The sequence below is a fragment of the Miniopterus natalensis genome, chromosome 4 (genome assembly GCF_054644295.1).
Source record: "Miniopterus natalensis isolate mMinNat1 chromosome 4, mMinNat1.hap1, whole genome shotgun sequence".
In the NCBI taxonomy this organism is placed as follows: domain Eukaryota; kingdom Metazoa; phylum Chordata; class Mammalia; order Chiroptera; family Miniopteridae; genus Miniopterus; species Miniopterus natalensis.
The window spans coordinates 39,951,199-40,023,287 of record NC_142084.1 but is presented as its reverse complement, the minus strand read 5'-3'; the positions used below and the strand labels follow the sequence as shown (position 1 = coordinate 40,023,287).

At 42.5% G+C, this 72,089-nt stretch overlaps 2 protein-coding genes across 4 annotated transcripts in view; both read right to left on the bottom strand.

Moving 5' to 3' along the window:
- The window catches only part of REELD1 (reeler domain containing 1), a 9,682-nt gene extending 2,362 nt beyond the window's left edge, over positions 1-7,320 (bottom strand). Inside the window, exons 1-3 of the mRNA XM_087815955.1 lie at positions 7,113-7,320; positions 4,542-4,764; positions 2,740-2,885 (exon numbers count right to left, since the gene is read on the bottom strand). Coding sequence (XP_087672081.1) covers positions 2,740-2,885; positions 4,542-4,764; positions 7,113-7,320 — 577 coding nt within the window. The remainder of the gene's footprint in view (positions 1-2,739; positions 2,886-4,541; positions 4,765-7,112) is intronic.
- Positions 7,321-16,613: 9,293 nt separating this feature from the next.
- On the bottom strand, positions 16,614-30,246 carry LSM6 (LSM6 homolog, U6 small nuclear RNA and mRNA degradation associated). 3 transcript variants are annotated; one of them, XM_016206897.2, is made up of 5 exons: positions 30,176-30,246; positions 28,551-28,654; positions 22,449-22,564; positions 18,804-18,917; positions 16,614-16,892 (listed from the first exon to the last, which is right to left on the bottom strand). In XM_016206897.2, exons 3-5 carry the CDS (start codon positions 22,540-22,542, stop codon positions 16,858-16,860), a joined length of 243 nt encoding a protein of 80 aa, XP_016062383.1. In that variant the 5' UTR covers positions 22,543-22,564; positions 28,551-28,654; positions 30,176-30,246; the 3' UTR covers positions 16,614-16,857. The 3 variants fall into 3 exon arrangements, with proteins under 3 accessions (XP_016062383.1, XP_016062385.1, XP_016062384.1); XM_016206899.2 differs by lacking the exon at positions 28,551-28,654; XM_016206898.2 differs by lacking the exon at positions 30,176-30,246 and having other exon boundaries at positions 28,551-29,225.
- Positions 30,247-72,089: the final 41,843 nt, after the last annotated feature.

Below are 72,089 nucleotides of genomic sequence, written 5' to 3'. Positions count from 1 at the left end.
AAAGTGTCAACATAAAAATGACCTGACCAGTAATATAAGCCCTGACCAAGCAGCAAAGCACTCCATTTCTTTTTTTGTTAATCTTCACCCAATAATATTTTTTCCATTGATTTTTAGAGAGACTGGAAGGGAGGGAGGGAGAGGAGAGAGAGAGAAACATCCATGTGAGAGAGACACATCAATTGGTTGCCTCCCACACATGCCCAGACTTGGACTGGGGATCAAACCTGCAACCCAAGTACATGTCCTTGACCGGGAATTGAGCCTGAGACCCTTTAGTGCGTGGGCTGGCACTCTGTCCACTGAGACACACCAGCCAGGGCAAAACACTACATTTCTTAGCTCTTTTTAGAGTAAGACCCTGGACTTCTGGGCTTGTGCATTCCTAAGTCTCCAATCAGACAACATAGAAACCACTGCATTTTTTCTCACCTCGGCCAAGACCTGCTTCTAGCTAGAAAAAAAGTAGAATCTCACAAATCAAAGATATTTAAAAGCCCTCGATCTTTCTTGCCATGTTAGTAACACTCAAAGTTTCCCAGGAGATGATAGTGACTTGAGCCTCTGCTGTGAGGTCATTGCCCTGAGCTGCCCTCCGCTGTCTCGCTTCCCCTTGGTGACCGGCTGACATGACAGCCCAGCGTTGGAAACAGCTGCACACGGTGCAGGGAGCAAGTGCAGGTTTTGCAGTCAGAGTATATCTGGGTTCTGCTCCCCACTCTGCTCATTCCTGGAGGCTGTGGGCAGGTCCTCCCAGAGCATCAATTTCTTCGTTTGCAAAATGGGACCAATAGCAGTGCCAACACCATGCAGTTGAGGGGGCGAAATGGAGTCACTGAAAGAGAAGCATGAAGCCCCCCTGGCACAGACGCACCGTGTGCCGAGGGTCTACTGCCTCGATGGTGACGGTGTTCACAGAAAGTGTTGGCTGGCAGAAGTTTCTCCAGCCAGGGCTCCAACTGGTTTGGGTTGAATCATTTTTTTTGGGGGGGGGGGGGCTGTTACTTTGTTCCAATGACTTATCACTCAAAAACATCGAGACTTAGGTGAAAAACGAAGAAACCTAACACAGACACACAGAGCACAGCAAAAATTCTGGCAGTTTAAAACTCCCCCCTGAACTTTAAATGCATTCAGACATCTGCAGGCCCACTGAGTGCTGGGCACCATCGCAGGTCAGGTGGGTGATTTGTTTCTGAACTGAAATCTAGGAGAGACTCTTAGCTGCCCAAGCTTATCAACTACAGTGTGAGGACGGCTTTAACCAGAGCTGAGGAAGCAGTTACATCTGCCCACCGAGAAGCATGGGGAAAGTTTCACAAAGGAGGCATCTAAGCTGCCCCTTGAAAGACAAATAGGTCACCGTGAGGCACGGTCCCGTTTGAGGAAATGTCAGAAGGCAAAAAACGTAGAGACATAAAAGTAGGTCATGTCAAATGAGGTCAGGTAGGACCCCAAAATGTCCCAAGGGTCTGCTGGGAAATGTCTGGGAAATACAATATGCTGTCTTCCCAATATGAAAATTCATAATTCCTGCTGGCCTACTGAGGTCATCTTACAGTGAAGAAATCTATTTCACTTTGTTAGATGAAGGACACCTCCCCCAGCACACACACACACACACACACACACACACACACACACACACACACTCCTTTTTCCTTAGGGAGTCACTAGGGTTTGTGCAGAGGAAGAGGAAGGAAAACAGGCTGGGGCCAGAAGGGGAGGAATGTGAGCAGCATAGTAAGGAGTTTACCCTGAAGCTGCTCAGACTGGAGTTTTCGACCCCCCAGGGGACAAGGTTCCCAGCAGGGTCAACCATTAGGGAGGTGGCAGGACCCTCCGGAGGCCCCTTCCTGAAGCCTCACTTTTATTCATATTCATGTTTAAAAAAGCATGCTTGGGATTGGAAAGCAACATTTGCATGATTTACAAAGTAAAACTTGAGACGACAGGCACGTGGTGGGCTTGCAGGGTCTTCTTCAGGCCACACTGAGATCTTTCTCCGCCTTTAGGAATATCTTGGTGGGGAGTCGGCGGAGCGGCGCTGGGCACTGGGGAGAAGACAGAGGCTTGGGGCAAGGCAGAGTATGGAGGGCGGCTGGGGGCTAGCCCTGTGCCTGGGTCTGCCCGACTGAGCAAAGTCAGGGATTCAGATCGGATCCTGGGCGGAACACGTTAGCCGGGAATAAAGGAAAGAATAAAGGAAAGTGGGATTGAATGGATTAAAGTGACCCAGGAAAAAAAATCCATTGCCATCAAAACACTCTAATCCCCGATTCTCTTCTTCAACCCAGGCTGCAAAGAGCCATCTACCTGCTGTGGAAAGGAGTAATAAACACTGGATGAGTTTTCATTTAAGAAGAGGAAGGAGAAATAGAATTTCCTTCTTGAGCTCCCTGTAGCTTCAGGGTTTGGAGAAAGCAGCTGCGAGGCTGTGATGCTTGGTAAAGGGGGTGGGCCAGGCGGGCGCTGTTTCCTGGCGCGGGGCCGGAGCTTACTCTCCACCCCGGGGCTCACTGAATTTGGGCCATTGAGCGGACAGGGCCTGTAGCCTCTAACTCAGCAACGGGGCGCGTCCCGCCTGCTAACGGCTGTGTTACCACGTCCCCAAAACTGCTGCAGCCGGCCAGGGAGGGCGTCTATTGCTTGTGTTGCAGAAACTAGTCACTTTGAAGTGAAAATAGATATAGAAACAATGATGCCAACCCGGCTAGTGCGTCCAGTCGCAAGCTGTACCTGGGGCAGGTCCTTCCGCACCCCCAGGCCTCTGTCCAGGGGTGGGCGTCGGGGAGCCGGGCTCCAGGCGGCCGCTCGTCTGCTGAGACACAGCAGATGATTCGATCCCTGCCCAGTAAACAAAATACGACTGGACGACTGATAAACTGTGGGAAAGAAAGCAGGGTGATTGTGGGGTTAGTTTCTCTTAAATGAGGCCGAGGGTCATCCTACTAGAAGGGAGAGAATTAACAAGAAGACAAAGAACAAAAGCCTAAGAGAGTAGACCCAGGGAGAGATGACTGCCTCGCCCGCTGAGCGACTTCATGCCTTTTAAAAAACAAAAACTCAATAGCAGCAAATAATGAAAGTAGGAGAGGGTAAGCACAAAGTAATAAATATAGTCATTAAAAGTCTTATTTTGATGAAAGGGTGTCTTCCTCAACTGTTTAGACTGAAAAGGTTTTATCTTTGACTTTATTAATAACCACTACTGGTATTTTGTTAATTAAATGACAACATCTATTAAAAATGTTATGATTCTATTGTACAGCTGTACAATTCTATCATAATTGCAGATTCTATTGAAAATTAAGGATAAATCATTAATAGCCCAAGTAATGTTTTGAATACATAATACCTTTCTCCAGTAAAAATCAGTTTCATAAACGTTATCTCATTTATTGTCCCCAAAATTTCACCGAGGTAAGGATTATTGGCAAGTATCATTTTTCTCACTATAAATATTCAGAAAGTAGTTATAAAAATGTGATTAATTTTTAGCTGAGGCCATCCAGGGAGTTAAGGAGCCAGTAAGCGTCACGGTGCAGGCCTCACCACGCGAAGGTTATCGTGGGGAGGGACCCAGAGGTGAGAGAGCATGGGGTGTCCCTGGGAGGGGCTTCTAATCAAGTGACTTAGCCCCCCTTTCTGCCAAAGGGAGATAATAGCTTTTAAACCAGCTCCTGTGCAGCACCACATGGCAGCTATGATGGTAAATCTGAAAACGGAGGTGAGACGTTTTGAGAAACAAAAGTAACTGTGCAGGTTTAAGGACCTCACATGCCACGCGCCCCTGCACTGGACCAGAACCAAAGGCACGGCAGGGCGGGGTCACACCAGCAGCCCCGTGGGCACAATCACCAGGGCCCGAGGTTCCCCTCCTTGCGGTTCCGCCCGCTGCCTCAGGAAACCAGGAGGAGATGGAGAGGGGGCGCCCCAGGGTGGGGCCACATCCCTCATCGCTCACGGTCCCCAGTGCCCAGGGGAAGCCTGGGGGAGCCTGGGGTCTGGGGGCCGCCACCCGCGGGCGCAGCCTCCCTCTGTACCTGCAGGGTGGGCCGTAAAGCAGCCGAGGAGGGAAAGAAACACACCCTTTCCTAAGAACAACAACAACGGGGTCCTCTTTCTCTTTAAAGGCAAGTGTCTCATTCTGAGCGGCGAGGTGCTGCAGTCATTGCTACGCCCACCTGGCGGACACGCCAGGGGCAGAGACCTCCCTGGGCTCGGAGGGGCCCCCCCCGTCTGCCTCAGCCTCCCCCCTTCCCGCTCTCTCTCCACCCTCCCACCAGCAGCCCTCTGGCGGGAGCTTCCCCGAGAGGACGCCCACGGTTCGCGTGTGCCCAGGAGGGGGCAAGTCACACGCTGCTGGACCGTGGAGAACGGCAGAGGGGAGCGGGCGCAAATATGTTTAGTCACGCCCTGCACAGGCTCTCTCGTTGGGGCGGCCCAGCGGCCCTGTCCCAGAGGTGGGGAATGGGGGGGACCTGCCGTCTTTTCAGAGGGGAGGCCAGATGCTAAGAAGCAGCGCCTGGCTCTCTTACAGGAATCTGATGTCCCCCACGGGCTGGGCCGGGGCCTTCCACACCAAGGACAGGCTTCTCTTCCGGGACTTGTCAGCGTGGGTGACCGTGTCTGCCTCTTCAAAACAAGCCATCAGTTTGGAATGAGGAGAATGGAGAAGGAAAGTGCCGGCTACTTGATGATCCGACGCTCTCCGGGCCTGAAGCAGAAATCCCATGAAGTCGCGACGGCTCCTCACGGTCACTGCAACGGAAGACAAGGTGGCACATTGGAGGTGAGCACCTGGTGCAGAGCCGCCTGCTGATTTTATAGGGCGTCTCCAAAACTGAAAGTCTCACGCTCAGACCAGCCCCCAGAAAATGAACAATTCATCAGGGGGAAGCAGAAGTGGATGTGCTGTTTTACACCCAAAATAATTTCCATCTGGATCAGAGATATGTAAAAATCACATACAAAAGAATTAAAAACAATTTAAAAAATTGTTTATAATGCCAAAAGTTAGAAACAGTAAATACCAGCAATGGGACACTAGTTAAACCCACCACATGACATCTAGAAAACAGATTGTCGTGAAATCATTGGAAATAAGCTTATGTGGGGCAACGGGCACACGATGCAGTGCGCAGATGATGTTTTGTTGAGTTGCACACTTGAAGCCTGTATATTTTTGCAAACCAATGTCACCCCAATAAATTCAATAAAAAATAAACTTATGTATACAAGAAAAGATTCAACATGGTTGTTAGGTGAAAAATATACACGTTGAACGGAATGCTTTAATTTGTGTCTTCGTAAGGTTATCCTCATTTGAGATACCACACTTACGTATGCTTATGTGCACAGAAAATTTCTGGAAAAACATACAAGAAACAACAATGGTAGTACCTCTGAGGAATCAAATTCAGTGTCCAGAACAAGGGAAAGGAAAGTCTTACTTTTTATTTTCTACCCTTTATATTGCTTTAATATTTTTAAAACATGTACAGTGGCACCTCGGTTTTCGAATGCCTCCGTGGACGAACATTTCGGTTTCTGAACACCGTAAACCCAGGGGGAAATGCTTCTGTTTCCGAACACGCCTCGGGAGTGGAACATGCCCCACGGCTTCTGCTGAGCGCAAGGTCCTGAGGCCTCGCTGTCGGCTGTGGACCCCTCGGTTTTTGAACGGTCCTTACCTTTAAGCTCACAGATTAGGGTGGGATCCCAGCTAAAAAGCAGCAGTTGAGACGTAGTAACTGACTCTTTGAATCCATGAGGCGCTCTCTTCAGCCCCTTATTATATATGTTGTCTTAGTTCCAATCACAATCCAGTTGTTTCCTCAAGGTCACTGCTTATTTAGAACTCGGTGTCACCGTGTATTGGGTCATTTCTGCAGATCTTCCCCCCTAATACAGTGTTTTGACCCTTACCATATTCATTTCCCCAGCCACAGGACGCCGGTGCCGACGCGTGGATCCCCTTGTGCTGGGATGGCTCGGCACACCCTGGGAGGGGGAGGTTGGAGCCCCCAAGAAGGTGCCCCCTCCTTGAGCAGCCTCTTGCATTTACCCCAGCAAGCTGCACGCATATTACCACCTTCTAGCCGTCAGGACATGACGACGTTTGGGAAACTGTTAGAATCGCCTGAATTTCAGTGTTAGGTGTATGTTGCTGTGGGGGCCAATTATCTTACCCACATACTTTCCCCCCCACTCTTACCAATAGAACAAAATGATTGGATAAAACACTATGTAGAGAGTACATTTTATTTTCATTTATCATCTCTAATTCCCATCAAAAGAGGTAGCAAAAATCAAACTCCGCTGATGGGTTTGAGTTCACCTGTAGCTGCACAGACATTTTTCTGTCCGCACTTAGCTACCGCCTTCAGCGCCTGTCGTGTTCTCTTGTTTTTCTACCTGGCACCTTGGGAGCTTGGTGCAGGGAGGCAGGTGTGACTCTGAAGTGTTTCTGTGGGGGAGAGGGGAACAGGGGTTGATGGAGATGCCCCTGGGGAGTTTCAGGCGGGTTCTCAGAGGCCCCCTGGAGTTGAGCCCGTTGCCCACAGCAGTGACCCGCCCAGCCTCACCCTCTGGCTCCTGGCTGTCTCCTTGTCTCCCTTTCCTCTCTTCTTCATCTGTGCTTCCTGGGGTCACCTCCCAAATAAACCACCTGCACTGGACCTCTTTCTCTGCGTTTGCAGGCACCTGAACTAAAATAGCAGGAATTGCTCTTTTCACTCCCCAAATAATTTTAGTTTCAAAGAGTGAGGGGGAAAAAGTCTATTTTACACATCCAGATACACAGGCTACAGGAAGTTTGTTCAGGGTAACTCCACTTATGTCTTAGAATAAGGACAGATTAATTTTTATAGTAATGCTGTTTGTTCCCTCCTGACTTGTACAGAAGAATATCAATATAGAGATTAGCTATGTGATTTTCATGATAACAAATATTTCATGCTTGTTGTTGGCTACGTAATTGCTTCTTAGGATAAAGCCAAACTTTAGCCCAGGAAACTCCTGGTGGGACTAAGGCAATTTGGAATTTGTCACCGGGGCCCTGACACCACAGGCTCCCTGGGGTGTCTTAAAGCCTCTCCCATACGTACCCGACACCGTGTCACCTGGTGAGTAGGAAGAGCTGCTGGTGTGGATGGTGACGTGGTGCGGCCGGGGGTTCTGAGGCTGGCCTTGGCTGTGCTGGGGCTGCATGTCCTCACAGGCCAGCGAGCTGGCCCCGTGGGAGAAGGCGGCGGAGCAGGAAGCCAGGCCGAGGGCGGCACACACCCAGCCCGAGAGGGCAGCGGCCACCCTCATCCCGCCCTTTCCTGTGTCACAAGAAACAGCAGCTTCAGTCCAGACGCTACATACGAAAACGATACGATGTGCCCGTGAATGTGACCGACCCGAGTCCCCCGCTGCCTTTAAACCCGAGATACCGTGAATGCTGCCCCCAGGGTCGCAAGCCCTCAGGGTCAAGATCAAAGACGCCCCGAGCCATAGGGAGCGTTTCATTCCTAAACTTTTTCCAAAAACCTTTCTTCTTTTAATTTTCTCAAAAGTCCAGACGACTTCTTTTTAAAAAGAAGATTTGAAAAGTCAAAGAAATAAGGCGAGAAAATAATGGCACCCTACTGCGAACTCCTTACAAGCTGCGTGATCCCCCAGGTCAGCGGGCGATAGCTGTGAAATGCATTGTTGCTGCAGTGAGACACCAGCGCTCCACCCCGGTCAGGCAGCCTGCGTATGGGGCCTGGGTTAACATCTTACCTCTGTAACTGCAAGTTACAGTCAAATGCCACAAAATTCTGCCAACTATCAGCTACTTAGAGGTGACTGCTGCGTTCACGTTTGTTCTCCCTCCTGATGACTGTTTTTAGTTATTTCACTACTTTCTTGCAGAGCAGATGAGCAGAGAAAGTTATGACCAAGGGGAGATACTCTATACCCTGCTAAATATAGTGCCAAAAAGAACTGGCTCAGGAATAGGATAAAGTGATTGGGTAAAATAACATTTACAGAGTAAATTTCATTTTTGTTTGCCACCTTGAATGGCCATCAACAGAAAGACTGAAAAGTTGACTGTTGTAAAAGAAGTTCACAGGTGAAAGTGAGAGTAAATGAGACAGGTAAAAAGCGCTCTGAATAAATATTCAGGACTGTCAGACGTTTTTTAAAAAAAATAGTTGTTTTTATAGTCCTATGTGCAGGTATATTAAAAGTCCTGCTAATACTTCGACCTAAGGAGCAATGCAAAGCAACGACAGCCCTCCTCTGTAGTAAGTTGTTTTAGAAGGTAAAAATAAAATGTACAAATTTAGTGAAACTAGCTATAAAAGCAGTAAAGAGACCAACGGTGCAACCAAATATTCAAATATCATCTAGTCTTATCTTCACATTCCATCGCCAGTGACCGGACAAGGGAGACAAGAGTATGACCTACAGATCGGATCTCTTAGACTCGAGTCTTTCAGAAAATACCTTTCTCTGCTAGACCTGCTTTCCAGGAGGCAAAGGCCTCTACACCACAGGGGGCCGTCCCTACAGCTTTCCAGCACATTAGGACATGATGAACAATGAATCCTACAAGCATATTCTCAGTCGAGGGGGCCCAGGGCCCTGCCCATTTTCAGAAGGGCCACACTGAACATGACCCTTGCGCCCTTGTTGATAGCAGAAGGTGATCGCCTCTCCCCAAAGGCAGATCGAACACAGATGCCTACAGGGGAAAGGGGGTGAATGCCACGTCCCACAGATTATGTCCCACGGACCATGGCTGCAGCCACAATCCCATCTTTCCCTCCCTAGGTCTTGGGATTTCTGCTTCCCCCCAGCACCTTGTCTACCTGAAGCCGAGGTAACATGCACTTACCTAAGAGCACCCGTTCCTTCAGGTTTGACGGAATTGCAAAGACACATCCTTTAAACAAGCCTTTTCCTCTCCATTCAGTTTCTCCTCTAATGGGCAGGAGAACAGCTGTTACCCTAATCCTGGCGTCCACAGGAACTGTTCCTCCGTGTCCAAATCCGGCCTTAATCGCATTGGTTTTCTCTAAGACGACACACATATGCTCACACACAGCTTCCACATCAACATAATTCTAGCCGTGTGAAGAACTAGACAACGGGAGCAGGTTTTGCCCACAACTGGCACCGGCATCCTCAGCAGGAGCCGGATGCCTTCACCTTGGTTCCCCTGCTGAGGGGAGAAGGAATCAATCAGCCAGCCTGGGAGTCAGTGCGGGCCGAAGACGTTACCCTTGGTGAGGTGGGACAGATGCCATGGCCAGAGAGCCAAGTTTCGTACAAAAAAGTTCCACAGCACGTTCCCTCCCCTCTCAATTGCACTGAAGCTGAATTTCACAAATTTGGATACACATAGGAATCATCGGAGACTCTTGAGCATAGCACAGAGCCTGCAGAGCAGTGGTTCTCAAAGTGGGGTCCTCAGAGCACATTGTCAGCATCACCTGGGACCTTGTTAGAAGTTCCCACTCTGGACCTACTAAATCAGAAACTCTAGGGGTGGGGGTCTAGCAATCTGTGGTTTAACAATTCTAGGTTATTCAGGTACAAGCAAGATTTGAGAAGCACTGGTATTGATTCCCCAGGACTCTTTCCAGACCAGTGAAATCAAAACCTGCAGAAGAAAGTACTGGAAATCTGCATTTTTATTACACACCCCAGGAAATTCTTTTGATCAGGCAAGTTAGGAATACACAGAATTGAAGAATCAGCACAAAGTCAGTAAACCCACCAAGACTCTCGAGGCCCCATCCCATCTGGGATTTACTGATAAAGATGTTGAGCTTCTCAAAGGACGTATGACCCATTGCAATGAGAGTTATTAAAATGAGCATCTGAACACCAAATTTGTGCCAGGCATTTATTTGGACAAAACACAAAGACAAATTAGGCACTATCCAGACCCAAAAATACCCACAAGAAAACGGAAGAGACTCAAAAAGCTACTTGGTATATGACTCTATATATGTAACATTCTGAAAAAAGGCAAAGTTACAGGAACAGAAACAGATCAGGGGTTGCCAGGGGCTGGGGTGGTGTGGAGGAGTAACGGCGAAGGCAGAGTTTTGGGGCTGATGGAACTGCTCTGAATTGACTGTGGTGCTCACACAGCTGCATGAGTTTGTTAAAATTCATAGGCCGCACCGAAACCTCACATAAATAAAAACTGTGTGTAAGTAAAAAAGTAAAATAAACAAAAAAGTGGAGGTGACAGGTAGACACAAGTAACCATTAGGCGAATGGTAAGTGCGATTTTTTAAAGGAGTTACATGAGATGAATTCTATGAGAGCCCCAAAAAAGTTTCATAGAGGTTACAGTTGCATCTTAAACAGTGAGTAGTTTTTCCTGTCCATGAAGAACGGAGAACATTCTAGAAGAAGAATGTAGTCCTTGCCCTGACTGAATACACTGTAGTCCGTGCCCTGACTACAACCCCTGTAGAGTCTCTGTTCAAAGTGTAGTCCATGGCCCGCTGCGTCCACATCGCCCGGGAGCTCGCCAGAAGCGCAGATTCTCAGGCCCCCACTGCTGATCCCGAGTTGGTTTCTGCATTTTAACAAGTTCCCCAGATGGTTCTTATGCACGTTAAGGCCTGGACGCACTTCTCCAGAGCATCTGTCCACATCTCAGCCCTGGGAAGACCTGTGTGACAACCTTCCTCTCACACCAGGACTGACTGGCTAGAGGTGGCCAGTTTCCCCAGGACCAGCCAATCCATTGATCGGGCAGCAACCCATCAGGCTGCCTTGAGAATCTGGACTTTTCACAAAACACAAATCATTTGAGCTAAAAGATTAAGGAAACCTACGATGGGGCTGGTGACTCGGTAAGCCAGGCCGAATTTCATTTCCGAGAGCTCTCGACATTCCTTCTCCTTGGCTGGGATGGGTGAGGGCTGTGTGTGTGCTTGTTTCTGGTTTTCCACCTGGGAAACCTGACCATGGAGTCCTGCAAAGGGCCTGGCACGTGTGAGACGTGCCTGGAGAAAGGCTTTGAGGGAGGAGGGGAGCAAGGCTGGAAACTGCTGGTCTCCAAACTCGGAAGGAGCCTGTATCTCATAGTGAGGAGGTTGAACCACATTTGGGGGAGAAAAGGAACCAGAGGTCTCCCTGGTAGGGAGCTTGCGCCTTTGGTAACTCATGAACCACTCTTTTCCCACTGTTGAAATTGACTAGTTTATTTTGAAATTTAATTAAATTTATTGGAGTTAGTAAGATTACATAAATTACAAGTACACAATTCTATAATACATTATCTGTACATTGCATTGTGTGCTCACACCCGAGGTCATCTCCTTCTGTCACCATATATTTGACCCCCCTTACCCCCCCTCCCCCCACCGCCACTTCCCTTCCCCTCTGGTAACCTTTACCCTTAACCAATACTGTTGTCTGTTTGACTAGTGTTTTTACGCAGACACTGGCTATCCTAGTATCATTATTGTAGCGAGCATCTTAAAATTTACCTAAAATTTTTTTTTCGTTTTTTTTCTTTTCTTTCCTTCCTTCCTTCAATATTTTTTTATTTATTTCAGACAGAGGCAGAGGGAGAAACACTGATGAGACAGAAACAAGGACCAGCTGCCCCTGCACGCCCCCTACTGGGGATCAAGCCCACAAGCAGGGCCTGCGCCCTGACCGGGAATCAGACGACCTCCTGGTGCACCGGATGCTGCTCGACCAACGGAGCGGCACAGGCCTCGCTAGGTAAAAATTTTAAAAGCCTACAGATCTCTGGAGCACTGGGACAATCTGTGAAAGAAAAGATAAAAGCTCTCACAATTTTCTTCACATTCAACTTTAATGTACTTAAAAATGGGAACTCAACGGCCATTTCCGTACATTCAGCAGGCTCGTTGACTGTCGCTTCATTCTTCAGCTACCATGAACTTTCTCCAATTAAAAAGAATAGCTTAGTGCTCTTTTCCCACCCAATTATCCTCCCCCCATTCTCCCTGCTAAAGAGCAATACAGACAACAGGACATTAAAACTCGATATCTGAACACTTATTATTTGCAAAGCAATACTTAAAAAGTCAGTTGGCTAATGTAAGGTATCGGTTGGATCTCTCCTCTCCAGGAGCTGACATTTTACTTTGGGTGACATGCAAGATATAAAGAAATTGGAAGTCAGAGAGCAAGTTAGTTGTGTGAACCTTGGACAAGTGGGTTAATGTTAGTAAGCCACTATTTTCCCAGGTTGTGGGTTCAATCCCTATTGGGGTGCCTGCAGGAGGCAGCTGGTTGATGTTTCTCTCACATTGATGTTTCTCTTTCTCTCTCCCCACCCTTCCTCTTGCAAAAAAAAAATCAATAAAAACATTTAAAAATAAGTAAATAGGCAGAATTTGAGTAAAGATTGCCCTCCCTAATGCGGGTGGGCTTCACCCAACAGTTGAAGGCCCTAACAGAAAAAGGAGATGAAGACTGAAGTTGGACTTGAACTGCATCTCTTCCTCAGGTCTCCAACCTACCAGCCACCGCTATAAATTTTGGACTTGTGTGAACCAATCTTTAAATCTCTCTCTCTACACACACATACACACACACACCCTATTTGTTGTTTCTTTTGAGAACATAGTGGTAGATACTACCACTTGTTCACAAATATTTCTAGTTTTTCTCTCCTCTGGGTCCATGAAAGGATTAACACTTTCCTGAAAATTTAAAAGTAAATCATGGCCATGTAACTTGCTTTGGCTAATAAAATGGAGTGAGCGACTGGTCCACTTCTAAGCAAAAGCATTTAAGAGCCAGGGCATCATTCTCTATGCTCTTCCCGAGGCACCGAGCCTTGAGTCATGCTGAGATGGTAGAAACATAAGGTGCTGCCTCCCTCAGCCTAGGCCCCAGGTAGAACACGAAAGTGAATTGTCTGTTGTTTCAAAAACTGAGACTTGGGGTTGTTTATGATGCCACATCCACTCAACATGCTGATTATAAGTTTTTAATTTTTTCATTATTGCAATGTCAGTGGGACTTCTATTGAATATAAACACTGAATAGTGATCTGAAATACTGTGTGAACACACGACAGAAGTTTCTCTAAAATGAGTTAATGTAAACTTTTCACAAACTGGTTCTTTAGTCTACATTATTGTTACAATATTTTACTAAACCCACCAGCACCAATTCCATTATAAAACTTGGAATAAATGCAGCCCATATGGATGTGAACATTTTGTAAACAAGACCTCGAAACTAGTCTATCCCAACTGCTTAAGTGTTTTATACTTTTACGAAGATCCTAGAATGTGTCCACCTTCTAGCTGCTATAACTCCCAAATAGCTAAGAAAAGAAAATCTTTCAATAAGACAGATGAATCCAAACAGAAAATCTGGCTTTTGCTAGATGGGGAAAAAACAAGTATGAAGGTGGAAGCTGAACCACATAGGCCTGTGGGGAAACGAGATAAACAGATGGAGATAATCGTATTTCAAAATTATCTAGTCCTGAGGTTATCTGGAATCTTAAGATATGAACATATGGTTGAGATTATCAAATCTACCTAAAGTGTTCAGGTTTTAAAATGAATTCTAAAAATTTTGGCCCAATTAGAAAAAAAAGTATGGATAGCACCACTTTCTTCCATAAATACCCAAATCTACAAATTCAGTATGGAGAGAACAGGGCGGCACTTCAATGCCCCACGGGCCTAGCAGTGCCCTGCCTACAGGTGTCATTCAGTTAATGCTAAATTGACTTCTGTTACCACTTTCTCAAATCCCTACTACTTGGCCACCTCCCCATCTCCCAGACAAGGGGAACAGGCTAACAGAGGAGCAGGGCAGGTATCCATCAGTGTCACCTCCGCTGTCCTGTCACTTGCACGTACCACTCTTGCCTGTCCACTTCTGCAGTCTCGCCCCCACCTTGGCAAACTGGACTCCAGCTGGTGAGTCAAAGCTGGCCAGTTCACATCGACACTCAGGGCTGCGCGGCTGTGTACTGGGCAACAGGCAGCAGCTACTGGGATAAAAGTAGTAGCCAGATATTCAGCCCCCGGCTGGCTGAGTGGAGTCTAGCGCACAATGATCAGGTCAATCTTTAGTAAAGGTAGTGAGAGCCATGCTGTCGAGTACAGGGCCTCCAAAAACAAGGTCATCAGAGACAAAAACTGTGTCTTTCAGCAACAATTTCTCTTTGTGAAGAGAATGGTTAATGCAGTTGGGCTACAAAGAAGAGCCCTGGCCACAGAATGGGCTGGGATGTGCCCCTGAATAGAAGAGCTAGCCAATACTGAGGATCACTTGCTCTGAGGACAAAGGTCAGTCTCCTCCACACTCAGGGAACAGACTGGCCCTTCGGCCTGGAATGCTGTACCAAGGTCACTGGTGAGTCAGTGCAATTCTAAGACAAATCCCCCACCAACCCCCACCCCCGAGGTTGCTTCTCTTCTTACAGATTATTAGAGCCTCCAGGGTGGTAAACCATACACGGCAAGTCAGTGCTGCCGAGACTTCAGACGTTAAGGAAATCCCTTAGTCACTTGTTGCTATTTGTCACGTAATTAAGCACACTCACACTGCCCTGAATAAAAAAGCTTAAGCTGTAAACCATCCCATCCCGCAGTAACATTCCCCTGGATGCTGAGATGAGAACAGGAAAATCATACCACATGTCTGCCATCTGTATTTGTACTTGTCAACAGCTCTGTTTTGGGATAAACAGTTTTGAAGTTAGAATCAATTCGACTTGTCGGAAGATCAGCCAAGGAATAGCTCAGAAGACCAGAACAGACATGAAGTCAAATAGTCTGAGAAATCAAGCACAATTTCTGTTTCTCACTCTACATTCTGTTTTGTCACAGCCCAAGAGAAAGAGCAAAGGAGCCAGGGCTTGGGGGCAGTGAAATGGAATATGTATTTACTCAAGTGAAAAATTCTTCAACTTAGAACAAATGTCTTTGCTATAATGTAACTGGAAATCATTCACTGACCTCTAGGAGACTGCAGTTAAGAAAAAAGTAATTTAGCATTTACACTGTTTCACAGTTCTAGTGTGAAGGTATACACAGGGGACAGCTTGCGTCGGGTACAGTGCATAATACGGTCCTTTATTACCATAAAAACGGTAGCATGTCCCAAAGTCAATCTTGATTAAAAGTAGTTCCTTGGTTGAAAACACTACCCACCATAGAGCTATTAAAATAGAGAGACGGCAAGGGGAAAATAAAGACATATACCGAAAAGGCGGCCAGGGAAGAAGGCAGCACAAACCGGATGCTAGAGATTGGTAGGAGATAACAACGGAATTGCTTTTAGAAGCCGCTGGCGTAAGTGAATGAAGGGACACAGTAACCTGGCAGCCCCACAGATTCTAGAAAACAAATGGGAACATGTATGCTTCACTTGGAAGGACATCCATTTTCTCCCTAAAAGAAGTCATTTATAAAAGAGCAAATTGGTGATTTGTACTTACAGACTGGACCCTTTTCAAGCCCCTGTCAAGCGGTGATAAATTATTGAAGCATAGCATAGTGTTTTATTTTTGGTATACACACAGTTAAACCTTGCGAAATGTTTCTGTTCACCTTTCCCGAGTTATTAATTAAAAAATAATTGTTCCCACTTACTATGTGATCTTTAAAACAAAACAAGACAAAGTGCCACACATACTTCCCCAGAGCCAGCACCGCCCCCTTCCCCTCCCTCCCTGTCCGGCCCCCACATCCTTCAACCAGGCAATTGTTTAGACTGCGGAGGGCGGGAGGAGGAAGACCAATTGTCTGGTGTTCATTCAACCACAGTGCCCAGATATATTTGTTGTCCCTAGAGACAGCATAAACTGTTCAGAGAATAAAGCGGGGTTGTGGAAATCTCATTAATAAATTGTGAACACCCTCTCAGCAGGAGTCACATCTCGCAGAGGGGCCGCCTTGTGCCAGCACTCCGCATGCTGGGTGCCAGGTGCCCCGCTCCCGGCCAAGGCCCCACTCCCGCACAGCTGCGACTGAGCAAGGCGTCCCGAATCCCCTCCCTGAGCAGGAGTGAGGAGAGATTCTGCCCCAATCAGTTCAGCAACTGAAACCCGACTACTTTACAAACTCTAAGCTGTGCTTTAATCTAAGTGACTGCCAGACGGGCTCCTCCCCTGCTGTGTTCACAAAATAAGACTGACACTGACACCAATGCTCCTGAAAGAGGGCAAGAAAACCTAGCAGGTCTAACTGCACATGAGGAGATTCGAGATGACAGTGGGCAGACTTGCCTTAAATGGAAGGTTTTCACCTGGCATATTGGGAACCTTTCAAACTTCTCCCCCAAATCAATTCAGATTCCTACTCCTTCTGTGGAAGTGCCACTCTCAGATCCCCGATTCTATTTTCTATCAGGTGATTGCATCAGAGGCTGAACTTCTGACCCCATAGACCCTTTTAAGCCTCAGGCTGAAACTGGATGCTTTTGTAGAACATTTTCACTCAAGTATTTTGTATGGGAAACAGAAGGGGATGGATAAAGGAGAACATCTCTACAATGTCTGAATTATCATCATGTGCATCATTTTAGTCAGCTGAGTAGGTAAAGCAATCAAACCAAATGACATTGCTGGAAACTTAAAAGTCGTGCAGGGAGAACAAAGGTCTTCTTTGTTTTTCTTTATTTTTTGCATTCTGCACACTGACACAGAGGTAAAAGGAAATGACTGAAATTTAAATATGAAAGAATTCTTTACAATTAAATCCACAACTTTATACATTTATCTTACTCATATGTCAGTGAAAAATCACCAACTATTATGAAATACGACAAATTATATCAAAAAACCTGAAAAGATCTCATAAAAAAATATATCCAAGTCCGAAGGTTACTGCGCGCTTGACGCCGTCACATCCTTCTCTTCTGTGTGCTTATGTACAACACTGAAAAGAAGAAAGAAAGAGACTGAAGAACTGCTCTTAACTGTGACAACAGCAAGTTTTAAAAGCAAACAGATTTTGGCCTGATACCTCTGCAAATCTGAAAGGAATTTTCATACCCCACAATAAACTCTGGGACGACTCTAAGACTAATTTTACGAAACTAGGCCCGGGCTTGATGTCTTAGAGAGCCGTGCTCTAGTCTTAGCTATACGCTAACTTCTGTGGCCAGGAGGGTAAAACAAAAGTATGTGAAAGTCACTAGATACAAAACTGTTCTATAATTACAGGTATACTAATTATGCTTCTCATAAAGTAAACCAATAAAACTTACCAGGGTACATTTCAGATTACAAATAAAGAACATATTTTCATCCATCTCCCCAACAGAAACTCTAAATTTGCTGTTTAATTTTGTAATTGCATCAGGATAAACAAGAGCTGAGGAATGTGTTACTTAAATAAAGTAAAAACACAAAGTCCTTATTCTGAGTTCCCTGGTAAACTATCAACCTTTGGTATTACCCAAAGCTCTGCTTTGCTAGCCCTCCTGTGACCACCAAACTGAGCTCTTCAGGAGGGATGGTCCCTAAGAATAAGACAAAAACACGATGCCTGGGTCACTCCAGTCAAGCTCTCACCAGAGGTGTCATCCCCTCCCACCCCCTGGCCTACTCAGATTCTCACACATTTGTTCAAAAGGATCATTCAGAGACATCCTGACCAACAATCGCAGCACAGATTAATCAAGTATGTCAAGATCCTCTTTAAGAGTCAAGGATATGAATCTGGGAGTCTAAAAATAACTATCCCTGATTATTGTATCATGGAAAAGATATATGAGTGGAAGCATCAGTATGACAGTAAAAACATCCCTGGGAAATTAGACATGGTCTAGATATCCTATGCATGTGACAGGATCCACCCTATCACTACTGACAGAACCTGCAACTGACCAGTGCTATCAGCTGTCTTGAGGTGGAGAAAAATCGTAACATTTCTTAGTAAATGTAAGAAGTCAAATAAGAACAATAAGAAAAATGGGAGGAAAAATTCTACATGTTAGAAGAACTAAAAAGCGTATCTAATAAGATATGGTATGGAAATTTGGCACTGTAAGAACAGGAGATAGAATACCTACAACAGTCAGGACATTGAGTTCCCACAGAGACCCACCTGTTATGGGGGCTGAGGAAGTTTCCAGAACTAAAGGATGCAAGCGATAAAAATCCAAACTCAGGAGTCCCAGAGCTCCAGCCAGGGATGGGACCAAACAGTGGGAGGGGTCAAGGGGTAATTCCCACAACTTTGATATCCTCCCCTTCCCCCTGAAAATTTCACATATGACTTTAGTGATAGTGTTTTTAAATGAGGTACTAAAAGTAACCATAATAATCACAGCAATATATTAGCTGAATAACTTTAGAACCACATTTCCTATTTTGGCATTTTTGTCAAACTAAAGTATACAATCTCCACAGAGAGCATCTGAATGACTAACAGAAAAGGGTCAACAGGACAAGCTAACTGCCAAATGATGCAAGTGAAAGATAGCAGGGAAACACTGGCCACTCTTACAGCTCCAGCTCCCAGTGCAGCAGTGCTGGAAGAATATGATAAACTGCATTCATCAGAACAGTTCTGGGCCACAGTATACCAATGCCCCTCAGTTCCTCCTCATAAAGGGAGGGGAGAATTTCTAGCTCCCAAATTCCATGAAGCTACTAAAAAAAAACCTAAAAAAAACACACAACCTGGTCATCACACTGAAGATCTGAGCTATAATAGAGTTTAAAGGTAAACAAAGCAAAACTAAAACTGAACTTTTAAGTTATCTAGAAAACCTGCTGGTGATCCCTACTATAAACATAAAGGCCCATTTCACTGTACAACCTCGGACGGCAAGAACGTTACCATTGTTTCCTCGGATAAACGCGTCCCCATACTTGTTCTTCAGCTGTCCGTTTACATACTCCTCCGTCTGCTCCAAGGCGATATTCATGTAGCCATCCAGGCAAGCCAGGACCCCTGGGGACAGAGTGAGCCAGAGAAGAGACACAAAGCAAGTAAGAGCTGAAAGTTAGAGCTGACCACCTCTTTAGTCATTAGGTCTTACATGCTTAATACAAAAACTTACACTTGTAAACTCAATAGACAGAAGCACAGAAAAATGTCTTTACGTCCACCTGAATAAAGCCTATGATACAGCATGAAAGTAGGAAAAACAAGTGACTCACTTTTTCATGGTATGTGTGATAACAGTAACTTTTAAAGCCTACACACAAATAACATAATAAGAATATGCCAAATAAAACCCCATTCTTTGGAAACTAAGGGAGTGGGCAGTTATGCAGGAGCAAAGCCCCATTAGCCAAGACTCCTCACTTCCAGTGGCATTTCTTACTTTAGCCACTAAGTGAAATACAGGTCTGGCAGATTTATTTCCTTCTTTCACAACATCTACTGCAGCAAATGAATGTACTCCAGGGTTAAGAGGAAGTCTCCACAATTTGTTAAAATAATAGAAGAGGAGACAGCAGGTGCTCCTGAAAGAACACCTTAAAGTTGTGCCTCAGTGAGGAGCAGCTTGAAAACACAAGGCAACATACTGCACTATGACATGTCCCTTTCTGTTTGTTACAATTACACTATCTTCACATCCAGACTAGTACAGAAAAATGGCCTCAAACATTCTAGGGAACGTTCAAGGAAACGGGGGAGATCTTTTTAGTTTTGTTAAGATGGTATAATTTTGCCAAATTTGATAGGGTGATTTTTTTTCAAAAGATGAAACAATATATAAAAAATCCTCTCACTCTGAGTCTCTAACTGAAAGTGGTATTTTCCAGAAAAAAAAAAAAAAAAAATTCAGTGAAAGCAACTACTACAAATCTGATCCAATTAACCAAGTGGACAGCTTCATTTAGTCTCAACTTCATTAGCATGCTCCTCACTCCCTGCCTCTGCCCCTAATCTCCTCTTAAAGTTTCTTTTCAAAACTGTATGTGTGTGATGAGAGCAAAAGACAATCAACTAACAGAATTCTGCTACAAACTGTAAACCTTCAAAGAATCAGAACAGACTGTGAACATTAACAATTATTTCCTATCAAAAGAAAGCATAAGATACAACTTTACAGTTTATTTCCTGCTGTAATTTTACAATTAAACCACAATTGTAAAAGAGCAAGAAACTTCTGAGGTGTGATCTGCAAATCTGTTTGAAAATGCATCAAAAGTATTTCAAAATGAAATGTTCATTTCTAATAAAAATATCTATTCTTACAGCAAAGGTTTTTTTAAGGAAAATATGCCAGGAGGTTATGATGTTAACACCTTCCTTTCTCTAAGGGATAAACTACTATGAATAACAGAAAATACAAAGTTTTCTTCAAACTTAAGGAGGAATTACTACAGAGAGCTGGTTTTCACTATTATTACTTAACTACAAAATGAGAGCACTCTTTGTAGTAATGCCCAACAGTATGCAACATTTTGCTTTAAGAGTACAGAAGCCACGAGCAGACATTCAATAAAAGGAGAGAAGTTATGACTCCTACCCATGTGAAAGGTTGTATAGCCTCACAAGTAAACAGAGAAATATAAATAGAAATATTACTTGTTGCCAACTAGAATGAAAAAGCTGAAAACAAAAGCTAATACAAGGGTTAGTGAGAGCTACAGAAGAATTAACCCTCTGCTCCGAAGCTCTGATTCAGAAATCTTAGCTCAGGGAATTTATTCTAAAGAAATACTTGGACAAATGCTCAAAACATATGTCAAAGGAGCAGATTTGTTTATAACAACAAACACTGGCAAACACTTAAATGCCTATTCATAGGGAACTGGCTAAAAACAAACACAAAACTGTGGTATATCCACACAAGATAACCCCATGCAGCCATTAAACACTTTATATCATCAGAGAACAGAACATGGGTTTTTAATGTTAAAAAAAAAAAGATCAGGGTGCATGTACAGATGATCGCATTTATAAACTATGTTTATATGGAGACAGGTTCAACTGGTAGGGCTGATTGTCTCTGGGCAGTAGAATTTTGGGAGATTTGGCTTTCTTCTGGAGTACACTTTCCTCCATATTTGCTTTGAAATTTCTAAAAACAAACAAACAAAACCCCCCAACATGTATTACCTTTAAAAACAGAAAAATTTTCCCCAAAGAGCAGAGGCAAAAAGGTCTGGCTGGCTGATCTCCTCCACGAAGTGGGTATTGAGAAGATACTGAACAGTATCTCCACCCTAATCACCCGATGAATATACTCAAATCTTTAGAAGTCTATTATATAATATTCTTTTAGGCTCATCAAAAGTTCATGGGTGAGAAGCAGTACAGAGAGACTTTATATCTCACTATTCAGTATAACCCACTGGTTTCACTATAAAATCAAATTAAACTGGAGATATGAAGAAACCAAAACAGCCCGGCCGGGTGTGGCTCAGTGGTTAAGCGTCGACCTAGGACCCAGGCGATGAGGGTTCAATTCCCGGTCAGGGCACATGCTGTGCCCGGGTTGCGGGCTGCAGCCGATCAACGACTCTTTCATCATTGGTGTTTCTGTCTCTCTCTCTCCCTCTCCTTTCCTCTCTTTGAAATCAATAAAGATATATTTGAAAAAAAAAAAAAAGAAAGAAACCAAAACAGTACATAACAGCAAGGTGTTTGAGTAAAGCTTGAGTCTGAGTCCTAGTTCCTCCCTTACCAGGTGGGGATAATCAACAGAGATCTCAAAGGACTTGTCTAAAGATAAAATGAAAATTAAAGTGATTACTACACACTGGACCCACAATAAGCTCTCAATAAAATTAAGTTTGCATGTGTGAAAAGAGAAAAAAACTCAAGAGATTACTATCATTATTCAGAAAATAGACCAAGAATTTTTCAAAAAAAGAGACTAAGAAAAGGCCATAAAACTCTGCTAATGAATTAGTTTTCTGTACCTGTAAAATATTCCAGGTAATTTACTATATCTTAGTTTTGGAAGACTAGAATTTTAGTAACTTTAAAAAATGGAATTTGGTACCATTTCTCCCTCAAAACTAATTTTAGTGTCACAGCCTTAAAAAGAGCATTCTCTTAAAGAACAGAAAGGTGTCTTTGGATAACCCACGTTATGTGCGTGGGAAGCTCCTGCTGTAAAATGACACTGTCTAAACAGTGCTGCCAGTCTTCAATACTTCTATAAAAACAAACGCTGCCGTGCCAAGGGTTCTCAGTGTCCGGCCAGCTATTCACGCCTGAGACGACTGGGAATCCCTGGCTATGACCAGGGCACCAGGGAACTTAGGCACACACAATCTCAAACCAGAGACAGAGGATGGGAGTGGCACAAATCACACTGGAAGTCAGAAGCACACACTCTGGTGTCAGTTATGCTTCTAAAAGGGACAACTGCAGAGGTAGAAAAGAGATGGGAATAATAACTGTTGAGAACCAATGCTTTTTTCAGTCCACTGGGTATGTTTAAAAGATTAATAAAAATCAGTTAGTCATATTTACTTATTTAATTTCACCGGTGAGGATGAAGCAGAAAAATACTACCTCGATAATCCACTCCAGAATTTAGTTTTACCACCACTGGTCGTCCAATGATTTGCTTCAAGAAGTCGCTGGGGGTTTGCTTCCGCAGACTCATTGTAACAATCCCAATCAGAAATCTGAAAAGCAACAATAAAGGTAAAGACAAAAGTTAATTATTTAACAAAAAAGCCTGAAGCCTTTAACATATTTATAAGACACCTAATGTCAACAGAGCACATGTGAAGATTCAGTATTACTCCCCCCCCCCCCCCCCCAAAAAACAGCTAACATGTTTGCAGGACCCACCACGAGCCAGATACTAAGCTACCAGGTCAAGCTCTTTCCATACATAATCTCATCAGTCCTCACAACAACCCTCTGACATAACTTTGTCATAGAAGAGCCCTGTGCTTACCGAGCCCTGTTCTCAATCACTTGTATTACTGTCTCACACACGTCAGTGTGCCCATTATGACCACTATACTCCCCATTTACTGACTGCTTATTTTACTTATGCTGAGCACTCTCCTAAAATCTTTATAACCGCTACCAAATTTAATCTTTACAAGAACCCTGGGAAGAAGGTCTTAATATCCCCGTTTTGCTAATAAAGGCACACAGAAAGATAAAATAATTTGCTCCTAAATGTGATGAAACCAACATTCAAGCTCAAATCAGTCATATTTTAAAGTCTAAAGTTATATAATAATGTAGACATATTTACAAGCTACGGCACCAAAACAGTACCTCTGAAAATGGCTATGATCATAACTGAGAGTTCCTGTTTGAGTGCTCCAGGCCAGCACCTATCTAAGAACTTTGCATGGCTTAGTCCATTGAAACCGCACCACCCGAGGAGGCAGGTATTGATTTTCTCCTGGTTTTACAGATGAAGAAATATACACAGAAAGGGTTATACATCATGCCCAAGGTCACAAAGCTAGTACGTGATGCCAAATCACAACCTTTGACAGCCTCCTGGAAGTTGCTAATGCAGCCAAAGATTTTTACTCTATTATAATTATAGCAGACATACACTCTATATAATAAAGAAAAAGTTTTAATATATTTTGGGAAACAAATGTAACAAAGCTGTAGTTATATTAAGCAAAAACAGAGTAAAAAGACTTTGGAAATTAGTATTTCTGTTTCAGTCAAATTTAGCATCACTATTATTCAGTAACACTGACAATTAAAAATTAGTATGGATACAATATTTTAAGGACTGTCTTTAAGAACTCAAGTAATTTTTTGTTTGTTTTCAATCAGTATTTTCATTAAACAGTAGCACTGCTTACTTCCCTCCAAGACCATCCAACTCAACAGCTTGAATTCAGATTCAGATTTAGGAATACTGCTTGGGGATTTTCTAAGTGAATCCTTACAGGTTCAATAGTTTGGGTAAGTTAGCCCAGCCAGGCGTGGTTCAGCGTTGACCTAGGATCCAGGCAGGAGATCATGGTTTGATTCCCGGTCAGGGCACATGCCCAGGTTGTGGGCTCCATCCCCAGTTGGGGGCATGCAGGAGGCAGCTGATCAATGACTCTCTCATCATTGATGTTTCTCTCTCTCCCTCCCTTCATCATCTCTCTGAAAGCAATAAAGATATATTTTAAAAAAATAGTTTGGGTAAGTTAGAACGAACACTAGCTTACTGGCTTTTCATTTGTGAAACACATGTCACACACACAGGTTCTGACATTAACAAACTTAGGATCTAGAAGAAGAAAACTCCTGTGTAAAGGGTAAGATGCTCAAATGTTCTGATAATTTAAGTTAAATAATTTTTTTTTTTTAACCAAGAGAAGTCAACATCCTAAGTTAAAAGAAAACACAAGTTTCAAAAACTTCTCTTGAATTTGGGCTGTTATTTGAACCATCTGATTCCACTCCGTCTCCCTAGGGCTTGAAAAAATTTTTAATGTGATCAACTGATTATTTTGCTCAGCAAATTTTAATTTCACTTTTCCACTGAACTGCCAGTTTATTTTTTTTTTGCTACAGTCTCAGCAATAACTGAAATTACAACTACTATTCTGGACAACCACTATTCATTCAGGACTCGGACCACACAACCACCTTATTTATGCTGTTCTGGGCACCAAGTAAATACTGTAACAGATTATATATCTTTAATGAGTTCAGTAAAAATAAATCTTCCCATTCATCTATAAACTGCCTTATGTCCTGAACACGTGCTGCTTTGTAGTTGAATGGATCTAGAGACTATTAACCCTGAAGGCCTGATACTGACTCATTTCCTATCAGATTCTAAATCCCATTATGCCAATTTCTTCATAGACAAGATTGAGATCAAACTAGCTATTTTGTTAAAAAACAAACAAAACATTGCTGGACCAGCACGGCTCAGTGGTTAAGCATGGACCTATGATCCAGGCCGGAGATCACGGTCCGATTCCCAGTCAGGACACCTGCCTGGGTTGTGAGCTCCGTCGGGGGTGGGGGTGGGGGGGCGTGCAGGAGGCAGCCAATCAATGACTCTCATCATTGATGTTTCTATCTCCCTTTCTCCCTTCCTCTCTCTGAATCAATACACATTCAAAAACAAACAAACAAAAAACCCCCACTAAGATGCATCACGATTTGAAAATCTAGTTCACAGGGCTATTATTAACTACCTTGACAAGTTAATGACATAAAGAATACAAACCTAGACTCTTAGTTGTTTAACTGATGGTGTTTGTTTTTATTTTTACTTTTTGCATTTTCTTCCTTTTTACTGAATTTATTGGGGTGACACTGGTTAACAAAATTATACAGGTTTCAGGTACACAATTCCACAACACATCATCTGTACTGTATTGTCTCACCACCCTGAGTCAAGTCCATCACCATTTATCCCCCATACCTTCCCTCTCCTCCCCCCAAACACCACACTGTTGTCTGTGTCGAGTTTTTTCTTTTTTTTCCCCTTCTTTGCTCTATCCATCCCTCCAAACACCCCTCCAAACCCACCCCACCAACAGCTGCCAGGCTGCTCTCTCTCAGTGTTAGTTCATTTTGTTCATCCTAGACTATTTGTTTATCTGATGGTGTCAGTTTTTTTTAAACCTTACCATCTTTCGTCATCTTTTTGAAAAATACAGATATATTCTTCAAAGCTCATCAATGATCATGCCTCTGCCATTAAGCCTCACCTTTACTCCAATTAACATCAATTTCTTTCTGAAGGCATTCAACACTTCAAACTTCCATCAGCACCTAAGTGTCAGGCACACAGGCTGGGTGCGGATATAACACCAAGACATGGCCTTGGTCCCTCAGAATTTATACTCCAAAGCAGGCAAACAAAACAAAAAGGTGTATGTACTTGGAGAGAACTTTGCAGAGAACAGCACACAGAGAAGACTCACTTCGCCCAGGTTTGGCAGATCAAAGGATTTCTGGAGGTGCCGCCTGAGCTGAGTGTGAAGTAAAAGGGGTCCACCAGCTGAACGGAGAGAAAGCTTAGCAAAGGCATTGGACAGTGTGAGAACTCTACACAGCTGCAGCCGCAGAAGGGAGCAGGGCCACATTCCTGGGAAGCATGGCAAGTTAGGCTAAATGAGCTTGGGCTTGAGCCTCTAGGGTCGATTCCCAAACATGAGCCATTGGGATCACTTGGACATTCAGATTCAGTAGATCTAGAGTAGGACCCAGGAATCTGTTTGCACAAGCCTAAGAGACTCCTATGAATTGGCAAGTATGACCAATGCAGTGTCAGTGGGAGGGTCTGAAGCAGAGACCTGCATGGGTACCGCTGTCCACTTCGGATAGAGTGCAGATGCGCCATCTCACTCTGCTCTGGCATCAGGTTTCCCATTTGGGTGTATTTGATGTGACCTGTCACCAAGTACTGGCTTATATTCTTTACTTTTTTTATACAAGTCTTTTCTCCCTCAATAGCCTGTAGCCAGAGGAAAGGAGAGACTAATACCACCTTCTTCAAGGCTAAATCTCTTGAAAGAAATATTCTAAGAGTTATTTGGAAAGAGGCTGTTGCTTCAAACATTTTATCCGTCACTTTAGAGACCGTATCTTTTACATTCATCTTCATTAGGCTTCCTTGGTACTCACCTGTTACTTAATGACTTGTGCATAAATCCATTTTGTATGAGTAAATTGGTCTCAGATCACAATTTTTCCCATCACTTGGTTCACGAAACTTTAAGTTTTCATTTTTTAAAATGGGTAAGGCAGAAGAACAGTTCTGACCATGTCTGAAGCAGCCATGTCTGACCATGTCATGAGGACAGCCTCTTGAACCATAGACATTTAAGAGGAAAAAGGTCTCCCTTCTGCAGGGTCACTTGATAAAAGTCTGCCCTTCAAAATTAGAGCCACAATCGCCCTCTACGCCTCCTCTCCCTCCTGATTCCAACTCAGGCTTGTTCTAACTAAATTACCTATTTCCAGACATGGCTATTTAGTCAAAGGCAGTATATTTTCTGCCAGAAGCTTCTGAGAGGGCTAGGATGAGAACATCTGCAAACTGCTTTGCATAGATTTTCTTTAGTAAAAACAAGGAGGGGAAGGAACTAAATTTCATTCCTCCAGCTATGTGCCAGGCATCAGAGTCATGAGCAATTCATAGTGTCACCAGGCAAGGTGGAAAGCAGAACCAAGGCCTGATCATGAAGCCCAAGCTCTTGCAAAGGTGCAGATGCCCTTTGGAGTATGTCGAGGTTCTCCTGTTAAAGCTGGGGATGTCCAGACATAGAGAGAGATCTAGTTGGAGGGTAGCAGCACTAGGGGAAAAAATCCTAAATCACTGTAAATCACCCTGCAAAGAACTATAATGGTCAGAAAACATATATCTAACATGACTCTGAGTTACATCACTGAGCAGAAAACATGCAAATTCTTGTTTCTTGGCCATGTTTACCTGTAAACTTTCACCTACTCTTAGAGTATTTACAGTTTAGGGTGAAAAAAACTGAAAAGCAAAAAACTGCTATGAAACATAACATTACAACCCCAGTAAATGCACTTTAGCAGAACACATCAGTGTCTGAGCTTTCCTTTCCAGCAGACCAGTCTCCCAGAGTAGGTTCTAACCTTCTTGCGGACAGGCAAAATGTCTTGTTCATTTGGTCAATCTGGTACCTAAGCACATTGCCCAAGGTTGTGGAAGAGGCATTTAAAGGCAGTGCTAAGACAAATCCCTGTCCCTCCCCCTTCCTCAACTATGGGAACAGTGACTAATACAGTATCATCCATGCACTTAAGCAGCTGTAACACAGTAACATCTCTATTACTGACGGCCAAATAAAAGATGGAGAAATGTTTCTGTGTTGTCCAAGAAGCAGCTGCATCCGAACCAACAGAGGTGCTTGCTAAAATGCAGATTCCTGAAGCCATCCCAAAGTCAGGCTGTACAGGCAAGGGGCACTGGAATTTACATAAAGTTCCCCAAACGATCCCTATAAGCAAGTGGTTCTTAACCAGAAGAGATTTAGCCTCTCCCTCCACCCCCCAGCCCATCACCAGGGGACATTTGGAAATGTCTGGAGACATTTTGGTTTGTCCTGAATGAGGACTTGGTGCTACTGGTACCTAGTAGCTAAAGGCCAAGGATACTGTTTACCCTTCTACAAAGGATAAGACAGCCCTCCACAACAAAAAATGATCTGGCCCCAAATGTCAATTTCTGCTATAAGCCCTAAATAAAAAATTGAAGGGGGGCCCGCCAGTGTGGCTCAGTTTGTTGAGCACTTCCCATGCACCAGGAGGTTGCACATTCGATTCCGGGTAAGGGTACATGCTGGAGTTTGGGGCTTGATCCGAGGTAGGGAGCCTGCAGGAGGCAGCCCAACAATATTTCTATCTCTCTCTTCCTCTCTCTGAAATCAATAAAAACATATTTTTTAAAGTAAAAAATTAAAAAAAAAAAAAATCTTGAGGGGGTTGCTATTCTAAATAATGGATTTCTAGTCCTCGCCATGAAAATGGTCACTCTGCCATTTTTCAGTGTCACAGATCCCTCAGAGGATTTATATCTGTTACTTGGTACAATTCTAAAAGGACAGATTAATCCAAGTGATGTAAACATCTTTTTAAATTCTAATATCGAGTATGCCACAGTTTAGTGAGACCACCCTAAGCAGCATCAAGAGTACTCACTTGGGAGGCAGGACACCTGAGTTCTAATCGCAGCTCTGCCACTTAATTAGCTGTGAACCTTGGATAACTCATCATTTCACCTCTCAAGGCCTCAGGTTCCTCATCTGCAAAATAAGGCAGTTATGCTAAAAGATCACTTAAGTGATCTAACAGTCAGTCAGCCTACAAAGTAACTCCAATAACATACACACTAACATAACCTCTGAAGATTCCTTCGCAAAATTCAAGCAAGTGGAATTGCCAGACACCACCATAAAAACTTCAAAAATTCCAGAGAGAGACTCGATCCGGCTGGTTTGTGTATTAGAAACGTATTATGAGCTATCACACTTTTGGTGAAACAGGCACAGTCCTACATAAATGATGTAAACTACTAAAACAATTTTGCTAAACAACTGGCAATGTTTATGGAGACTCAAAAAGGCCTTACTAGAACTCACCACCTACTTTAATAACTTCACTTCTCAGAATCTAGCCCAAGTAAAAAATATTACATACAGCTTAAAAAAAGATTACCAGAGGATCACCTGGGATGCTAAAATAAAGCAAGAATTCACAATACCCTAAGTGCCCCACAGTTGGGATGGCTGAGCAATTTATGGGACCTACACAATGATAGAATAGGTAGCCAATCAAAAGAAAATACAAAATTAGAGCTGATATTTAAGGAGAATATATATTTTTTACCTTGGAGGGAGGAAGGTAGAGGGAGGAAGAGAGAGAGAAACATGGGTGTGAGATAGAAACATGAATCTGCTGCCTCCCATACGCGCCCCGATCGACTGGGAATAGAACCCACAACCTGGGTATGTGCCCTGACCAGGGATCGAACCCACCACCTTTCCGTGTGGGGACGACACTCCAACCAACTGTAAAACTAAATATGCTCTGATAAAATAGGTAATTCTAGCTCAAGGAAAAATGAGCACCTGCGAGAGTAAAAATGCGGAAAGAAACTGTAAGTGGGAGGGTTCAGCGAATGATTTTTCCCCCCACTAAGCTCTTCAGTACTTCTCAATTTCCCGACAACAGCCTGAACTACTAAGGGGGGCACACGAAAGCACCCCCAGCCGCACCTGCACCACCCGAACGCCAGGCACGCTGCGCAAAAACACCTGCCAGGACCGCGCGCCCCCTGCACACAAAGGCCGGGGGGCAGGGCTTAACGCCAGGCAACTGCGGGGGGGCATCCCCAACCTGGTACGGTGGGCTAGCCCAGCTCTTAATTCCTGGGAGTCGGGGGCGAGCGCCCCGACGGCCGCCGGCACGGCGGGCCACGCCCCGCAGCCCCGACACCCCGGCGAAGCCCGGCCGTGCTCGGAGTCCGCCTTCCCGCCGAATCCCCAGGCGAAGGGGGGGGGCTCCCTGCGGAACAGTCACGGCCGGGACGCCCTCGGAAGCCAGATCCGCGGGCCCCGGCGGGTGCCGCTCGCCCCCGCGCGGCCCAGGCGCCCCTCCGGGAGGGGCCCTCGCGGGCGGGCTCGGGGATCCCGGCGCCGACCCCCCGAACCTCCGGCCATGCCGGGCGCCGCGAGCGCGGCCTTCGCGGGGACCGGCCCTGCACCGCAGGCTCCGCTGCTGCTCCCCACCCTGCCCGGGGCGACCGAACACCGGGCCGCGCTCACCTCCCGACTGGGACCCGGAATCCCCGCTCTGGGAGCCCGCGAGCCCGGCCTCCGCCGACAACCGGATGAAACCGAAACTGAAACCGCCGAGGCGGCGGCACGTTTCCGCCTCAGCCAATCACTGCTCCCGGGGCTACGGCGGCCCGCGGGGCCAAAAGAGCGCGGCCTGGCCGGCGCGCAAATCCGCGCGCAAATCTCCAAGTTTGGGCTCGCCTGCAGGCAGGTCGGGGCGGCGGGTGCGGCGGACCGCGCCGGTGCTCTGTCCTTTAGCAAGAAGCGACACTCTCCACCCCCACCCCAAAAACCCATAAACAGGAAAACAGGAAGTGATCTTTTAGGCAGAAATTGAACAAGTAGCTTGAAGCCAGGAAACTGGAATTGACTGCTAAAGTAAGGACTATACATACCCAGGAAGGTCCGTGAATAATTGAACGCAAATGAATAAATAAAAGAAGCCGCCTCAAATCTTGAAGTCCACCTGTGGATTTTTATTAAGTGTGTGAAAATAAAGTCATGATTAGCAAGAGATGGTTTCCGTGGCAACGCTAATTGACACACAAAGGATTAAAATCACTAAAGCAACTCTGTATTGTAATGGAATAAACTGTGTTGCATTAAAAGCTATTTCCAGCTGGAAATGGGGTGCAGGCATTCAGTGCTGCTATGGGAACTTGGTTTGGAATTTTGCGAATTCTCAATATTCTTGCTGTCAGTGGAAAGGGAGAGGTAAGTCAGAAAACCGTCCTACCAAGACTTGATTTCATTTTCTCCCTACACACAGGGCCTCATCAACTTAAAACATATACTTTAATTCTGCATAATTTGTAACACTATAAACAGTGATAATATCTTGAAACAGATTCTTAACCCTAAGTGTTATACAATCTAAGATGCAAAATGTTTTTTTCTAAAACAAAAATGAGTTCCCCCTCTTGTAAGCCTGGCTGCTAAGGAGATGAACCCTTGATTGATGTGGGTGTGGTTTCGTAGAAAAGGCAGACTTCCTTCCATAAAAGCTCACTTTGGGCAAAGACTGAGCATTGTGGATTTATTGAAGGGCTGTATTTGAAGTTTTTGCAGTATAAAATATAACATAAACAAAAAATTTAAGGAAAGTATTATTTAAATAAAATAATTAGCTGCAAAGAACATACACAATAGAATATAAAGCCCTGTCCCTAAAAACCTTCACAAAAGACATCCAGTTGTACCATGTTCCCCATTGCCTGTGTCGATTATTTTTTAAAAAAAGAAAAAAGAAAGAATGTTTTGATTCATAGCCTCTTTCCCTTTGCCACAGAGCCCTGATGGAGTCATTAAGACTGGCGTGGTGGACAGGGGCTCATGAGGAATTTTAGGGGTGTGGGTCATTTGTAGAGATAGTTGCAACCCTTTCCAAGGGGCATGGACCTGTAAGGGCCCAACTAGACAAATGGGGCGGGCACCAGCCAACAAGTTTATCTCAGTGTGTTTATCCAGAACCTTCTCAGCAGCTTATAATTGGCTTTTACCAACTCACAAAGCAACTTTCCATATTTCACAGGTGGGTTTTTTTTTAGCATTTTTAATTTTACAAAGAATGGGTAAGATTTTTCTGAATACTAGAAAAATACAAGAACTCACCTTCAAACCCATGGACATAAAGATTAATTTATTAAGTCATAAAAATAATTTTGCAAGATTTAGTTTAGCTTATATAGTTTAGTTTAATTTTTAAAAAGTGATGAACCTACATTGACATCATTCTCACTCAAACTCCATAGTTCACATTGGGGTTCACTCTTGGTGGTGTTTCTCAAAACCCATCGAATAATGACATGTACCCATTATTATCGTATCATACAGATACTATATGTCTCTGTACATACAGTATTTTGTATTTTCACTGCCCTAAAAATCCTCTGTGCTCTGCCTGTTCATTCCTTTCTTCGAACAAATCCCTGGCAACCGCTGATCTTTTTACTGTCTCCATGGTTTTGCCTTTTCCAGAATATCATAAAGTTGGGATCATACAGTATGTAGCCTTTTCAGATTGGTTTCTTTTACTTAGTAATATGCATTTACGTTTCCTTCATGACTTTTATAGCTTTATAACTCATTTCTTTTTAATGCTGGATAATAGTGCATTGTCTAGATGTAGCACAGTTTGCTTATCCATTTATTTACTAAAGCACATCTCAGCTACTTCCAAGTTTTGGCAATTATGAATAACCTGTTATAAACATCTGTATGCAGGTTTCTGTGTGGACATAAGTTTTCAATTCGCGGTAAATGAGTTGAGTTTTCAACTGTTTGAATAAATACCAGGGAGTGCAATTGCTGAATTATATAATGAGAGAATGTTTAGTTTTGTCAGAAACTGCCAAACTGTCTTCCAAAGGAGCTGGACCATTTTGCATTCCCACCAGCAATGCATGAGAGTTCCTGTTGCTTCACAACCTCACCAGCATTTGGTGTTTCCAGTGTTTGGATTTTGGCTATTCTAATAGGTGTGTAGTGGAATCCCACTGCAGTTCTAATTTGCATTTCTCTAATGACATATATTGTAGAGTATTTTTTCATATGCTTATTTACTAGTATATATCTTCTTTGGTGAAGTATCTTCTGATCTTTTACCCATTTTTTTAAGATTTTTTTTATTGTTGAGTTTTAAGAGTTCGTTGCATATTTTGGATAATAGTCCTTTCTCAGATATGCCTTTTGCAAGTATTTTCTCCCAGTCTGTGACTTGTCTTCTCATTCTTTTGAACATATTATGTATTCTTAAAATCGGCAAGTAGTAGTCTAAAAATACTAAGGTGAACTCTTGCCATTTCATCAGTTGTTCTGAACTTCTAGAGCCCTATTCCTTTAAAAACTATGTTCTTTAGTGTTTTATGTTCATTAGAAAACATATGTCTAGCTTATTTTTTAAAACGCTCAACAACCTTGTGGACATGTGGGTGATTGTATTATGTTGATGATGCTGATGATATGTATAAATGTGGAATTGGCTTGGCCAATAGTCTCCAAAGCAGCTTTTAATACCTAAATCAGTGTTATAATTCTAAGATGCTGGTTGGTCTTGTTCCAGCAACGCATTACTGGTGTGAAGTCCTGGCACGCACTTGGATTTTTCCTGGACCTTCAGATTGGACATTAAAAACATCTGTCCTGTCACATATTAGTTTTGGACCACTATTATCTACCTTTTTATCACAGGCTGTGAAAGATACCCTACAGTTGTTGAATATCCCCTCCACCACTTTTTTACAGTGTAGCTTTTCAGTCATCCCACTCTTATGCAGGGTCTCAATTCCAACTCTCTACTCCAAACAGGGCCAATGCCTTGTCTCTTGTACTCAAGGGCAGTAAAATAGTCACTTCCATTCTTCTGACCCAATTCAAACCTTATTACCTTCTAGGTTCCTGCGAGAGCCTTAAAACCGGTCTCATCAGTTGGAGCCCAATCCCCTTCTCTTCAACCAGGCCAACTCCTAATAGCACATTAGGTCGTAGCTCAAACATAGATTCCTTAAAGAAAACGTTTAGTAATCCCTCAGACTAGATAGCCCTCCTCTTGTTCAGGATCATGGTACACTATGCTTCTCCTTTGGGCCACTTGTGAATGCCCCGATTAAATAACTCAATGTGTGTGTGTGTGTGTGTGTGTGTGTGTGTGTTTCCTCCCCTGTGTGTACTCTGTGAACCCAGTGCTGATGTCTCTATTATTTAACATTGTGCTGTAACATCACCTGAGAAATAATATACGCTTATTGACTGATGCACAAATTTCTCAGGGAAGTCAGCGTGCCTTTTATTTTTAACACAAGATGGGACATACTCTACATCACGGGCACTTGGTTTCAGATATCATGTCTGAGATGTTTATATAGATGCTCAGACTTCACTGGCCATCACTTTGGAACCGCTTGAGTTTCAGAAGCGAGGGGCTCCGCGGGCCTGAGCTCCTCCGAGCAGAGCCTTTCCAACGCCGGGATGCTTTATGCACCGCTGTGAACTCCAGGAAACCCCTCTCAGCTGTAAAACTCAGTGAAATCGGTGTGACACTGCCCTTGTATTTTAATCAAGATGAACTTGAAAGGTGAACATTATAAGTGGGAGAAATTATTTATAATTTGGTAATAAAAGTTTATGTCCAACGCTCCAGATTTCATACATCTGCTGTGTGCCGGCCCTGAGATATAAAACAATTGAAGTTGCCTTTACATTTGGCCTTATATGAAAGGTCATAAATTAAAGTGATAGCATTCATCTTCTTTCCTAGCTCACAAAATTTCCATATTAACTTCTTCACCTCAAACATAAATGGTTACCCAGCTGCAAAGAAAAGAGTTGCGTTGGCCCTTATGAATTATAGTTCATGCTGGAAATCTGTGGAACACAGGCTGCCGTTCGCCTTGCACTGGAGCTAATTCTACCTCAGTGAAACTAATTAAAACTGTGTGGCCAGTTCAAGTAAAGACACTACAGTATATAAAAATTTAGGGATACTTTAGATACCAGCAAATGACATGTGGATCTTTTGACTCTTAAAAAATGTATTTCTGCATCTTCCAAGGGCTTCCTCTGCTAGAATACCTGCTGCCACATTTACTTAAAAGAAATTCCATTTTCAAAATGTTTCTAATGTGGTTTTATCTGATAATGTGAAAATTCTGATTTTTTTAAACTACAAAAAACTCACACTCCATTTCTATTATAACATAGAATAACTAAATTCATTCCAAAATATTAATGAATTGAACCAGTGCTTTAAACATTTCCAAAAAATGTTTACAGCAAAAAAAAAAAAAAAAAAAGGAAAACAGATGTCCTTGATTTTCTAGGGTGGGTTATCAAATCCATATGCTTTTTTGGGTATAAAGGTTTCTTTTGCAAGCACTGTAGTGCAGTTAAAATGCAGCATATTATACACCAGCAAGGTCAAGTTCAAGAACAACCTCAGAATCTTAGGCCTTCATCCAGGGAGAATGCAAAAATTTAAGACCAAATGCTACTCTTCTGTAACTTTTGGCATTAGAAGCTGTTTTTCCCAATTCTCAGTTAGTAAACATAACGTAGCTGAAAATCACCAATATGTTAGCATAAGCCCTTTTACCTCAATTTTGTTTTTCTCAAGTAGTTGGCTATTTTTCTGTCAGGAGAGATAGACACCTCTGCAGTCATTGAAGTCATTGCAGTAAGAAACACATCTATTGCTTCCTAAAACTCCCAGGAGCAAAGGCTAGAGTTGTCTCTGTTGTATCAAAGCCTGCACCAATGTCTGGACACACTTCTAGAAGGTCACCACAAAGAGTGTGATCAGCTATCTAAAAAACAGAACACTGTCCTCTTTTCATCTCCATCTTAAAAGGAATTGGGGGAACTGACAGTCATCTTCATAGATTCTAACTACAAAAAAAGAATACTACCCTCTTAACTTGAGGGTCTTCTCTACGAATTCAAATGAGAAGACTCCTAGCTGCCTTTATTAGAAAGAGAAGCAAGGCCTTCTGATTTATGCTGAAGAATTGAGACAAACAGGTTGCAGGGAACACAAAACATGGGAAGGACAAACACAGCCTCCAACTGAGTCAAGAGCCAGGATGGATGTTACCATTTCTGGATTGACTAATCACACTGCAGGGAGGAAGGGGGAGGAGGTGAAGTACTGAATAATTGGCACAGGCATTTGCTAGACGAAGGTCCATCCTAATATTATGTCCAAATGACAACTTGTTCCCTTTTTAATAATGTTGTATGTATTTGTCTGTGCCTGGCAAAGAAAAGGTACTCCTAAATATCAATGGATGAATAAATGATAAATGACCAGTTGGATGAATCCTCAGTTGGTCCCAGAATAAGAGCCCCTGAGTACCACAGCTTGAATAAATGTCAAGTAAAATAGGAAAGAAAACGAAGTTCCTTGATGTGGACTCTAAATCAGAATCTCAGCACTTCTTGAGCCTTTTTCCCCAAACCCAGTCACACAACTAATTAATAAACACCTTCATCAATGTTTATTAAGTGCCTGAAAATGACTTTGCTGTTCAAATCTGATTTTTGCATCCATTCCTACTCAGGGACAGCAAAGATCTCAGAACCTTCACTGAAGCTTACTTTTCACTTTCCTCACCAGACAACACACCAACCAGGTCAGCCCATAAGTTATGCCCTAATTATACATGAAGGAAAACTGGAGTCTTACGGATCCCAACTCCCCCCACCCAAATAATTTATTATGAGAAAAAATCAATAGTATACTTATAAAAATTCAAAATCAAGAGAGATAGAGATTCTGGAGGAACTCTAGTTGTAGAGAAATTGCTTGTTTTTAAAATGGAAAGGAATATGACTTTTGTATTCTTGGGGTATATATATGTGTTTTTAAAACATAATATTTGATTAGTTTCTACTAGTTGAGCGGAGGAAACCTTGGCTAAGTGCTGTGCATGGCCCTTGTCCATCTTTGAAGTTTTTTCATTCTTAAACCCCTGGCAACTTTCCATTGGCCTAAGAGTACTCACCTAACTTCTTGGTGATACTTGGCAAAGTGTGAGGCCATGGATTTCACACAAACCTGCACAGAGTGCCGTGTCAGAGAGAGTGATACTTTTTGCCTGGGGAGAGTTGCTAACAAAAACTGGGGCAGGGCTCATTTTTCTCCTTTGGCCATTTGTGAGATCAATGCTAATACTGAAGCTGAATTTGTTCATCCCACAGGGATTTATTTGCTGGAGCAACACGATGTGGCAATCATTAGGTATACCACCATAGCTCACCCATCCCTTAGCCCAAGAGGGCCATGGCCAGTCAGATATGGTGGCACAGAACAAGAAAAGCCACCGGGAGACACATGAGAAGCAAAGTGTCTATAGAGAAAGGGTGTGAGGAAGGGATAAAACTCCTGGTAAAGGAAAGTTAGTTCTGGGATGGTGCCGTCACCCTCCCCTGTGGATAATGAACACTGGCCAATAGGGATGAGCCATTTGAAGGAGACGGTTGTTTTTGATGTCCTTCCAAAGTTTCCTTGTCAAGGAGCTCCTTCTTCCTAGTCTCACAGGCCATCTTCTGACAACACTGGAATTCTCACCAGGGTGGCCCCAGCTGGTGGAGCCTGGGCTCTGGGCTCTGCACTTCTGCCTTCTCAATGTTCCCCAAGATAATTCATGTGCTCTGAGCCTCTTCCCCAATCTTTCAGCTTAATGTCATCATGATAAAGACCTATAAGCACATTTCAGATACGGTGATAACAGCAGATCCAATACGTGATGCTGCCCATATACATTTTAATGTGGTAGAATTCTGAACAGCTCACAGGGTAAGTCTCTTCTTATGAAATGCTGGCATCTGTGCTAGGCCTGGGGAGGTAGTGCAGGTATCTGTAGGTGTGATGGTCTTCGCAGACAAATAGGAGACGTGCCCACTTGCTCAAAGGTGCTGAGCAGCCTTATTGACGAGCCTTCCTGTTGCATAGGGCCAAGGGTGAACTACATAAATAAGACCCTTTAAACTCACCACATGTATGAATGAAACAGGCAGTCAAACAAATTCTACTAACAAGTGAGGATTCGGTGATAATCTTTAAAAATGTTAAGAGAAAGCTTAAATCCAACACAAAACACAAAGGCCGCTTCATTTATGAATTAAAGGTGGATTGTGGGTTAAGTATTCTTCTGCCACTTCTCAGACTGAACTACTAAAAAGGACGGGCTAAAACTATTGAAAATGTCTAATGATTTACTACAAGAGCAAGTGTGAAATGCATGCATTAATAAACCTTCCTCCAGCTGAATTTCCTATCTGAGCTATGCCAGCCCACTTTTTAAGCCTGAATTTTAAAAACTTTAAAAAAAAAAAAAAGAGGAAGGAGCTATCGTTTCAACATTTGCTTATATCATCCCCAGTTAAGAAAATGTATATTTATTTTTTAAAGTAATGTCATTACCAGAAGCCTACCTCTTTCCTTTTGACAGTCCAACAGAATGCTTATCTTCATATTTTCATAATGAAAACTCCCCAAGCTCAGGCTCCTCTGGCAGATTTACAACCTCTGAGCAGAAGAGCTGACAGGCATTTTAATATGAAAGGAGATATGATGTCTTTAATGTACAGTGATGTCACTTCTAACAAGGGGAAGCAGCTTTCCGCAGTGCAATCACCATAACAAGGCCGACCTGGCTGCTGCAGGAGAGACCTTCTAACCCAGAGAAAGGTCACAGATTAGACTGAAAAGAAGGGACTCTCCCAGCTCAGGTGGAAGGGCTCCGAGTGAGGTCATGGTCACACGCCTACAGTGGGGGCGCATTAGTCACAGGAAGTTGAAGCCAGGAACTGTCCAGACAGAGCTGACCTTGAGCAGGGAAAAGGTGAGGCGTGAGACTGAAAGGGGAATGGAAACCCTCCAGGGAGCACTAAAATGAAAGCTAGATTGCCTCTGGACCGTCCTCTTTCTCCCGGAATAGGTCTCCTAACTTGACAGTGATGTTGACGGCCAGGTTGTCATTAGCAGGGTGTGCCATTATTGCGCCCCGAGACATGACGCTAAGCAAAGGCTTGAAATTTGCGGTCTTTTATTTGCAAATGAGGCCTTAAAGATTTCGCATTTTGTGTAGAAAATATTGGTTCTGGTTTTGAAAAGAGCTTTAAATTCTCAGAGGCTGATATTCAAATGTCCTTGTCCTAAACCCTCTGATTAAAACTGCTACCCACTCTTGACTGAACAGGAAGGATCTTCATCAGATAATCTGAGAACTGCTATGTCACTAAATCCCACGTACCCGGGAAAGGCATTTCCCGTAAAAGCCCCAAAGCTCCCTTGGTAACATCAGAGAATGGGCCTGGTGCGTGGTTCCTGAGGAAATAAACCCTAATATTCAAAAACTGGGTAGGCTCTCACCATCCAAATAAACTTTCATTTGGTAAGCAAAATGTCTGGAGGAACAAGGGTTAACTTAAGAACTTAGAAGATTTTGCCAGCTCAGGGATAGCCAAGCATTTAAAATTTGCCAGCACAATTAAATGTACTTCTCTTTAATTAAACGTAGGTACATTCAGCCATTACACACTCAAAATTAAGTATCCAAGATTTATCATGTAAAGGAGCCAAACAGCAAAAGCAAGGGTCAGAATTGACCAATATCACCAAGGACTATCATATTTTTTAATATGTTATTATCTGATTGATTTTACTGCAGTGAAATAGTGGTTATGAGCTGGGGCAGGCGGTCCTGGGCAGTGTTCTACCTTTGCCACGTATAAGTTATACGATTTGCAGAAGCTACCTAATTTCTTTAGGCCTTGGCTTTATTATATGTGAAATAGAAATAATCATTTTACTTATCTCACATAATTTCTGTAAGAATTAATTGAATCAATGAAAACCATTTATCGCAATGTCTAAAGCATGGTTAAACATTCTTTAATTATTATTTCCTATCACTACTTCTACTACTATTGAAAACAGATAAATATACATATTAGTCTTTTGTCTTGCATTCAAGTCTCATTTGCAATACTTCGAAATATATAAAATTACCTTATGTATACAGTTGGTAAAGAAAAATTTTTTTCATGGTTGCTCAAAGGATCGTACTTCAAACTCTAAAGGGCTAAATGGCCATACGACTGTGGGCCAGTCATCCTTGCCTGAGGAAACCGGCACAAAAATGGGTATAAAGCTGTATTCAATTCTTAATGACTACTACTACTCTTCATGCCTGCTCTCCCCCTCCCCCACCCCATGCTACTCTAACCCAAGGCTTTCAAATTTTGATGTGCATAAGAAAATAAGGGGAGTGTATTCTCAATGCCTAAACCCTGGCTTGGTAAATTTGGACAAGGGCCCAGGCACGTGCAATCCTAATAGGTAGTCCCGTAGATTCTGACGCATGGAATACATTGGTTCTGTTTACATAGAGACCCTAATAGCCCACTGGAGAATTAAGCCATCCTCTCCCTTATCAAGGCTGAGAAGATGGACCTGCTCTTTCTTGGTTAAGGCTCAGATTGCCTTCTGCTTAGGAAGGACCTTCAGATCTAGAGGATTCAAGTGGGCCAGGTGAGGGCCAAGAGAAAGGGAAAAGGCAGATATTTTAGGCTGTCTCTTTCCTCTGTTCTGAGGGAAAGAGATGAAGAGTTTCTCGATGTTTCATAGGAGTAGGAGAGGAAATAAGGACATAGTTGAAATCTTGGTTCAATATTCAAGACTGTGTCTATGGCTGCAGCATGTTTTGTCGTTGTCTCTTAGGTTCTAAATGTGACGACAGGTAGAAGGTAAGATTTCAAATTTGGGGGAGGTGTGGGAACCAAATGATAGCTTTGGAACTTAGGTGGCAAAGTCACATTATACTAAGGGAGCTCTTAAACTTAGACCAGGGCTTACTCTGGCTGAGCACAAGACCTCATGGCCCACACACCAAACCTTTTATGCCTTATTAGTTCCATTTTCTGTTTTTCATCATCTGCATATGTTTATAAAACTCACAACAAGAATTTTATAATATTGTGAGTCACGCTAGGTAGCCTCATTAGTAAAATATTGAGTCAAAACTTTTATTAAACTCTATTAACAAACTAATATTGTTTATAAACGAGAAGCAAAAGAAAGCCTCAACCTCCGGTTTCCAGTCCAGAATTATGGAACTTGGAAGTCATCACACCTATCCACAAAACAAGAAAAAAACTGAGGAAACTAAAAACCAACAACAGTTCTTAGATCCACCAGAGAATTGAGGTCACAGGACAAACCTCTCCCCCAAAAGTTGGAGACACACATAAGTGAACATAGAGAATCAGAGTTTACCAGGGCAGAAACCTCTATGTGCTGAGGTCAGAAAACCTAAACTGTAATTAACTGTTGGAGGCTCAGCCAAAGGGCCTAGTTAGGAGGCTTCCACACTTTTGTGAGTTTTATCACCAGTAGACCTACAGGTTCTCACAATAAAGATTGGAGAAAAATCCCCTAGTGCTCCTGGCAGGGGGCAGGCAAAGGTAACTATTTTGAGAGAGATGAGAGCTCTGTTCTTTTTGATAAGGCCTTGCTCTCAAGGACACTATTTTACAGAAACCTAACCAACATGGTTTATACCAGAGCCTAGTTGACTTAGTGGAAGGGAAGGGCCCAACTCCATCCACCTCTAGCTTTCCTGTCTCATCTAAGGGGAGAAAAAAAGTACTGAGAAGCACTTGTGAATGCCACAGCCCAGGGGTGTGAGCTCACTAAATACCAAGACCTACTCAGAGAATTACAGAAGGCTTCTCTCCTTCCCATATCTTACCAACATATCGGCACAGCTCCTGTATAATAACAGAGGATTATAACTGAAATAACTGCACATTTCAGATATCATTTAAGAATAAGTCTCTAGGGAAAACCAACAAAAACAGGGTTAAAAAAACAACAACAAAAAAGCAAAACAAGGCCACCGGAGAAAATTTTAGCCTCTGACACCTAAAGCTAGAGCAAAAGTAAACATATCTTAACTCTTAGGCAGATAAACATATAAATTCATATTAAAGGCCTATTTTCTTCAGTTTTTTTTATTCAGTACATCATGTCCTTCTTTCAACAAAAATTTACACTTAGACATGGCAGGCCCACATTCAGATATGGCAGAGACTTTGGAATGATCAGACCAGGAATTTAAAACAACTGTGATGAACATGCTAAGGGATCTATTGGAAAAAGTGGACATCATTCAGAAACAGATGGATAATATAAGCCAAGAGATAGAGATTCTAAGAAAGAATCAAAAGGGAATGATATACATCAAAAACACTAACAGATATGAAAAATGCCTTTCATAAGCCTAGCAATAGACCGAACACAGCCAAGGAAGAAATCAGTGAGCTTGAAGATATGTCCATTGAAACTTCTAAAACTGAAATACAAAAAAGAAAAAAATAGTGAAAAAAACAAAGCAGACTACCTGAGAACTGTGGGTCAATTATAAAAGTTATAAATGCCAAGCATTAGAGTCACCGTGGTAGAAGGACATTCAATTCCCCTGACCTCATGTGTCCTTGAGGCTACAAATAATAGAATAGCACTTGGGCCATCATTGCTCCTTGCTCACATTTCCAAACAGGAGGAGAAATAAATAATTGGATTGGTGAGTTTAAGGGAAGGAATTAAGTATCTCTGACAACACCGCTTTTTCTCTGTCTTACACGTCTGCACCATGCAAAAAGTGGCCTGTCTTAGTTGGCAATACCACATATTTCTTGGTAAATACCAAGAAATACCAAATTTTTCTTGGTAAAGAAAAATTTTTTTCATGGTTGCTCAAAGGATCGTACTTCAAACTCTAAAGGGCTAAATGGCCATACGACTGTGGGCCAGTCATCCTTGCCTGAGGAAACCGGCACAAAAATGGGTATAAAGCTGTATTCAATTCTTAATGACTACTACTACTCTTCATGCCTGCTCTCCCCCTCCCCCACCCCATGCTACTCTAACCCAAGGCTTTCAAATTTTGATGTGCATAAGAAAATAAGGGGAGTGTATTCTCAATGCCTAAACCCTGGCTTGGTAAATTTGGACAAGGGCCCAGGCACGTGCAATCCTAATAGGTAGTCCCGTAGATTCTGACGCATGGAATACATTGGTTCTGTTTACATAGAGACCCTAATAGCCCACTGGAGAATTAAGCCATCCTCTCCCTTATCAAGGCTGAGAAGATGGACCTGCTCTTTCTTGGTTAAGGCTCAGATTGCCTTCTGCTTAGGAAGGACCTTCAGATCTAGAGGATTCAAGTGGGCCAGGTGAGGGCCAAGAGAAAGGGAAAAGGCAGATATTTTAGGCTGTCTCTTTCCTCTGTTCTGAGGGAAAGAGATGAAGAGTTTCTCGATGTTTCATAGGAGTAGGAGAGGAAATAAGGACATAGTTGAAATCTTGGTTCAATATTCAAGACTGTGTCTATGGCTGCAGCATGTTTTGTCGTTGTCTCTTAGGTTCTAAATGTGACGACAGGTAGAAGGTAAGATTTCAAATTTGGGGGAGGTGTGGGAACCAAATGATAGCTTTGGAACTTAGGTGGCAAAGTCACATTATACTAAGGGAGCTCTTAAACTTAGACCAGGGCTTACTCTGGCTGAGCACAAGACCTCATGGCCCACACACCAAACCTTTTATGCCTTATTAGTTCCATTTTCTGTTTTTCATCATCTGCATATGTTTATAAAACTCACAACAAGAATTTTATAATATTGTGAGTCACGCTAGGTAGCCTCATTAGTAAAATATTGAGTCAAAACTTTTATTAAACTCTATTAACAAACTAATATTGTTTATAAACGAGAAGCAAAAGAAAGCCTCAACCTCCGGTTTCCAGTCCAGAATTATGGAACTTGGAAGTCATCACACCTATCCACAAAACAAGAAAAAAACTGAGGAAACTAAAAACCAACAACAGTTCTTAGATCCACCAGAGAATTGAGGTCACAGGACAAACCTCTCCCCCAAAAGTTGGAGACACACATAAGTGAACATAGAGAATCAGAGTTTACCAGGGCAGAAACCTCTATGTGCTGAGGTCAGAAAACCTAAACTGTAATTAACTGTTGGAGGCTCAGCCAAAGGGCCTAGTTAGGAGGCTTCCACACTTTTGTGAGTTTTATCACCAGTAGACCTACAGGTTCTCACAATAAAGATTGGAGAAAAATCCCCTAGTGCTCCTGGCAGGGGGCAGGCAAAGGTAACTATTTTGAGAGAGATGAGAGCTCTGTTCTTTTTGATAAGGCCTTGCTCTCAAGGACACTATTTTACAGAAACCTAACCAACATGGTTTATACCAGAGCCTAGTTGACTTAGTGGAAGGGAAGGGCCCAACTCCATCCACCTCTAGCTTTCCTGTCTCATCTAAGGGGAGAAAAAAAGTACTGAGAAGCACTTGTGAATGCCACAGCCCAGGGGTGTGAGCTCACTAAATACCAAGACCTACTCAGAGAATTACAGAAGGCTTCTCTCCTTCCCATATCTTACCAACATATCGGCACAGCTCCTGTATAATAACAGAGGATTATAACTGAAATAACTGCACATTTCAGATATCATTTAAGAATAAGTCTCTAGGGAAAACCAACAAAAACAGGGTTAAAAAAACAACAACAAAAAAGCAAAACAAGGCCACCGGAGAAAATTTTAGCCTCTGACACCTAAAGCTAGAGCAAAAGTAAACATATCTTAACTCTTAGGCAGATAAACATATAAATTCATATTAAAGGCCTATTTTCTTCAGTTTTTTTTATTCAGTACATCATGTCCTTCTTTCAACAAAAATTTACACTTAGACATGGCAGGCCCACATTCAGATATGGCAGAGACTTTGGAATGATCAGACCAGGAATTTAAAACAACTGTGATGAACATGCTAAGGGATCTATTGGAAAAAGTGGACATCATTCAGAAACAGATGGATAATATAAGCCAAGAGATAGAGATTCTAAGAAAGAATCAAAAGGGAATGATATACATCAAAAACACTAACAGATATGAAAAATGCCTTTCATAAGCCTAGCAATAGACCGAACACAGCCAAGGAAGAAATCAGTGAGCTTGAAGATATGTCCATTGAAACTTCTAAAACTGAAATACAAAAAAGAAAAAAATAGTGAAAAAAACAAAGCAGACTACCTGAGAACTGTGGGTCAATTATAAAAGTTATAAATGCCAAGCATTAGAGTCACCGTGGTAGAAGGACATTCAATTCCCCTGACCTCATGTGTCCTTGAGGCTACAAATAATAGAATAGCACTTGGGCCATCATTGCTCCTTGCTCACATTTCCAAACAGGAGGAGAAATAAATAATTGGATTGGTGAGTTTAAGGGAAGGAATTAAGTATCTCTGACAACACCGCTTTTTCTCTGTCTTACACGTCTGCACCATGCAAAAAGTGGCCTGTCTTAGTTGGCAATACCACATATTTCCACTTCTACCTTTCACTGGGTGGGTAAGCTTTATTCTGGTAGAAAGATTCAGAAACACATTGTTGTTGCACATTGTTTCAGCATAAGTTCCCTGGAAAGCAGAACCTGAGATGAAGCCTACATGCTAAGTTTTATTGGGAAGGGGTGTAATTCCACGGCAACTGGAATAAGAATGCCTGCTTTCAGAGAAGTATGGCAATGGGAAACTGACTAGGGTGATGCTTGATTTGAATAATTAAAAAACTCAAGAGGTGTTGAGCAGAAGGCTATCATTTCCTCCCATGATGGAAAATTGCACTTTATCATTGAGTTTCCAGATCTGTCAGTTAACAAATCTGGAACCCATTGAGGAAGGACCCTATGATACCAATGAGAACATAGCAGATTAAAATAACCATTTTATTTTGCCCTTGAACTTGTGAGTCAGGAATCTGGGAAATACTTGGCTGAGTGGTTCATCTCTGATCTATGTAGCATCAGCTGTGGTGTCTGGGATAGAGACACACTGTCAAGATGACTTCTTCACTTACTTGTGGCACCTGGTCTGGGATCACTAATAGTTGATGCTGCTCTTGACTGGGAGCTTAGGTGGGGCTATTGACACATAGATTCTCCATGTGGCTTGACCTTCTCTCAGCATTGGGGCTCAGTATCTAGAGACAACATCCCGAGTAAAAGCATTCCAAGAGAGCAAGGCAAAATTGCAAGGCTTCTTATGGCTTAGCCTCAGAAGTCCAACACTGTCACGTCCACTGCATTCTATTACTCAAGCAAGTCTCTAAGGTCAGTGTAGATTCAAGCAGAGGAGAATCTAGACTCTACTTCTTGATAGAAAAAATAGCAAGGAATTTGTCTCCATCTTTAATCTACCACAGTCCACAGGTAGGGAAAGGGGGATAGGAAATACGAGATGGCACATTACAGAGTTGCCAGAGTTTCACAAGAAAACAAAGCCATTTCTTTGAATATTTCAGTCTCCAAACAGAATGTTTGAGAGAAAAAACCCACAAAGAAAACCACTTTAGAATAGTCTGAGGAGAAGAAAAAAGAAGAATTTATCTGCTGGTTTCTCACCCCATGCTTCTCTTATCTTTCATTGTCAAAGTTCACCACATGAACTGGCAATCCCTGTACTTCTGATTTGTGTCACTTAGCCTCCCTTCCTCCTAGGTAGCTGCTGGGGAAACCATACTCCATGGTCTGCTGCATGACCCTTCCTTTGAGTCCAGAAGTAGGCTGGAGGATCCAGAGCCTCCAGGCCTGAGTGGTAAAGCTGCAGTAGCGCTTGTAGTAGTAGGCATGTTGAGTAATCATTCTAGAGTCATCTCTTAACCTGGGGGAAGTCAAATAACTAATGGTATTAAAAATTGGTGCTGTTTAAATTTAGGTGACAGCAGTGGTGGGCAGGGCTCTCCACTGAGTGCAAGGGGGTTAAGGGAATCTTGGGAGATGCATACATTGGGTCTAATACACACACCTAAGCTTTGTCATTCAATCCAGCTTTCATGAGTAATAAAGCAGATGTTTTTATATTCATCTAAGGTCTCTCGAGGTTGATTTAGAAGCGTCTGTTCCCTGTCCAATTGGTTTCAAGCTAGGAAGGGATAGTTGGATATTTCTGTTGCCTGTCCAGATCTCCTACCCATGTTTTTCCACCTGTCTGAGCTCTGGAAGCTGCCCTCATGCACTGTATCTATAGGTTCCCCAGTTTTCTAGCTTCCAGTTGATTTAGCCAATTGGATGCGCCAAGAGGAGAGAGGATGAGATGAGAGTAAGGTGAGCATTGGCCATGTTCCTTTAACAAAGAGTACAGTTCCCATCAAATATCCCCTCCTACAGCAACTCTCTAGTGGTTCCTCCCCTTGCCCCACCTGGTCTAGGAGCTCACCTCTGTTGCAGACCCTGGGATACTGCACCAGGCCTTGTAGGTTTCCTTTAAGACAGCCCACACTTTTTATAAGTGTCCTTTCTTAAAACTCCCCTTCATTACGAGCTGTGCCTTCTCTTTCCTGTTAGGACCCTAACTAGTATGGTGGAGACAGGAATATAATTATCACCACATAAGCATGCCCTAATAGTTGTTAGTAAATTACTAGTAAATATTCTTTAACGTAAATAAAAATACAAGTTTTATTATTGACTCACTGTTCTCCTATCAGTAGAAAGATGATGGACTTCATTTTTCTTCAATCTGAGACTCATCAGGCCAGCAGCTAGGGCTCAGCCAGACAACTGCTGGAATGGAGGGAAATGCCAACGTGTTCTCGGGGGAAATAGACAGAACTCTCATTTCCTACCATCTGCCAGGGTAGAATTGGAAATAAAGGGGTAATGAAAACAGCTAATTTACTCTTTTTGGGAAATTAGGCAAGTCCCAACATTGATTTTATGAAGGCAGAAGGAACATTACTGAGTGGCAAATATCCATGAATACTTTTATCTGAATATAATTCAACCAACTATAACTCTAGGGCTGTGCAGTTCAATACAGTAGCTACTAGCCACTTGTGGCTATTTAAGCTTGAATTCATTAAGATTCAATAAAATTTAAAAATCAGCTCCTCAGTCACACTAGCCACTTTTTAAATGCTCAATAGTCACATAAGGCTGATGGCTATAGTATCGGACAGCTCAGAGATAGAACTTGTCCATCATTGCAGAACATTCTATTGGACAGCACTGCTCATAGGAACAAACCCCACATTTCTCTTTGTTGCATTGTTTTTCTTAAACTACCATCTTTATTGAATCATTGGGGCACTAAATTATCAGACACCAGAGAACTATATTAAGTGTAAGTGTGTTGCGTTAGATGGAGAAGTAAAAGAGTTCTGTATTGTGACCCTTTAGAGGAGAAAAGACATTATATGACATTTCAGAAAATTTTAAAGTATGCATTTTAAAATTTGTTAAACTTATTTTAAAAATAATAAAATAAGAAGATATTCAGCCTAACTGAATAAATATGCATGCTCTTTTCTCAGATATTAGCATTGTAGCAACTTAATTTGTTTTCAAATTAATTCTTGGTTGCAGATAAAATCTTAAAAGCGATGCATAATATATTCAGAATTACTTTCATTTTAGCATATTTGAAAGGAAAATACTTTTTAAATAAAAGTGTGAAAACAAATTAAGTAAAGACATACAACCTACCTACTCCAAATAAGGCGAAGAAAAACTAATACGTTAGGTACTTAAACTTGAAAACAATGGGAAAGTTAATCATTAAGCATTCCAGCTGTAATAAGACCTGTGATGAAGGAAAGGGGGGGAGGGGGGCAGTAATCCATTCAGAATTGATAAACTACCTAGGATATTAGAATTGATTGGTTTATGAATAAATCCAAATAAATAGCAAGCTAAGCTTAGATAAGAGGTCTTTAAATTACTTTTTATGCATCTCAGTATGCATTTTTTATAGATATTGAGATTAAGCCAGTTTGCAATTTTTACTTTCAAACTCTCAAACAGAGGAGCCAGGGTTTCTTAGAAGGGCTGTCATGGTGGTTGGGTTGTACTTACTACCGTCTCCTGGAAAATATGCTAAATGCCAGACCACACGGGTGGGCACTGCAAGTACACCACCGACTATTTTTAATTGACATGCTATTTTTCTGGAAGAAAAACAAAACCAAGGGACATGAAAGAGGGATGTGATGAACATTTGCAACCAGTAGACTTTAAGTAAAGGAGATCACCCTGATAATATGGGTGGGCCTCATTCAGGCAGCTAACAGCCTTAAAAGCAAAGACTGAGCTTCCCTGAAGAAGGAATTCTGCCTCGGACTGAAACAGAAATCCTTCCTGAGTTTCCAGCGTGTGGCCTGTCCTAGAAATTTCAGACTTGCCAGCCCCCACCATCCTGTGAGCCAATTCCTTAAAATAAACCTCTCTTTTCTCTCTCACACCCTGACTGACACAGAAGCTAAGTCAGGAGAATATTTTGAAGAGGCCAGACCAGCACCATCTAACTGTCTGATGCCCTACAGGGGTCAACCACGGTGCAGAAGGAACACTATCAAACCCAATGGACGTTTTAACTCTTCCTATAGTGTTACCTTTTTTTTGAGAAGGATTTCAGTCTTTGAGAAGGATTTCAAGCCAATATGAGCAACTCCACACTTCGATTATTGTTCTTGGGATTGCAAAATGAAACCTTGCGCTCTCAGGTATGAGTTCCTGGCAGACTTCATTTTTCTTTGCAATCTTTATAGTTCTTAGTATTGAACCCAGTGGGGTGGAGGAATTTTAGCAGAATTCTCTGTGACTCCACCCTCACTTTCATCATCTGTAACTAATGACATATAAAGCGTTGTCATTCCCTCCTTCTTGCTCAGATCTGTCCTGTTTTGTTTTGTTTTCTCTGTCCCCTTTGGTGTCCCTGTCGTACAACCTTCCCTTCACCTCTAGGCTCTGGAGCTCTGAGGCCAAGCGGGACTTAAGGATTGGTGGCTGCAGTGCATGAACACGAGGGACTGAGGAGCCCCCTGGGAAGAAGGTTCTGAGAGAGGAGTTGGGCCTATGGTGTGATTCAGGGGCAATCCCTCAGGCTCAGAGGGCAGGAGTTGGCAGGATGGTTTGGTGTCCCTCTGCCCCTACACCCCACTCCAACCTCACACTTGTGCCTCAGTCTTCTGGAGACAGAAAAGACTGACAGGGCCTTTTCCAACCTTTCACAACCTTTTTGAGACTCTGGAAAGCTGAAGGAGACCCCAGCTTTGGGAAGATGCAGCGGAATATGTGTAAAGGGTTAAAGGATGCTGCTCACCTTATTCCAGAAAGCGGAAGCTTGCCTTGTATTGATTTCAGGCAGTGGTGTGCTGACAATTTTTTAAAAAAATACATCTTTATTGATTTCAAAGAGAGAGGAAGGGAGAGGGAGAGAGAGATGGAAACATCAGTGATAAGAGAGGCATTGATCAGCTGCCTCCTGCACGCCCCCCACTGGGGACCAAGACGGAAGCCGAGCACGTGCCCTGCCTGGAAATCGAACCTGGACCTCCTGGATCCTAGGTCGATGCTCAACCGCTGAGCCACGCCCGGCCTGGCTGCTCACAGTTTTAACCACCAGCCCTCTGGAAAGAAAGAAATAAAAGCCCAGGTTGTAGAACTGGCTGATTCTCACGGTGTGAATGTTCCCACCATGGCCGATTCCAAGTTACCAAAGTGATGCCGTTAAACACAGTGCAGGGAGAAGACACACAGCAGCACAGCCTCACATAAGGGCTTCACTCCAGATGCAACAGATGCTCGTCAACCTTAAGAGCATCCATCATAGTAAAACAATCAGGAACTGATAAGTTCAGAGCATTTATTGCCTTTGTTTTTAATATAATTTATTTAATTGCAAGTTTATGTAATTTAGTTTTTAACAATGCCTGTGTTTAACAACCACAGGAAAAATTCCTGAATATGTAACGACCAGCTTTTGTCCACTTGTCCTCAGGGCCCCAACAGACCATTGATTCAGGGCCCCAGGGCACAGCGCACAGCAGGGGCCTGGAGCTCGGGCAGCACCCACAGTCCTGGCCCTGACAGCTCCCAGCGCACAAGGTTCACATTGGCTCATATTTACTGAGTTTAACCGAAAGCCTCCTGAGCAAGGTCAGCTGCCTTGAGTCCTCGATTTCATCCATCTCTGTGAACGAGGGCTTCGTGATCTCTGCTCTATGACAGAGCACAACAGCGCAGGCTCTAGGAAGTCTTGCATTTCATCGGCGATTCCTCTTCTTGTCAATCTTTTCTTTCATTTTAATGCCTTTACTTGCCAAAAATGCCTAATGAACTTTGCTCATATCCCCCAAATTCCTTTGGCTATAACTTGCTTGGTTTTAAAGCCTGGTCACCTTATTTTTCCAAAATGAAGTTTTTAGTTTTGCAACTTTTCCTTATTAAAAAAAAAAGTAATCATGCATTTGTTTCAGGGGAAAAATGTGAAAATATAGTTAAGTAAAAAATACATAAAGCAAATGTACCCCCTAGATGAGAAAACGCTATTAATATTATTTCTTTTGTTTGCCTGCACCCAGACAGCTCCGGGTCACTTACCTGGACTTGCCTCGCTATTGAAAAGCTCACTCTACCCTGAGGACAGTTCTTAAATGGGTTGACTTTTCTGTGTCTTTCTTTGGGGGAAGAGGAGCTTAGAGCAAAGCTTCGCAGCTCTTTTTCACTTACACATTATTTAAACTAATGAGAGGTTCTCTTCCTCACCCCACTGCTAGAGTCTACCTTCCATTCCTTTAGCCTTTCATTTCATTTGAGGCCTTTATCCATGAGCTGGAGGGGAAACTTCTTGGGAAAGGGCAACTCTCTGGTATTTTTCTATAATGTTTCCCTCTTCTCTGCAACCATGAGAGCCACATTTTCTAGGTCTTGACACAGCACATAAGCCACGCTTTCCTGTCTGTCTGTGACCATGGTTATCTGACGACATGTCAGGGCAGTTCCCAGCTGTGGGTGGGAAGGAGGGCCCTTCCAATGCTCCGTAACACCCGCGTTTGTATCTCCTGCTTATATAAGAGAATCTTTCACTTTAAAAGAAGAATCCTGGATCCCTAGAATCCCATCATGCTCATTTCTTTTCTAATAAGAAAAAGCACAAAGTGAACGTGATGTACGGTGATTAAAGAATTCCACGGCGACAGTTCCCTGGAGTGAAACACGAAGTCCTCCTTGGGCCACACTGCCCACCAAGAGGGATCTCCGTGGATGTGCTGCCTCTTGCTTCAGTCCGTGTCTGAGCCAGGGCGGGACTGGCACCTTGCCGTGTTGAAATTGGCTCTGCACCTTGTTTAAGTGGGCATCCCGCCATACTAATTGATGGGTATGAGTGCAGACATGCTAGAGAACCAGTGTGCACATCAGATCTGGGTAGGAGAAGAATTTCAGCCCAGAAATAGCAAAACAGTGCTGAGTTCCTGTGCCAGGGACAGAGAGAAGATGGTATCAATGTCATTGCTGCAGCTCAGAGTTGGACTTATTTTTAAATGCCCCAAATAGCTGAAAAAACAAGGAAGTTATGGATCTAAGGAAGAATAGGAAGGGGGGAGGTTATTGACTTTCAAAAGCAATAGCTATGTCTGCCAAATGGGGTGCAAGAAGGTTTTTCATCTAAGAAGTTCCTTGATTAAAGTTACTTTCTAGCTGAGTACTTTGGACAGATATAGAAATTGGAGCCACTCTGGGGTAGGGTCCCCAGGTTCATCACAGTGGGACTGCTGAGGGTAGATGTGGATAACTGCTCCCTGCCTGGGGAGTGACCCTTCCTGCTCGTCCTTGACCTCCAGCCACTCTGCGGGATCCGCCAGCTCTGCAGCAATTAGTCCAGCAGGCCAGCTATCAAGAGCATGGCCATCAACTCGTCCATCATCTTGTCAATTGCATATTTGGCACAGTAGAGTCCCTCCATTGGAAGGACAGTTCAGTAGCAACCCAATTTGAGTGCAGAAAAGAGAAACTTGACAGTGTTAGAGTCAGAAAGGCTTTGGAGAGGGTTCTGAATGTATGTAGGCACAGACTACCCCTTGGTTTCCTCTATGGCTGGCAATGACCTTCTTCAAATGACCTGGGGATAAACAGCCTGGGGGTGGGGGAGTTAAGGTGAAGGACTCTAAGTAGAACAGAGATACTGGGCCATCCAGACATAGGACCTAATAAGTGACAACTATACAGATCACCGGTGAAGATGGAATTTATACTTCAACGGAGCCATCGTTCCAGAATAGTACACAAAGTTAACTATAAAGAAGCTTTGGTTGAACTTCAAGAAAGTACCTGTCCGTAGACTTCAAAAGCTCACTCTGAACTGCTGCATCACTATTCCAGCTGATTGACTATGTACCAGAATATGAGCCCATCAACTCATCCCACTTCAGCTTTCGAACTGGCTCATTTTATTAGCAATTGAATTTCTGTGCCGAGTAAGAATAGAAGAAGCCGTTGCTCCGAGCCTAACTTTACAGATTCTCTCCCTTGCTGACTATAAAAGTGCTTCATGTTTTTCTAATATTTAAGTCATAAACTCAAGATGAAAAATTAAATAGTGGTTGATATAAATGTGATCATATTTAACTCATCCTTAGTTTCTCCCTACGTATTTTTTTTCACAGCATTTTTTAAAAGTCAACCTAAACGGAACAAAATCAGAAGAGGGAAGTGGGAACAAAGCCAAAAGTTTCTTAGTCTCGGCCAAATTAAAATGATTGGAAATAAGGTTAGTTTGCTTTCACAAAAGGCCCTGATTATTCACTTGAAACCAGTGGGAAGCACTGAATTCCGAAACAAAAGCTAAAAGAAAACCCTTCCTGCTGTCCTTGGGGATGATCGGACTGCATGTACTAAATGGTAGGTAAAATTACTTGAGTTTTATGATTCTGCTTCTAATGTCTTCAAATGTTGGATGTATTCTAAGTTTCTTACGTAGCAACTTGTGTCGGTAATTCCCAGCAGTGCCATCCGAATGACTTATACATGTGCATATTTCCTTAGCTTGGCTTCAGACCACATACACTTTGATCAGTCCCATCGACTTTCTAAACTGACTGTCGCCGAGGCCCTCTCTGCACAAACGGCACTATTCACAGGGAGCTCTGAGAAGTCTCAGCTTGGTGTGAGTGACACCTGAGGTTTTCAAGCATTTTCTTTTCGTGACTAATTAAAGGTCAGAGGAGGGAAGCAGGCCATTTTTCTCCTCAGTGTTCCTTGTGCAATTTGTTAATTTAATAACCTTTAAAGTTCCAATTCCACAATTACGTCTGACATTCCAAATGCGGCTCTGAACTAGTGTAGTGCCCAGGTTTTCCTTGTATGATATCTACTTCTGAGACGGGGTGGTATCTGATCGATGACTCATTCAGCTTTGAGCACTTTCCTTCCCAATTCTGGCTTCTCAGACACTCAGCAACCAATTCTGTGCAGAGTGAGAAATGATTTCTTTTCCCCTAAAGGCCCCATTCTCCACGATGCTGGACTCAGTTCTCAGTGGTCAGCACCGTGTTTCTCAGGCACACCCCATGGGCTTCATAGTGTCGGTTACCTGCAGTTTCATTCATGCATTTCCTGAACCTGTCTTTACTCAGTAGCAGCCCAGGGCCAGCAGTTGGTGGGGTCTGCCATGAGCCTTGTAACCATATGCCATCTGGGATACTTAGAGTAAGTCTTTGACTCCTGAGACCCCTGAGACCCCCTTCCCTGTGTTTGTTTCCTAAGTCTGCCGTAACCAAGTGCCACTAACTAGGTAGCTTAGAAAAAAATTAATCTATTGTCTCATAGTTCTGTGAGCTAGAAGTCCAAAGTCTAGGTATCACTGGGGCCATGATCCCTCTGAAACCTGCAGGGGAAGATTCTTTCCTTACTTCCTCCAGCTCTGATAGCCCCAGGCACTTGTGGCAGCACAACTCCCATCTTCATTTGGAATTCTCCTATGTCTCATCACATACGTTTGTGTTCAAGTCCAAATTTCTGTGTTTATAAGGACACCGGTCATTGTACCAAGGCTCACTCTGATCACCTCATTTTAACTTACTACATCTGCAAAGACCCTGTTCCCAAATAAGGTCACATTCTGAGGTCCTGGGTATTAAGATTTTAGCTCATCTTTTTGGGGAGACACAATTCAACCCATAACACTCCCTCTCAACCTTTCACCCAGTTCATCTGCTTTCATTCTACAAATGTATTTAATTGAGTACCTACTATGTGCCACACACAGGAGAGGCACAAGAAAGAGAGGTGAAGAAGACCAAAGAAGTCATAAAACACTGTAACAGTCAAGGCAGACAATAAGTAAATAAAATGTGGTGTGAGATAAGATCTAGGAATAAAATAAACAGGGTCTCTGATCAGCACTAACAGAGGGATGAGACAAAGCTATTTTAGAAAAGGAGTGAATGAAGCATAAGGGTAGCCCTGCCTTTCCTCATGGTTTGGTTTTTATTACTTCCTATGAAATACCACAGAAGTTTACCTTTGTGCATAACTTCATCTGAATTGCCTTTTTATTACATACCAGAGTATTAACTAAGATGAGTCTACTGTTCCATTTTACAGATGAGAAAGCTGAGTCTTGGAAAAGTTAAATAATTTGTATGAAGTCACATGGCCAGTAAATGGTGGAGCCAAGATTTAGATCTCCATCTAGGAGACTAAAAAAAAAAAAAAAAAAAAAAAAAAAATCCCATTACATACTCTATAGACTTCTTAGAGTTGTTAGATCCAACTCCCTGCTATTTCCATGAAACATACTTAAATGAAACTGTCACTGGTTGGACAGAAAAAGTAGGCAAAGATTTTTAAATAAGTAAAGATATATCAGCCAAATGTAAACTAAGTGGCATGTACAAAAATTGTAAAAATATAGGTTTTAATGCACAAATCATTAGTGTAATGTGAGATAGTATATATTGATTTTAAAAATACAATATACAAAGAAGATAAAAGAGCCAAGAACTATTTTGTACCAAAAAACAGTGATCAAAATGTATATAAAAGCCAAAAAGTTAGAAATGCGAGAATTGTCAATACCGCAATCCTAATGGGAGACTCATACCTCTCAAAACTTGGCAGGTCAAGTAGTCAAAATCTGTAACATTCTAGAGAATTTGAATCATAAACAATTAGTAAGCAAGCCAAAATACAAAAACCATACATTTTTTTCCAAATCCCATGAAACATTTAAAATTTTATTATGTATCAGGCCATGAAGAAAATCTCAATAAAATCCAAATATTATACGCAAACACATTCCCTGTTCATTATGCAAGAAAGCTAGATGTTGAGAACAAAATCTGTCTAAAATAAATCTAACCATAGAGGGTGGGGAGAGACTATCTTAGACATTCTTTTTCTTTTTTATTTCAGAGAGAGGAAGGGAGCAGGGGAGAGAGAGAGAAACATCAATGATGAGAGTCATTGATCGGCTGCCTCCTGCACGCCCCCTGCTGGGCACAGAGCCCGAAACCTGGGCATGTGCTCTGACCAGGAATCGAACCGAGATCTCCTGGATCATAGGTCGATGCTCAATCGCTGAGCCAGCTGGCTGGGCATATTTTACACATTCTTAAAAAACAAAAAGAAAGAAAACTATTCAGAATGAGATATATTTACAAGTGTGGCCACATATATCTCCAAATTATATTAAATTAAAATAGCACAGGTCATAAAACAATTTAATTTTTATATATATAAAAGGATATTCATATATATACATATATGATATTAAATACATAAATAACTTTCTGGAAGAATGCACAAGGAACTGTTGACATTGGCTATCTTAAGAGAAAGGGGATAGGGTTCAGAGGCAGGAAAGAAAACATTGTAGAGAATTTAAATCACACACAATTAACAAGCTATCCAATATACAAAATTACACATTCTTTCCAAATCCCTATTGAGTATTTTTTAAAGTTTATTATGTAGCAGGCAATGAAGAAAAATTAATAAATTCCAATACTGTATACAGACCACGTCCATTAAATGAAATGAGCATAACATAGCAAAGGCTAGCAAAGATTGCCCATAAAAGAAAACTATAGACCACATTCACTTATCAATCTCAATAAAAATATCCTAAATAAAATATTAGTAAACAGAATCCCGCAGCATACTGAAATAATAACACACCATGACCGAATGGAGTTTGTTTCAAGAACATAAGAAAATTCCAATATTTAGAAACTTTAATGTAATTTCCCATATTACTGCATATAAGGGGAAAAGCCATATGATTATTTCCACAGATGCTCAAAAGCATTTGATAAAATTCAAATACATTCTAGACCAAATTCTAAACATATAATGCTTCAACATGATCATTTATTTGTTTATATATCTGTAGATCTAGATCTAGATGTTTTTTCTCCAAAACAAAGACTAGACTCAATTATTTGAACTGAACCGGGACCTCTAAGGTTTACGAATTGGCTAGGAGGCCCTATAAGAAGCACTATCAACTTGTGCCCCCCAGGTGATGTCTCATTTGGGAGTCCCTAACAATTATAAACAAAACTTTCTTTCCGGAGCAGGGACACCCCCAGGACTGTACTTTTTGTTTGGAAGCTAGGCATTAACTTGCCTCCCTCCCAAAAATATGGTGACTTGCACTTTGGGAGTGGGTGTTACAAGACACCTTCAAGTGTTTAAGGAAACACCCTGAGTAGATATCATATAGCTTTCAGATGGCTGTGGAGCCCTCTCCAAAATGAGGTATTATTGGTTACTCGGGGTTCCTTCCCAGATAGATATCTCATTATTTATGCACACTTGGCAGGCAATTTTCACTATGATAGGAGATAGGAGTGATCCACTTAGAAAAGGTAATATAAAGTGTGTCCTTTACTTTAGCTGAAGTGAGCAATGATACCCCCCAGGCCCTGGAAGGCATTTTGGTCAGCCTCAGCTGGCTGGCCAGGCTTGTTATGAGTGATAGAATTGCCTTAGACTTTCTCCTTATGGGTCAAGGAGAAATCTGCACAATCGCTGGTATATTCTGCTGTACCTGGAGCAATGCCATGGCCAAGTAGAAAGGTCAGTGCTGAAACATCAGGAGGAAGCCACATGGCTTTCTAAGGCAGACACTGTGGTTTATCAGATTTGTGAAGCTGGTTGGCCCAGAACTCTGGAGGGCACGGCTGAAGTCAACACTGTAGGTTGCCCTCATCCTGCTCCTTGGGATCCTGTTAATTGTGTCAAAGTAGCCTCATGAGTGCTCTGTGAAACAGATTCAGTGGATTTGGTCACAGCCTCCTACAGTCAGATAACTCAGAATAGCCAATAGGGTGGCAAACTGAGGGGAAATTTCTTCAGAAGCCAAGACAGCATAAAACAAGAGGTGGATATTATTGAGAGGCTATTCTCTACTGATCTGCTGCATTCCCGCCTGTCTTGAAAACAGATACCAACTAACTTTAATTTCAGACTATGTTTTCAAGGATGTTTGCATAGCAAACAGTCTGAAGATAAAGATGTGTCTCCTTCCAGTGCAAAGAGTAGGTTTGCTTACAGTCTTGGAGGATAATGTCTCCCACTGGAGAGAAGAGGAGGTGTGCTTACTTCTTAGTATAAAAGATTCAAGTCCTGAAGCTCAGGGTTCCTATCTTGTAATGCGATGCCTGGGTTGCAACTATCTGGGCCCATCTGCATCACTCTTACTGGACTTGGAGCAGGGATAATTGACACAAATATCCTGGTGTTCATGCTTATTGCTGTGCTGAGAGTAATAAAGTTCTTTGTCTCTGACCTGGGAGTCTCATGTCTTCTGCCAGCATCCATGAAACTGTGGCAGGCCAACTCGTTAGTTTGCAAGGAGGATAACATCTCAAGCCCTTCATAATTCTTGACAATTATAGAAGATAAAGACTAATTTATCTAGCCCAGCTTACAGAAAAAAAAAAAAAAATACTTTTTTAAATAAAAAAACTATGGCTTCTTGTCTAATGAGACCTCACATTATCTTGATATCCCTTAGACCTGGAGGAACTGTCACAACCTTCCCCAAGTTCCCTCCAAATAGGATCCACACAGTCCAACCTGTACTATTCCACGTCATGATTTCTAAGGCTTTCTTAGATTCTGCCTTTGACCCTACTTGAAGAAAGTCTTTTTTAAAATCTAATGCACAAAACTTCTCTCCAGGAATATCAAGCCATCTTGCAAAAAGGTGATACTGGTTTCTCTATTTTTCTTCTGTGGATTTCAATAGCCCTGGGTCCCTGGAAATAAAATTCTCACATCATTCACCCATTTATTGTTCACCAAATATCTGAAACACCTTGTACACTCAGCACATAGTAAGTGCTCAGTAGCTACTTATTGAATGAGTAAATCCCAGTCTAGTTAGGAGAGAGCCGTCAATCAAATCAATAATCAAATACTATATAATTATAAATTGTCTCTGCTTCATCAGTCCCTCCCCTGACTCAAGCAGCTTCCCCATCTCAGCCGCTTTCAAACAAGCCCATGCTCACTGGAGGGACACACCCCACTCTCTGCTGATTTGCACACAATAAGCCCAGCTACTCATGCACACTTCATTGATTATTGCTACTCTGCATACATCCAGATTCCCATCAATACCTCATTTCTCAAGAGACTTCAAAGAAACAAGAGCCACATTAAGTTTTATGACACGACAAAATTTTAAAAGATGACAGAAATAACAGAACTAGAAAAATAGAATGCCAACTCCTTACAGGGTCACTTGTGAGCCCAGCCAATTCCTGGGCTAGTTGACCCAGCACTTTCCTGAAGAAAGTGGCTAGAAAGTTAGCCAACCACAAAGAAATGTCTGGTGGCCGGTGGTAGACTTCATATATTATAGCAAATTCTGCTGCCTTTAGTCATATTAACATAGTTGCTGTTTCCTAAAAAAAAAAAAGTGTTGATTGGCATTGAAAAATAGTACTTACTCTATGAGAGAGCATAAGAATGTCTATGTTTTCCAATCCTCCTTATCATTCCGACCAGAAGAGGGATGTGACTTTGAGAGGAGGAAATATGTGACTGACACTGAGTGTGGTGTAAGCCCACCTCATGTTCAAGCTTCGGCACGGGGCAGGCCAGAGCACCAGCTCTAGTCAATGCCGGCCAAATTTGCTGTCAATAATAAAATAAATCCGTGACAGGGTAAGAACTGCTGTCTACCACAGAAAACGGTTTCTTGTTAGTGACATTACTTTGCTGTTCTGTGACCTCCTTCTAGGGGTGATGAATAATATGACAGGCCTTTTGTGAGCTTGTCCAATAAAATGTACAGTTCCTTGCAGCGAAATGAAAGTGGGTGTTGAAGCTATGTTCAGTGCATAGGCTGATATCTTCTTATATATTAACTCAAATTGACCTGGTTATGATACTGTTTTGATTTGAAAAAGTAACTGATTGCTCTTTGGACACATGATTTCTAAGTCTCTGACGTATTCTGCACTTCACCTAGTCTTTCTCTCTGAATAAATTCAACACTAAGTACGGTAACTCGTGATCGTTTGAGAATCTCTTATCTGGGGAGTTTATATTTTAAATTCCATAGGCCTTTCATTTTTAAAATTGCAGACAAACCAAGTGCTAATGTGAGTGGTGATGGAAAGAAGGGTCCATTCACCATTCTCTTTGAATTAATATGAAATGACATCAGCAAGAGCACAACAGGTAAAGAATGTTTGCAGGTATAATGGGAACTATCAGTGAAACCCATTTGTTACTGAAAAAACAATCACTAAAGGCCCCCTCACCCCCCAAAAAACTAAATTAGGAAAAAATAATAGTTTCTCTCTTTTTTAAAATTAAATATCTGAGAGAATTTCACAGAATTCAAGAGGGATGAACCCAGGGGTTGATGGCAGCCAGCTATGACAGGCAGTGAGAGAAAATACAGATGATGCATTTTGATCATGTCACCTTGCAGGGCTCTGTAGGCAAAGCGGGGCTGAGGAGGCCTGCCGACGGACTGCTGGGACCCAAAAACCAAACCGACTGTGCCAGGGTTCCTCTGAGCAGGTTTCCATGAGCATAAAACATAGTTACCAAATTCAGGTTATTTTTTTAAAAAGACCAGTCGATAGTGGATCATTGTACACAGGACCCAACCTAGTCAGGGACTGACAACGTCTGGCTCTGAATTCCAATTCCGGAGTATGCTCACAGTATGGCGGCCACCAACCGCAGACTAATCGTGGCATTAAATTCCATAGACCTTTAGTTTCCTTTTGCTCCACAACCCTAGTCATATTCCCACCATAAACCAAGAGGAAGACTCTGAGGAGATCCTTCCACAGAAAAACAGAGAAGAGGGACAGGAAGCATGCTGATGACTGGCAGCCTCCCAGAGGACCTTCCTCTCAACCAAAACTTTCTAGTTTATCTGCCAACTTGAAATAACAAGATTTCATTTTTTCTCTGAATTCTTTAAAGTGTCAAAGGTTGGGGTCCAGCTTCCTCAAAATGGCAAAGTAAATTATCTAGACAGGCCAGCAAAGGTGCCGACTGGCTATAATGTCCCCATTCTGAGAGGCCAGTCACAACCCTGGCCTCTTCCGGAAAGATTTCTCTGCGTAGGTTTGTATCCTGTGATGTCACAGCTATGGCCATGGCTTACTGGGCCAGGGATGGGTGTTTGTTAGCCATCAACTTGGCTATGAGGGAGTCCAGCACAGGCGCTCGGCCACGAAAGGACATTGGATAGGTGTCAGCAGTCCAACCAGGAGCTCTTTCTGAGGCATTGAATGCAAAGCATTTGGAGAGCGTCGCTGGAGAGGTCAAGGGACACATGCACAAAAAGAAGGCAGATGCAAAAACTGATGGTGGTAGGAGCTCTGAGTAAACAGAAATCTTGAGATAAATAGAGGAGATTAAAAATAGTTATATAAATAGTCCATTGTAGTAGTAACAGGAGCTGAAACAGAAGCCATGAGTAGAGAATTAGTTTTAGAAAAAAAAAAAAAAAAATACGTGGAGATCAGCAGAGTGGAAGACCTGAATCGTGAGTGTGGCCAACTGCTAGAGATAACTGTTCAGTCATTAGACAAACTGAGAGCTTTCATTGCATCCTACCCAGCAATAATGCTTTAGTTCTCTGGGGGCTTAGCTTGGGTTATTTTTACTTTTTCTAGATGTTCTTACTTTTCTTTTTAATCTTACAATAAGCCCTGTTAGCTGAGATAATAAACTGTTCTGTAGTCCTCACATCTTTTAATAGCCTAGTAATTTTCAGGTCACCTTGTAAATGGGTCAGAGCAACACACTCGAAGGCAATAAAATTCAGAGATCTCCAGATTACACCCATTTTACTAAGCAGGAGCTACAGTATGTTCCAACCCAGTATGACCTGGCCTCTACGACTCTTGGAAACTTCATTGAGGTGGTAGGCCCCTTCCTCTGTTTTTCTGGGGCATATTTCCTTCTTTTGCAGACATGTATTTACCAAGGTATCTAGGACACTCTTTAATTTCTGCTCTTCAACTCCTGTCAGCATGATGTCATCAGTCTGGTGGGCCACTGTGATGTCCTATGGGGTGTTCAAGGTACCTGTATACTGTATCGTGGCATACAGCCTGAAAATCGCTATAACCCTGAGGCAGAATACTAAAGGTGTTCTACTGTTCCTACCAGATGAAAGTGAACTCGACTGTTTTCTCTGCTTTGTGGCATACAGCAGGGGTCAGCAAAGGTAAAACCTAGCTTGTTGCCTTTGTTTGTTTGTTTTTTGTATTAACAGACTTTATTTTTTAGAACAATTTTACAGCAAAATTGAGCAGATAGTACAGAGAGCATCCCCTTTCCCAAGATTTCTCCTATTATTAACATCTTACATTCGTGGTATGTTTGTTATAGTTAATGAGCCAATACTGATATAAGTAAATAAAGTCTATAGTTTATTCAGATTTTCCTAATTTTTCCCTCTTTTTTCCTGTTATGGATGTGACAGTTGCTCAAACTTTCATTGTTTTTAATGACCTTGACAGCTAAGGAGTAGTGGTCAGGAATATTGTAGAATGTCCCTCTATTGGAATTTGATGATTTTCTCATGATTAGAAATTATGGATTTGGGGGAAGAATATGACAAATGGGAAGTGCCATTTTTATCACATCATATCAAGGGGATATATCATCAACCTGATTTATGACCGTGACACTGACCTCAGTCACCTGGCTGAAACTGTTTGTCAGGCGTCTCTATGGTGACATTACTTTTCTCAGTCTTCCCATGCTGTCCTCTTTAGAAAGGAGTCGCCACGCACAGCCCACACTTTAAAAATGTGTGACTCTCCACCCCCTTTAGGATGGGGTATCTACATGCTTTATTTGGAATTCTTCTGCATTAAAGATTTCTCTCTTCTCCCCATTTATTAATTTATTCAATCACTTATTAATATCAGTATGGGCTCATGGATATTAACCTTACACTTTGGGTTATAATCCACCACTATTTTATTTTGTTGCTCAGATTGTTCCAGCTTTGGCCACTGGGAGCTCTTTCAGCTGGTTCCTTTGACGCACTCCCATCAGTGTGATTTGGGGGGCCACTTCCTTTTTTTATGGCTTGTCTTATACATTTCTTGCCCCAATCCTTGAATCAGACATTTCTCCAAGGAGCCCTAGTTCTTTTTATTGGCGAATTATATTAGAAACCAAGATCTGAGCATTAAATGTGCTTACTGCTACTAGGGAATTTACTGCCCATTTTTGTAAATAAAATTTTATTGGGACACAGTGATGGCCTTTCGTTGCACACACAGTCCATGGCTGCTTTCATGCTACCACGGCAGAGTTGAATGGTTGCAACAAAGGCCATGTGATCTGTTAAGTCTGTAGTATATACTACCTAGCCCTGTTCAGAAAAAGTCTACCAATGCCTGTGATAGAGAAAAAAGAATAAACTAAAGCAGACCCTGTACACAATCTCTAATAATTTCCTCCAATAAGGAGACTACATCTAGAGTCATTGTCTGAATGAGTCTACTGCACTCTCTAAGGTCCATTCATGTTGCACTCTAGTCAAACCAAAAAGTTACACAGGGACACTAAACCATGATATGCTTCCAATATCTAATTTTGTCATTAACCCAAGCAGTCCCCTCATGAATGTCAGATGGTTTGATTAACACTTCGGGTAGGACCTAGAGGAAGTCCCGGAATTCCAAACCCCACCAAGACAAAGACAAAGTCTCTTGAGTTTAAATATGTGCTCCCCCATCCTTGACCTAGCACCCGAGAATCCATCCCCCAATCAGAGTCCAAAAATATTTTTGCTTATACAAAATAGGGAAAAATGTCTTTTGTTCTATATGTTCTATAAAGACTTTTGCTTTGATTTTTGACTTTGTAACTGCTCTCTCTTCCTCCCACGAGGCATGCTGGCATTTTTATTATAGTTCTGTAGACAATGAAGACTGTTGGGAATATAGAAATAAATAGGAGTTATACCACAGAACAGGGAAATGAAAAAGTTGATATCATTGTTCCAAAAGGCCATTGGCCAGAGCAGTGTTGAAGGAACCCCTTACACTTACACTCTGTTCAGAACCTCCTGCCTGCCACTATGATGCTAATGTCCACTTCTCCCCTTCTTTACCTCCACTCCACCTGTCTCCACTGTCCCCTGGCCCTATCCTCCCCCAAGGGAGCCATAAAAATCTATTAGAGAAAAAATTCTCTGGAGAGCAACTAAGCTCTTCTCTGTCTTCATCTTTCTCTTCCAGGATAGAAGCATGGCCCTCCCTTTGTTTTATAAAACAGCCCACGACAGTGTTTTCCCAGTCAAAAGGATGGTCTCCCTGAAGATGAATTCTGTCTCCACCCCTAGAGTAAAAGGCACAAATTCTAGGTTGGTTTAAAAATAGCAGTGTTCCCAGACCTACCTCCAACCATCCCACCCCCAAACATACACACATGTAAGTAGCTGGGTAGATAGGTGTAGGTGGGTAGGTGGTAGTTTCATAGGTAGATAGAATAGACAGATAGGAAGATGATAGATAATAGATGATAGATTAGATAGATAGATAGATAGATAGATAGATAGATAGATAGATAGATAGATAGATGATAGATAGATAGATAGATAGATAGATAGATAGATAGATGATAGATATAGAGATAGATAGATGATAGAAATTGTGAGCTTCCTGAGAACTATTTTATTTTTAAACTATTCAACTATTTTAGAACTAACTAACTATTTCCATATTGGCTTTCCACAGCTTCCCAGCCTTCCCACATTGTCGCCCTCCCTTTGCCTCTGCTCACAGGTCAGGTGACCCACACATGACAGCACCCCTGGCAGGCAATCACTCTTTCAAGGATGTGGTGCCTGCTGGCTGCCCAGGCCACCCTGCATCTGTCATGTGGATGTGATGTTGCAGGAGCCCTCCTCACACCCTTCATCGCACTCATCCTCCTTGGCTCCGGCCATCTCCCCAGATGGGTGTTTGGCCATCAGTAGTTGGGTGTTTGGCCATGTAATGAATTGAGTTCCACTGAGATCCATGATAGGACAAATACCACCAAGGGAACAAGCAGGTAGCCTTTAGGGACAAACCACTTCAGGGGGAAAGGAGAGCTTCACAAAGAGCCTCTGGCTCTCTCCCAGGAATCTTCCCCCTTTCTGTAGATTATGTTACCTTCTGTCCTCATCACCCCTGGGACACATGGTCCTCATTGTCCCCCACTGTACACACAGAAAAAGCACCACCCAAAAAGGCACAGGAAATGGCCAGCGGCATTCTTCTGAGGTGGGTGGAGTTAAGAACCTGGGCCTAGGCAGGCTCTTCTTTTCCCTCCCAAAGCACAGCTAAGGAAATGACTGGAAAGTTAAATCCCTTTGCCTTTCGTCTTTGGCTCAGTGAAGACTGGAATCTTCCAATGGACTTTGGCAAAAACCAAAGAAAACAGTAAAAGATGCAATTTAGAAAATCTCTAAAGGCCAAATTTACAATGTAGAAATTTCTGATGATTAAATTCTGGTAACAAGTTCGTTGATCAGGCTAAGAGTCTTTTCCTTCTGGTTCTGCTTTTTAATCATGGTTTTTGTTTTTATGTTTGCATATGAATTTAGGGTTACTTTTCATTCCACCCCCCTCAATTTCACCAGTAGACCATCACCAATACAGAAATGTTGCCTGTTAATAATAATAGCTGCCATTTATTGATCACCTACCACATCCAGGCACTTTATATAAGAACTCTATAATGTAACTAATGAAAATAATATCATAAATAACTTAGGGGAACATTTCCTACATGCCAAGCTTCGTTCTCATTTAATTCTCACAACTATCCTAAGACGTAAGGATTATCATCACCATTTTAGAGATAAGTAAATACTATTAATTTCACATAGCAGATAAGTGAATGAGGCTTCGAGAGGTAAATCACACTGTTATTAAGTAGGAGACACAGGATTTGAACCAAGTTCTCTGATTCTTAAAATCCATTTTTTAGAAACAGTGTTTCACTCCACCCAAGAAGTGAATACGCCTTCTCACAACCAGAGAACACCTTCTCTATCCTAAAAGGCTGCAGAGCAGAGATCTAACATGACTAAGCCCATGTCGGGTGGGGACGGCCCCATCCAGGATCAAGTTCTTAGCTTCACTCACCTCCTAGAGAATTCCAATTAGTCTTTTCTCTCCCATTTTCCAGGGCCCTTTCTCTTCCCTTCCCTGGGAGGATTCCTGGCTTACCAGGACAGTTCACAATTTATCACAGCATCGTGGTGGCAACGTTGCAGAGGCAGAAGGGGGAAGAAAGGCCTTTCCTGGACTCCTGGGGACGTGGGAGCTCCTTGACCACGGGTGGCACCTCCTTTCCCTGATCACAGAGTCAGAGGTAAACTCACCCTGCGATGCAGACAACAGCTCTGTGGTCAGACAGCCCTACCTCCTGGTGGCTTCTCAAGCAGAAGCAATGTGACTTTTGTTAAGTCACCAGTTGTACCTTGGGTTCTTCATTTGTAAAAGGAGAACAGGATCTTCTCATGAGTTGCAGTGTACATTAGAAATAGCATTTGGAGAGTATTCAAGTCTCCTATGATAAATGGGAGCTGTTATTGTCCACTCTGATTTCCAGGCCCCCATTTAGCTTCATCTTTATTTTAAGGTGAAATTAGAGATGGAGCTAATGAAACAAATCAATATTTTGCATTTAACTTTTGTGAACGATTTAAACATCATGGTCATTGAGAAGAAGGTGGGCCCCAATGATTGTTGTAAGTTTTTAGCTTGGGCTGGAGCTTTGTAGTACAACAGGAGAACAATAGATAATGTGAGTTGCCCTTAGGTTCATTGTTAGATGGATGCAGTGGACTTCAGCCAGTGCTTCCCCTTCTGGGCTCTGAATTAGTGGCTCTGTCAAGAGTAAATACATGAACCTTAACACTGACCTGATTATGCCACTTTGGGCTTCCCTTGACATTATTTCCTACTCTAAATTCCACAAAGCATTGCTTCCTCTTTTATCATATTACAAGATATTATCATGATATTATGTGATTATATTATCACGATATATGAGTGATTTATGCCACCAAAATTCAAAATAAGCATGCACACGCCCCTGTGTTAGGCACAGGGATATGAGCTTTTAATACACTATCTCCCTAATTTTTAGAGCAAACCAATGAGCTATAGACTCCATCTCAACTTAACAAGTTCAAAGAGTTAAGTAACTTGCCCAAAGTCAAATAACTAATAAGTCGCAGAACCAGGTCTATCAAGTTTCAGAATTGATGGAGGAAATGAAGCCATCGCACAAGTCTGCTTTTCTTGGGGTTTTGCTTTGTTTGTTTGGTTTCCTTTCTTCATCAGCCTGAGAACTGCCTCAAGTCTAACTAAGCTTTTACCTCCTTCTGGAAGTCTTCCCTGTCCCTCTGGGATGGGGCAAGTGGCCTCCTCTGAGCTCCCACAGGGTCCTGCACAGAAGTTGATCATAGGACTCACCACACTGAATGGAAACTGTGGGTGTTTGCCTCCCGGCTTCCCCCTCTAGACTGAGGGCCATCGGGCAGCCTCACCTTTGCTCCCACAGCACCTCCCACTGGGTTTGGTCCCTTAGCTGTGGACTTGAACTGCGATAGTTCACTTTAGCACAAGTATTCAATTTCAACATTGACCTGAAGCCATAGGTCAACAGAGAGACCGGTAATTCCAACTTTGTTTGCTGAGGAGTGTGTGTGTGTGTGTGTGTGTGTGTGTGTGTGTGTGTGTGTGATGAGAGTAGGTACAGCGAGCTTTCCCTCTCCTCTTTTCTTACTATTATTCCCAACATCGCTAGGCCCATGGAATTTTTATTTCTCTCCCTGAACATCAGACATTTCTCTGTTCCCTTTAAATAAAATCCCTCATCATATTCTCCATTTCTCTTATTTCCTTTACTTCATACAAGATATGAGCCCTGACACCACCTTAATTAAACTCTGAATGAACTGCAGTTTGTTCCATGCTGGAGGCAGTAAGGAAGACCAGGTAAGACTGTTCAGTTGAAATGCACAATCTAGACCTATTTTTCTTTGAAAATAATAGCATAACTGAGGTGATAGAACATATACCATGTGCCAGGAACTGTGCTAAGCACTCTACTTACATTTACTTATTTACTCTTTACAACAACCTTATGAAGCAGGTACTATTATTACCATCCCCATTTTACAGATGAGCAAACTGAGGAACAGATGGGTGAAGTAACTTCTCCAGGGCCACACAGCCAGTAAGTGGAGTCAGATGATGACTCCAGGCAGGCTGGCTCCAGGACCCACAATAGCCCAGCCCTGCTTCCTACCACTAAGGCCTTTTATTTGACCTTATCTCAGTTGTCTAAGTTGGAAATTATAGGATCTTCAAATTAGAGAGGACCCTGTAATTAAACCTAACTCAATTTCCTACCCACTGCAAAATCCCTTCTGGAACTTTCCAGATGGACAAATATTCATTCAACTCTGCTTGAGTACTCCCAGTGACAGGGAAGAAATACTGTAATATGAATGTGGAATATAAACTGTTCATGGATAAGTTATTGCATAATAAAAATATACCCAATGGCTACACATCACTAATAGGTTCATTTGTAGTTATTTTTTATATGTAAACTTGTCTGATAAAATTGTTTCTTTAAAAAAAACAACTTTATATAATTTGTCTTGAGACACCTAAATTTTCCTTTTGTACCTCCTTATTAATGGGCTTATTAAAGAGGAGAGTACAACAAAGACAAAAGAGAGAAAAATAGTCACATTTACTCATGCTGTTGTTTGGGGGTTAAAAATAAATGCTAACAGTGTGTGAGCAATCTTTTCAATATTTGCCATTAATTTCCCACATATACTTTCAAAAGCTACTATGGTACTGTTTTCTTCTACTATTAAAAAAAAATCTGTTTGAAATAAACTACTGGAAAAGTCAGGACATCATAAATCAGGCTAAATAGAACAATTTCTTTGATATTTAATCCCCAATTAAGATGAATATATCATTTGCAGATGTTCTTTTGGTCTGTTCTTAGTTTGTGTTTATGCCACAACAGGGGAAGAAAACCCAGAATCCCATAATTTTGAAGAGATTTCTAAATGCTACTGTTACACAGAACTTGCAAGTAGAGCTGCTCCTTGACTTAACCGTGGACTAAAACCCCGCTAAACCCATTGTAAGTATCAAAGTCAAAAATGCACTTAATATACCCAATCTATCGAACATCATAGCTTAGCCTAGCTTACCTTACGGTGCTCAGAACACTTACTTTAACCCACAGTTGGGCAAAATCATCCAAAAGAATAAATACACTGTAGAGATGAGGTTGTGTAGCCTCCTGACCATGTGGCTGACCGGAAGCTGTGCTCACTGCCACTGCCCAGCACCAGGAGAGAGCATCACACCCCGTATCACCAGCCTAGGAAAAGATCAAAATTCAAAATCTGAAGCATGGTTTCTATTGAATGTCTATCACTTCCACACCATCATAAAGTCATAAAAGTTATAAATTGAACCATCAGAAACTGGTATCATGGGAGACAATGGTACTGTCACATCTAAGACTGTGGGAAACACTTTATGAAGTATATGATTGTCTAACCGCTGTGCTGTACACCTGAAACTAATACAAAATAACGCTGAATGTAAACTGTAATTGAAAAGTTAAAAAAAAAAAAGAGCATCGGTTCTGGAGTTAGACTGCCTGGTTTTCATCCCTGCGGTCTCCACCTCACTGGGATGTTGAGAACATTTGATGTTCTTAATGCCCAGCACTTAAAGATGCCCAATAAAAGCTAATGTGTTGCTTCTACTCTAATGAGATCTTTTTGGAAGTGAAGACAAGGCTTGGGACTGAGAAAGAAGGGTCAGATGCAAAGTCTTATGGCCAAAGTTTTCTAACCATTTCCTCCAATTTGTCCAAAAATAAAAACAGGAGGAGTAAGGTAGTCCATGATTGACATATCAAAGGCCCAAAAAGAAAGACCAGAGCCCAAGGAAGTACATGAATGTTGTAGGCTAAGAAGTGGCTATGACCCGTGTCAGGTAAGATGTTGGCAGCCACGGATACCCAACAGCCAGAAACCCACTCCTGGAGCCACCAGGGCGAGCGGGGGCAGAAATATTCCCGACGCCTAAGGTGGCTTGAAGCTGACCCATCTCCTCATATGTCCTTGTCATGGGTGAATGGCCGCAGACCAGGCTTCCAAACACCTGGACCTTACTCCTGGGTCTGCCTTCTATCAAACTTTAGGCAGGTCACATTTGCTGAACCTCAGTTTTCTCATAATATTTTTTTCCTGCTTCCCTTAGGGTTATTGAGATACTGTGTGGGAAAGTGCACTGAAACAAAGTTTCAGAGTACTATCTACACAAATGTCACATTTATCACTCTTACTGCTGTCTTCTGATATAATTACTGACTTTCCAGGACTTAGCAAGCAAGGGCCCAGGGTAGACTGATGATGCAAAGGCACCACATGATAAAAATGGGCACAAACTTTCTTTTTTCACCTCACAAGCCTACCTCAAGGCCAGGCACATAGCAAATACTAATAAAGCCCCATGATTTAAAAGGGTTCACTTTGCCTCGCATTTTCAGGAAGTCCTCACAGAGTACTTTTTCCATGGGTGACAATGTTGACATCAAGTGCTCAGTATAAAACATCACTCCAAATAAAAGGAATTGAGTATTGGAAGCGACTAAAATGAAAGAGGGCAGCTTTAGAGAAAGGAGGCACTAGTGCAGTTTGCTGTATGCTCAATGACATCATCAGAGTTCATAGGCAACCAAATATTACGCAGTCATAGACGAGTTGCCTTGAACGGTTAGACAATTCTCTAAGCCTTCTCTGTATTGAAATTTTAAATACAGAAGTTTCCCTAAAGTGAATGAGGCATTATGTCATTTTTAGTGATTAAATATAGCATTTCCTTCATGTTAATGAAACAATTAATTTTGTTCAACTGAGTGATTTTATCAATTGAAAAGCATAACAGGTGTGTGCTTTTGGTCACAGAGTCCTCGGAGAGTTATAGAATTTTAGAGCCAGAGAGAGCCTGACCAGAGTCTCATCCAGCACTCTCAAGGTACAAATAAGTCTTTATCTCAGAGTCCAAAAGCAGATTTCCGGTGTCACCGGAGCCATTCTATAGCTCAGATGCGTGACCTTGGACAAGTTAACCAAGCTTTCTCTGACTCAGTTTATGGGTCGACATAAACAAACAACTTCTGATCCATGACACTTTAAGTTTACCATGTGGCATTTGTTTATATATTTCTAAGCCAATAATAATGTGTTCCAGCAGAGGACGGTTTTCTTTCTATTTTTGACAACTAATAGGGGAACTAGCTATATTTTCATTCCCTCTGTTCCTGGGGGAAAATGGTTTCCTTAATAAACTGTAAATACCCTGAAGGTGGGACCTGGGGTGGATTATTTCTTGTCTCCCACGGTGCCTCTAATCTACTAGGTACCTGAAAAGGGTGAAGGGCTGTAGAACTCCATTGTCCCATTTCGTGTATTTTGGATAAAGGTCACCGCTCTGCAACACCACTGGGGGTGATCTCAGTGTGATGTGTATTTCCAGTGAAGTGAGTCTGAACGGTGATGCCCAATAGCAGCCTACCAAGGCTTAGCAAACCACGAGGCTCACAGGGTCCCCACCACGCCGTGCTGCGGGACTGGCGCCTTCCCTCGCTCATTTGTCTTCAGGGCAACAGTTAGCAGCAACATGAATGTTGACATGCCAGTTAAAATACAGCCGTTCGGAATATTCTGGACATCCTATTTTACGATATGAAACCCACAACATGTCCAGTCCATGAGAGACATTACCATCTCTGAAGGGAGTCATCGCTAAGCCGGTTCCCGAGGGGCTGCCGCAGACCGGCTGCGTCTCAGCGACGCCGCCCATCGGGCCGCTGCCTTGAGTTCTGAGCTCCACGGGGCTGTTTTAAAGACCCAGCTGAGGTCCTCACTCCCGTCTTCTGACTTCTCTCCTGCAGGTTCACCCTGCACTGTGGCAACCTAAGGACACCATGACACG

Excerpts from the sequence above, each read along its gene's own strand:
- LSM6 (XM_016206897.2), bottom strand. The coding sequence starts at position 22,542 with ATGAGTCTGCGGAAGCAAACCCCCAGCGACTTCTTGAAGCAAATCATT. Across the intron at positions 18,918-22,448 it reads TTCTGGAGTGGATTATCGAG|GGGTCCTGGCTTGCCTGGAT; the intron begins GTAGTATTTTTC and ends CTCTGTCCCCAG. Across the intron at positions 16,893-18,803 it reads GTTTATCCGAGGAAACAATG|TGTTGTACATAAGCACACAG; the intron begins GTAACGTTCTTG and ends TCTTCTTTTCAG.